Genomic DNA, 72,089 nt, shown 5'->3' with positions numbered 1-72,089 from the left:
ATATGTTTAAATCAAAGGAAATATTGCATGTAACTACTTCATGAGTTTGGTATGCTATCATGTAAACCAGTTAAAACTCCACTTGAACCTAATTTAGTTATCAAAAGAGAATATGATTTGGAAAAATCTGATTATCTATTTAATATTACTGAATATCAAAAACTTATTGGTAAGTTGATTTATTTGACTGTGACTATACCTGATATATCTTATGGTGTGCAAATATTAAGTCAATACATGCATAAACCTTATAAGTCCCATGTTAATATTGCTTTCAGACTTTTGAGATATTTGAAAAATAGTCTTGGTATGGGAATACATATAACTAATTCTAATAGTTTAGATTTGATTGGGTTTGTGGATGCAGATTGGGAGAAATGCTTGTTTAGTCGTCGATCTGTAACAGGTTATCTAGTATATCTAGGAGGATCTCTTGTTTCTTGGAAGAGTAAGAAACAGAGTAATGTTTCTCGTTCATCCACAGAATCAGAATATAGGGCATTAGGAAGTATAACTTGTGAATTAATATGGATTTTAAAATTACTTCATGATTTATGTATAAAAACTAATTTACCTGTAGATATTTTTTGTGATAATGAATCTGCAATTAAGTTAGCTTTAAATCTTGTATTTCATGAAAAGACAAAACATTTTGAAATTGATCTTCATTTTGTCAGGGAAAAAATTGAGAATGGAATTTTAAAAGTAAATAAAATAGTATCTTCTAATCAAAATGCAGATATTTTAACAAAGTCACTTGGTAGTGTTCAACATGAATACATTGTTAATCGACTTAATATGATTGATGTTTTTAGAAAGTAATAAAATATTTTCAAAAATTAATGTTTAGTTAGAGGGGGCATGTTGAAAAGAGTTAATAAAATATTCAAACTTAAACATTAATTTGTTAGTTATTTGGTAAAAGTGTTATACAATATATTTGTGTGGATATTGTGGTAAGTTGTAATGCAGGTAAAGGATACACGCGGATCAATGGGTCTATGGGTTATACCCGAAGTCTAGTGGGTCGATGTATATAATGTGTTAAATGATCTCACTCGTAGCTACCAATATATTTTCTCATCTGTATTTCTCAGTTTCTCTTTCATCTTGAGTTTGGGTTTTCGTTTAGGGTTTGTTCATAAATCGTTGTCACACTAGATTTGTAATATGAGTGTGTGAGTGATTTTGTAGTGAGGTTTGATTTGTAACCTGTTGATGTAAACCATCTGTTTCATAGTGAATGAAATGATGATGTTGGGAAGATCTTGTTTCGATTACGTTTCTTTACATGGTATCAGAGCTATGGCTCCTTCGGTGTTCTTGTGACGTTCGTTGATTTGCGTTTGTTCGTCTCACGATCGTACTGGTAATTTCTGAACTCCTTTCTTTATTTGCTCTTTGATTGACGCAGTTATTTGTTTAATCATGAGTTCGTGTGAACTCTGATCTTCTATTTCATCAACTGTGTTCTTCTTGATGTTCGTTTTGATTTAGGGTTTTCTCTGGAAAATCAAATCAAACATCTGTTTTCTTTTGGATCTGGTACTGCGAGATTGTTTGTGATCTTGTAGGTTACTTCTGTGAAGATCAAATCAAGGTTGTCTACAAGACTGTTTGTGAAAAAAGATTAAGCCAAATCGATTAGTCTATGAGTCTGAAATAACTCACTAGGGGTCAGAGTTCATCACTGATAAACCCTAGTTGAGAACGGACAAAGAGAGTCGATCCCTGCACTTGACTCATCCTAAAAGGCTTTGTGAGCAATTTCTTATTCCTTTGTTTTTAACTTACATATTTGTTCGTAAAGATCCTGGTGGTCTGTGTGTGTTGATTGGTTTTCTTTTGTATATCTGTTTTATTTCTTCCTCTGTACTGGTTGTCTTGGGCCCCGACATACGTGGTGACCATCTGGACATAAAATCAGTTCAGGGGCAAGTTTTCTTGATTTCTTTCTTGCTGTTTTTGGTTCATTTGCTTCTATGACGGGTGGCTCAAATGATCCACCTAGTGGAAGTGGGAAGGATGATCAGATTAATTTTGATGATCCTCTCTACATTCACCCTTCTGATAATGCTGTTACTTCTATAATTACAATCAAGTTGACTGGTAATGAAAACTTTAGGTTATGGAGAAGTTTTATTTCTAGGTCTCTTAAGGCAAAGAATAAGTTAGGCTTTGTTGATGGTACTTGTAAAAAAAGCAGTGTTGATGACTCAAAGAAAACTAAATGGGATAGGGCTAATGTGGTTGTTTGTTCTTGGTTGTTGTCTTCCATCTCTGACTCAATTTATCAGAGTCAAGCTTATTCTGAAGTAGCTGAGGATATTTGGGAAAATCTTTTTGAACTTTACAATAAGTCTGATGGATCTGTTGTTTTTAATATACATCAACAAATTAATTCCCTTAAACAAAATGGTACTTCTCTGTCAGATTACTTCAATAAGCTTGATTCTTTATGGAAAGAATTTGATGGTCTTACTAGTTTAACAGAGTGTACATGTGATGCTTCTATTAAACTAAAGGATCATTCTAATCTCATGAAGCTTATGCAGTTTTTATCTGGACTTGATGATTCATACAGTCAAGTCAAAAGTTACATTTTATTAATGGATCCCTTACCTAATGTGAAAACTGCTTTTTCTATTGTGTCTAGAGAAGAATCACTTCAAAGAAATGGTTCTTTGACTTCTCTTCAGGCTTCTCAGTCTGTAAATAAATCTCAGTCATCTACTTTTAATAGCAAGTTTAATAACAAGAATAATGTTAATAAGAATAAGGGTTAAATTGTTCAAGTTTAATAACATATGATTGCCTCTGAGTCACTACTCCATGACACTGTGGATGTGTCAAAATTAGATTTGTTGGTTTGTCATCCCAATGGTACATCAGCTAAGATTGAAAAAATTGGTAATATGAATTTATCTAATTCTTCAACACTGTTTGATGTGTTTGCTGTTCCTGATTTCAATGTTAATTTGCTTTCTGTTCATAAGGTCTATAAAGATAGTAATTGTGAGGTTGTTTTTAATGAGCATAATTGCAAAATTCAGGATTTACAGTCAAAGGTGATGGTGGGGAATGGTAGAGAGTCTGGAGGTCTCTATTACATTAATAGTGCACCTTTAGGTAGTCTGTCTAATTCTTCTATTTCTTCTTTTGTTTGTTGTGTGTCTAAACTAACTTGGCACAATAGACTTGGTCATCCTTCTGATCAAGTTTTGAGTTCTTTGAGACATAGGCTTAAGATTGGAAGTGAAGTTCTTCCACCTTGTGACATTTGTCATAAGGCTAAACAAACTAGAGAATCTTTTCCTGTTAGTCAACATACTACTTCTAAACTTGGTGAGTTAATTCATTTAGATGTTTGGGGTCCTTATAAAGTGACAACTACAGAAGGATTTAGGTATTTTTTGACTATTGTGGATGATTTTACTAGGGCAACTTGGGTTTATCTTTAAAAGTCTAAAGATGAAGTTTATGATTCTGTTCTTGTTTTCTTTAATATTTTAATTAATTAGTTTAGTTTTAAAATAAAGGCAGTTAGATCTGACAATGGTACAGAGTTTTTAAATAACAGAATGAGACAATTAACTGAATCAAAAGGAATTTTGCATCAAACATCTTGTGTTCATACTCCACAACAAAATGGTGTTGTGGAGAGGAAACACAGACACATTTTAAATGTTGCTAGGTCTTTCATTTTTCAGTCTGGTTTGCCAATTAAACACTGGGGGGATGCCATTTTAACTTCAGTTTTTTTTTATTAATAGAACACCTACTTCAATCTTAAATGGTTCTTCTCCCTATGAACTTGTTTATAATTCTGCACCTGTTTTTGATAAACTTAGGGTATTTGGATGTTTGTGTTTTGTCTCTAAGTTGAATAATAATGATAAATTTTCTAAAAGAGTTGATAAGTGTGTTTTTCTTGGTTATTCTTTTGATAAAAAGGGTTACAAAGTTCTTAGTCTTGATTCTAATCTTATTTTTGTTTCCAGGGATATAAAGTTTTATGAGTCTGTGTTTCTTTTCAAGCTTAAAACTTCATCTTTAACTGATAGTTCAGTTGTCACTGTAAATTCAAATGACCTATTTTCCTATGATGAGTCTTTAGATTCTAGTTTTATTCTAGATAATACTAGAGCAGATAACCTGAGGAGTAGCCAACAGATGGATGGTGATAATGCAGACCAGGACCAGGATGAGACTTGTCCCTCTAATGTCAGCAACCGGACTGGTGAGGCATATGTGCCTCCCTCTGATGTGTTGTTTCCAAGATCTTCTGCATTGACTGAGGAAAATGATTCAATTAATTCTAATCCTTCTGAAAGTTTGTCAACTAGGATCACTAGATCTGGAAGGAATGTTCACATGCCAGTTAGATTTAGTGATTATGTTGTAGAGGGTACACATAAATATGGTATTGAAAGAACTGTAAATTATTCAGGTCTTAATACTGAGTCTTTCTGTTTTATTTCTAATCTTAATAAAACAGTTGAACCTAAGACTTATAGTGAAGCAGCTTTAGATCCAAATTAGATCAAAGCCACGAATGAGGAAATGGAAGCCCTCTATAGGAACAATACTTGGGAAATTACTAATCTTCCTAAAGGAAGAAAAGCAATTGGGTGTCGTTGGATATATAAAATTAAATATAAGTCTAATGGTGATATAGAAAGATATAAAGCCAGACTTGTGGCTAAAGGATATAATCAAAGGGAAGGAATAGACTATGAGGAGACTTTTTCTCCTGTGGCCATAGTTGTAACTGTTCGTGTGGTAATAACATTAGCTGTGAATAATTCTTGGCCACTTTATCAGTTAGATATTAACAATGCTTTTTTATATGGAAATTTATCTGAAAGTGTATATATGTGTCAACCTGAGGGATATCATTCTAAAGATGATATCAAAGTTTGCAGATTGTTAAAATCTCTTTATGGACTTAAACAAGCCCCAAGGAAGTAGAATGAAAGGTTGTGTTCTTCTCTCTTAAGTTTTGGTTTTAAGCAAAGCATTAATGATTATTCATTATGTGTTAGACAGTTTCAAAATACTTTTGTAGTCCTACTTGTTTATGTGGATGATATTATTCTAACAGGTAATGATGAGTCTGAGTTGAATAATGTTAAATTTTTTCTTAAATCTCAGTTTTTAATTAAAGATTTAGGAGAGTTGAAATATTTCTTGGGTATTGGATTATTGAGAACTGAAAAAGGAATATGTTTAAATCAAAGGAAATATTGCATGTAACTACTTCATGAGTTAGGTATGCTAGCATGTAAACCAGTTAAAACTCCACTTGAACCTAATTTAGTTATCAAAAGAGAATATGATTTGGAAAAATCTGATTATCTAGTTAATATTACTGAATATCAAAAACTTATTGGTAAGTTGATTTATTTGACTGTGACTATACCTAATATATCTTATGCTATGCAAATATTATGTCAATACATGCATAAACCTTATAAGTCCCATGTTAATATTGCTTTCAGACTTTTGAGATATTTGAAAAATAGTCCTGGTATGGGAATACATATAACTAGTTACAATAGTTTAGATTTGATTGGGTTTGTGGATGCAGATTGGGCGAAATGCTTGTTTAGTCGTCGATCTGTAACAGGTTATCTAGTATATCTAGGAGGATCTCTTGTTTCTTGGAAGAGCAAGAAACAGAGTACTATTTCTTGTTCATCCACAAAATCAGAATATAGGGCTTTACGAAGTATAACTTGTGAATTAATATGGATTTTAAAATTACTTCATGATTTAGGTATAAAAACTAATTTACCTGTAGATATTTTTTGTGATAATGAATCTGCAATTAAGTTAGCTTTAAATCCTATATTTCATGAAAAGACAAAACATTTTGAAATTGATCTGCATTTTGTCAGGGAAAAATTGAGAATGGAATTTTAAAAGTAAATAAAATAGTATCTTCTAATCAAAATGCATATATTTTAACAAAGTCACTTGGTAGTGTTCAACATGAATACATTGTAAATCGACTTAATATGATTGATGTTTTTAAAAAGTAATAAAATATTTTCAAAAATTAATGTTTAGTTTGAGGGGGCATGTTGAAAAGAGTTAATAAAATATTCAAACTTAAACATTAATTTGTTAGTTATTTGGTAAAAGTGTTATACAATATATTTGTGTGGATATTGTGGTAAGTTGTAATGCAGGTAAAGGATACACGCGGATCAATGGGTCTATGGGTTATACCCGAAGTCTAGTGGGTCGATGTATATAATGTGTTAAATGATCTCACTCGTAGCTACCAATATATTTTCTCATCTGTATTTCTCAGTTTCTCTTTCATCTTGAGTTTGGGTTTTCGTTTAGGGTTTGTTCATAAATCGTTGTCACACTAGATTTGTAATATGAGTGTGTGAGTGATTTTGTAGTGAGGTTTGATTTGTAACCTGTTGATGTAAACCATCTGTTTCATAGTGAATGAAATGATGATGTTGGGAAGATCTTGTTTCGATTACGTTTCTTTACATGGTATCAGAGCTATGGCTCCTTCGGTGTTCTTGTGACGTTCGTTGATTTGCGTTTGTTCGTCTCACGATCGTACTGGTAATTTCTGAACTCCTTTCTTTATTTGCTCTTTGATTGACGCAGTTATTTGTTTAATCATGAGTTCGTGTGAACTCTGATCTTCTATTTCATCAACTGTGTTCTTCTTGATGTTCGTTTTGATTTAGGGTTTTCTCTGGAAAATCAAATCAAACATCTGTTTTCTTTTGGATCTGGTACTGCGAGATTGTTTGTGATCTTGTAGGTTACTTCTGTGAAGATCAAATCAAGGTTGTCTACAAGACTGTTTGTGAAAAAAGATTAAGCCAAATCGATTAGTCTATGAGTCTGAAATAACTCACTAGGGGTCAGAGTTCATCACTGATAAACCCTAGTTGAGAACGGACAAAGAGAGTCGATCCCTGCACTTGACTCATCCTAAAAGGCTTTGTGAGCAATTTCTTATTCCTTTGTTTTTAACTTACATATTTGTTCGTAAAGATCCTGGTGGTCTGTGTGTGTTGATTGGTTTTCTTTTGTATATCTGTTTTATTTCTTCCTCTGTACTGGTTGTCTTGGGCCCCGACATACGTGGTGACCATCTGGACATAAAATCAGTTCAGGGGCAAGTTTTCTTGATTTCTTTCTTGCTGTTTTTGGTTCATTTGCTTCTATGACGGGTGGCTCAAATGATCCACCTAGTGGAAGTGGGAAGGATGATCAGATTAATTTTGATGATCCTCTCTACATTCACCCTTCTGATAATGCTGTTACTTCTATAATTACAATCAAGTTGACTGGTAATGAAAACTTTAGGTTATGGAGAAGTTTTATTTCTAGGTCTCTTAAGGCAAAGAATAAGTTAGGCTTTGTTGATGGTACTTGTAAAAAAAGCAGTGTTGATGACTCAAAGAAAACTAAATGGGATAGGGCTAATGTGGTTGTTTGTTCTTGGTTGTTGTCTTCCATCTCTGACTCAATTTATCAGAGTCAAGCTTATTCTGAAGTAGCTGAGGGTATTTGGGAAAATCTTTTTGAACTTTACAATAAGTCTGATGGATCTGTTGTTTTTAATATACATCAACAAATTAATTCCCTTAAACAAAATGGTACTTCTCTGTCAGATTACTTCAATAAGCTTGATTCTTTATGGAAAGAATTTGATGGTCTTACTAGTTTAACAGAGTGTACATGTGATGCTTCTATTAAACTAAAGGATCATTCTAATCTCATGAAGCTTATGCAGTTTTTATCTGGACTTGATGATTCATACAGTCAAGTCAAAAGTTACATTTTATTAATGGATCCCTTACCTAATGTGAAAACTGCTTTTTCTATTGTGTCTAGAGAAGAATCACTTCAAAGAAATGGTTCTTTGACTTCTCTTCAGGCTTCTCAGTCTGTAAATAAATCTCAGTCATCTACTTTTAATAGCAAGTTTAATAACAAGAATAATGTTAATAAGAATAAGGGTTAAATTGTTCAAGTTTAATAACATATGATTGCCTCTGAGTCACTACTCCATGACACTGTGGATGTGTCAAAATTAGATTTGTTGGTTTGTCATCCCAATGGTACATCAGCTAAGATTGAAAAAATTGGTAATATGAATTTATCTAATTCTTCAACACTGTTTGATGTGTTTGCTGTTCCTGATTTCAATGTTAATTTGCTTTCTGTTCATAAGGTCTATAAAGATAGTAATTGTGAGGTTGTTTTTAATGAGCATAATTGCAAAATTCAGGATTTACAGTCAAAGGTGATGGTGGGGAATGGTAGAGAGTCTGGAGGTCTCTATTACATTAATAGTGCACCTTTAGGTAGTCTGTCTAATTCTTCTATTTCTTCTTTTGTTTGTTGTGTGTCTAAACTAACTTGGCACAATAGACTTGGTCATCCTTCTGATCAAGTTTTGAGTTCTTTGAGACATAGGCTTAAGATTGGAAGTGAAGTTCTTCCACCTTGTGACATTTGTCATAAGGCTAAACAAACTAGAGAATCTTTTCCTGTTAGTCAACATACTACTTCTAAACTTGGTGAGTTAATTCATTTAGATGTTTGGGGTCCTTATAAAGTGACAACTACAGAAGGATTTAGGTATTTTTTGACTATTGTGGATGATTTTACTAGGGCAACTTGGGTTTATCTTTAAAAGTCTAAAGATGAAGTTTATGATTCTGTTCTTGTTTTCTTTAATATTTTAATTAATTAGTTTAGTTTTAAAATAAAGGCAGTTAGATCTGACAATGGTACAGAGTTTTTAAATAACAGAATGAGACAATTAACTGAATCAAAAGGAATTTTGCATCAAACATCTTGTGTTCATACTCCACAACAAAATGGTGTTGTGGAGAGGAAACACAGACACATTTTAAATGTTGCTAGGTCTTTCATTTTTCAGTCTGGTTTGCCAATTAAACACTGGGGGGATGCCATTTTAACTTCAGTTTTTTTTGATTAATAGAACACCTACTTCAATCTTAAATGGTTCTTCTCCCTATGAACTTGTTTATAATTCTGCACCTGTTTTTGATAAACTTAGGGTATTTGGATGTTTGTGTTTTGTCTCTAAGTTGAATAATAATGATAAATTTTCTAAAAGAGTTGATAAGTGTGTTTTTCTTGGTTATTCTTTTGATAAAAAGGGTTACAAAGTTCTTAGTCTTGATTCTAATCTTATTTTTGTTTCCAGGGATATAAAGTTTTATGAGTCTGTGTTTCTTTTCAAGCTTAAAACTTCATCTTTAACTGATAGTTCAGTTGTCACTGTAAATTCAAATGACCTATTTTCCTATGATGAGTCTTTAGATTCTAGTTTTATTCTAGATAATACTAGAGCAGATAACCTGAGGAGTAGCCAACAGATGGATGGTGATAATGCAGACCAGGACCAGGATGAGACTTGTCCCTCTAATGTCAGCAACCGGACTGGTGAGGCATATGTGCCTCCCTCTGATGTGTTGTTTCCAAGATCTTCTGCATTGACTGAGGAAAATGATTCAATTAATTCTAATCCTTCTGAAAGTTTGTCAACTAGGATCACTAGATCTGGAAGGAATGTTCACATGCCAGTTAGATTTAGTGATTATGTTGTAGAGGGTACACATAAATATGGTATTGAAAGAACTGTAAATTATTCAGGTCTTAATACTGAGTCTTTCTGTTTTATTTCTAATCTTAATAAAACAGTTGAACCTAAGACTTATAGTGAAGCAGCTTTAGATCCAAATTAGATCAAAGCCACGAATGAGGAAATGGAAGCCCTCTATAGGAACAATACTTGGGAAATTACTAATCTTCCTAAAGGAAGAAAAGCAATTGGGTGTCGTTGGATATATAAAATTAAATATAAGTCTAATGGTGATATAGAAAGATATAAAGCCAGACTTGTGGCTAAAGGATATAATCAAAGGGAAGGAATAGACTATGAGGAGACTTTTTCTCCTGTGGCCATAGTTGTAACTGTTCGTGTGGTAATAACATTAGCTGTGAATAATTCTTGGCCACTTTATCAGTTAGATATTAACAATGCTTTTTTATATGGAAATTTATCTGAAAGTGTATATATGTGTCAACCTGAGGGATATCATTCTAAAGATGATATCAAAGTTTGCAGATTGTTAAAATCTCTTTATGGACTTAAACAAGCCCCAAGGAAGTAGAATGAAAGGTTGTGTTCTTCTCTCTTAAGTTTTGGTTTTAAGCAAAGCATTAATGATTATTCATTATGTGTTAGACAGTTTCAAAATACTTTTGTAGTCCTACTTGTTTATGTGGATGATATTATTCTAACAGGTAATGATGAGTCTGAGTTGAATAATGTTAAATTTTTTCTTAAATCTCAGTTTTTAATTAAAGATTTAGGAGAGTTGAAATATTTCTTGGGTATTGGATTATTGAGAACTGAAAAAGGAATATGTTTAAATCAAAGGAAATATTGCATGTAACTACTTCATGAGTTAGGTATGCTAGCATGTAAACCAGTTAAAACTCCACTTGAACCTAATTTAGTTATCAAAAGAGAATATGATTTGGAAAAATCTGATTATCTAGTTAATATTACTGAATATCAAAAACTTATTGGTAAGTTGATTTATTTGACTGTGACTATACCTAATATATCTTATGCTATGCAAATATTATGTCAATACATGCATAAACCTTATAAGTCCCATGTTAATATTGCTTTCAGACTTTTGAGATATTTGAAAAATAGTCCTGGTATGGGAATACATATAACTAGTTACAATAGTTTAGATTTGATTGGGTTTGTGGATGCAGATTGGGCGAAATGCTTGTTTAGTCGTCGATCTGTAACAGGTTATCTAGTATATCTAGGAGGATCTCTTGTTTCTTGGAAGAGCAAGAAACAGAGTACTATTTCTTGTTCATCCACAAAATCAGAATATAGGGCTTTACGAAGTATAACTTGTGAATTAATATGGATTTTAAAATTACTTCATGATTTAGGTATAAAAACTAATTTACCTGTAGATATTTTTTGTGATAATGAATCTGCAATTAAGTTAGCTTTAAATCCTATATTTCATGAAAAGACAAAACATTTTGAAATTGATCTGCATTTTGTCAGGGAAAAATTGAGAATGGAATTTTAAAAGTAAATAAAATAGTATCTTCTAATCAAAATGCATATATTTTAACAAAGTCACTTGGTAGTGTTCAACATGAATACATTGTAAATCGACTTAATATGATTGATGTTTTTAAAAAGTAATAAAATATTTTCAAAAATTAATGTTTAGTTTGAGGGGGCATGTTGAAAAGAGTTAATAAAATATTCAAACTTAAACATTAATTTGTTAGTTATTTGGTAAAAGTGTTATACAATATATTTGTGTGGATATTGTGGTAAGTTGTAATGCAGGTAAAGGATACACGCGGATCAATGGGTCTATGGGTTATACCCGAAGTCTAGTGGGTCGATGTATATAATGTGTTAAATGATCTCACTCGTAGCTACCAATATATTTTCTCATCTGTATTTCTCAGTTTCTCTTTCATCTTGAGTTTGGGTTTTCGTTTAGGGTTTGTTCATAAATCGTTGACACACTAGATTTGTAATATGAGTGTGTGAGTGATTTTGTAGTGAGGTTTGATTTGTAACCTGTTGATGTAAACCATCTGTTTCATAGTGAATGAAATGATGATGTTGGGAAGATCTTGTTTCGATTACGTTTCTTTACATGGTATCAAAGCTATGGCTCCTTCGGTGTTCTTGTGACGTTCGTTGATTTGCGTTTGTTCGTCTCACGATCGTACTGGTAATTTCTGAACTCCTTTCTTTATTTGCTCTTTGATTGACGCAGTTATTTGTTTAATCATGAGTTCGTGTGAACTCTGATCTTCTATTTCATCAACTGTGTTCTTCTTGATGTTCGTTTTGATTTAGGGTTTTCTCTGGAAAATCAAATCAAACATCTGTTTTCTTTTGGATCTGGTACTGCGAGATTGTTTGTGATCTTGTAGGTTACTTCTGTGAAGATCAAATCAAGGTTGTCTACAAGACTGTTTGTGAAAAAAGATTAAGCCAAATCGATTAGTCTATGAGTCTGAAATAACTCACTAGGGGTCAGAGTTCATCACTGATAAACCCTAGTTGAGAACGGACAAAGAGAGTCGATCCCTGCACTTGACTCATCCTAAAAGGCTTTGTGAGCAATTTCTTATTCCTTTGTTTTTAACTTACATATTTGTTCGTAAAGATCCTGGTGGTCTGTGTGTGTTGATTGGTTTTCTTTTGTATATCTGTTTTATTTCTTCCTCTGTACTGGTTGTCTTGGGCCCCGACATACGTGGTGACCATCTGGACATAAAATCAGTTCAGGGGCAAGTTTTCTTGATTTCTTTCTTGCTGTTTTTGGTTCATTTGCTTCTATGACGGGTGGCTCAAATGATCCACCTAGTGGAAGTGGGAAGGATGATCAGATTAATTTTGATGATCCTCTCTACATTCACCCTTCTGATAATGCTGTTACTTCTATAATTACAATCAAGTTGACTGGTAATGAAAACTTTAGGTTATGGAGAAGTTTTATTTCTAGGTCTCTTAAGGCAAAGAATAAGTTAGGCTTTGTTGATGGTACTTGTAAAAAAAGCAGTGTTGATGACTCAAAGAAAACTAAATGGGATAGGGCTAATGTGGTTGTTTGTTCTTGGTTGTTGTCTTCCATCTCTGACTCAATTTATCAGAGTCAAGCTTATTCTGAAGTAGCTGAGGGTATTTGGGAAAATCTTTTTGAACTTTACAATAAGTCTGATGGATCTGTTGTTTTTAATATACATCAACAAATTAATTCCCTTAAACAAAATGGTACTTCTCTGTCAGATTACTTCAATAAGCTTGATTCTTTATGGAAAGAATTTGATGGTCTTACTAGTTTAACAGAGTGTACATGTGATGCTTCTATTAAACTAAAGGATCATTCTAATCTCATGAAGCTTATGCAGTTTTTATCTGGACTTGATGATTCATACAGTCAAGTCAAAAGTTACATTTTATTAATGGATCCCTTACCTAATGTGAAAACTGCTTTTTCTATTGTGTCTAGAGAAGAATCACTTCAAAGAAATGGTTCTTTGACTTCTCTTCAGGCTTCTCAGTCTGTAAATAAATCTCAGTCATCTACTTTTAATAGCAAGTTTAATAACAAGAATAATGTTAATAAGAATAAGGGTTAAATTGTTCAAGTTTAATAACATATGATTGCCTCTGAGTCACTACTCCATGACACTGTGGATGTGTCAAAATTAGATTTGTTGGTTTGTCATCCCAATGGTACATCAGCTAAGATTGAAAAAATTGGTAATATGAATTTATCTAATTCTTCAACACTGTTTGATGTGTTTGCTGTTCCTGATTTCAATGTTAATTTGCTTTCTGTTCATAAGGTCTATAAAGATAGTAATTGTGAGGTTGTTTTTAATGAGCATAATTGCAAAATTCAGGATTTACAGTCAAAGGTGATGGTGGGGAATGGTAGAGAGTCTGGAGGTCTCTATTACATTAATAGTGCACCTTTAGGTAGTCTGTCTAATTCTTCTATTTCTTCTTTTGTTTGTTGTGTGTCTAAACTAACTTGGCACAATAGACTTGGTCATCCTTCTGATCAAGTTTTGAGTTCTTTGAGACATAGGCTTAAGATTGGAAGTGAAGTTCTTCCACCTTGTGACATTTGTCATAAGGCTAAACAAACTAGAGAATCTTTTCCTGTTAGTCAACATACTACTTCTAAACTTGGTGAGTTAATTCATTTAGATGTTTGGGGTCCTTATAAAGTGACAACTACAGAAGGATTTAGGTATTTTTTGACTATTGTGGATGATTTTACTAGGGCAACTTGGGTTTATCTTTAAAAGTCTAAAGATGAAGTTTATGATTCTGTTCTTGTTTTCTTTAATATTTTAATTAATTAGTTTAGTTTTAAAATAAAGGCAGTTAGATCTGACAATGGTACAGAGTTTTTAAATAACAGAATGAGACAATTAACTGAATCAAAAGGAATTTTGCATCAAACATCTTGTGTTCATACTCCACAACAAAATGGTGTTGTGGAGAGGAAACACAGACACATTTTAAATGTTGCTAGGTCTTTCATTTTTCAGTCTGGTTTGCCAATTAAACACTGGGGGGATGCCATTTTAACTTCAGTTTTTTTTGATTAATAGAACACCTACTTCAATCTTAAATGGTTCTTCTCCCTATGAACTTGTTTATAATTCTGCACCTGTTTTTGATAAACTTAGGGTATTTGGATGTTTGTGTTTTGTCTCTAAGTTGAATAATAATGATAAATTTTCTAAAAGAGTTGATAAGTGTGTTTTTCTTGGTTATTCTTTTGATAAAAAGGGTTACAAAGTTCTTAGTCTTGATTCTAATCTTATTTTTGTTTCCAGGGATATAAAGTTTTATGAGTCTGTGTTTCTTTTCAAGCTTAAAACTTCATCTTTAACTGATAGTTCAGTTGTCACTGTAAATTCAAATGACCTATTTTCCTATGATGAGTCTTTAGATTCTAGTTTTATTCTAGATAATACTAGAGCAGATAACCTGAGGAGTAGCCAACAGATGGATGGTGATAATGCAGACCAGGACCAGGATGAGACTTGTCCCTCTAATGTCAGCAACCGGACTGGTGAGGCATATGTGCCTCCCTCTGATGTGTTGTTTCCAAGATCTTCTGCATTGACTGAGGAAAATGATTCAATTAATTCTAATCCTTCTGAAAGTTTGTCAACTAGGATCACTAGATCTGGAAGGAATGTTCACATGCCAGTTAGATTTAGTGATTATGTTGTAGAGGGTACACATAAATATGGTATTGAAAGAACTGTAAATTATTCAGGTCTTAATACTGAGTCTTTCTGTTTTATTTCTAATCTTAATAAAACAGTTGAACCTAAGACTTATAGTGAAGCAGCTTTAGATCCAAATTAGATCAAAGCCACGAATGAGGAAATGGAAGCCCTCTATAGGAACAATACTTGGGAAATTACTAATCTTCCTAAAGGAAGAAAAGCAATTGGGTGTCGTTGGATATATAAAATTAAATATAAGTCTAATGGTGATATAGAAAGATATAAAGCCAGACTTGTGGCTAAAGGATATAATCAAAGGGAAGGAATAGACTATGAGGAGACTTTTTCTCCTGTGGCCATAGTTGTAACTGTTCGTGTGGTAATAACATTAGCTGTGAATAATTCTTGGCCACTTTATCAGTTAGATATTAACAATGCTTTTTTATATGGAAATTTATCTGAAAGTGTATATATGTGTCAACCTGAGGGATATCATTCTAAAGATGATATCAAAGTTTGCAGATTGTTAAAATCTCTTTATGGACTTAAACAAGCCCCAAGGAAGTAGAATGAAAGGTTGTGTTCTTCTCTCTTAAGTTTTGGTTTTAAGCAAAGCATTAATGATTATTCATTATGTGTTAGACAGTTTCAAAATACTTTTGTAGTCCTACTTGTTTATGTGGATGATATTATTCTAACAGGTAATGATGAGTCTGAGTTGAATAATGTTAAATTTTTTCTTAAATCTCAGTTTTTAATTAAAGATTTAGGAGAGTTGAAATATTTCTTGGGTATTGGATTATTGAGAACTGAAAAAGGAATATGTTTAAATCAAAGGAAATATTGCATGTAACTACTTCATGAGTTAGGTATGCTAGCATGTAAACCAGTTAAAACTCCACTTGAACCTAATTTAGTTATCAAAAGAGAATATGATTTGGAAAAATCTGATTATCTAGTTAATATTACTGAATATCAAAAACTTATTGGTAAGTTGATTTATTTGACTGTGACTATACCTAATATATCTTATGCTATGCAAATATTATGTCAATACATGCATAAACCTTATAAGTCCCATGTTAATATTGCTTTCAGACTTTTGAGATATTTGAAAAATAGTCCTGGTATGGGAATACATATAACTAGTTACAATAGTTTAGATTTGATTGGGTTTGTGGATGCAGATTGGGCGAAATGCTTGTTTAGTCGTCGATCTGTAACAGGTTATCTAGTATATCTAGGAGGATCTCTTGTTTCTTGGAAGAGCAAGAAACAGAGTACTATTTCTTGTTCATCCACAAAATCAGAATATAGGGCTTTACGAAGTATAACTTGTGAATTAATATGGATTTTAAAATTACTTCATGATTTAGGTATAAAAACTAATTTACCTGTAGATATTTTTTGTGATAATGAATCTGCAATTAAGTTAGCTTTAAATCCTATATTTCATGAAAAGACAAAACATTTTGAAATTGATCTGCATTTTGTCAGGGAAAAATTGAGAATGGAATTTTAAAAGTAAATAAAATAGTATCTTCTAATCAAAATGCATATATTTTAACAAAGTCACTTGGTAGTGTTCAACATGAATACATTGTAAATCGACTTAATATGATTGATGTTTTTAAAAAGTAATAAAATATTTTCAAAAATTAATGTTTAGTTTGAGGGGGCATGTTGAAAAGAGTTAATAAAATATTCAAACTTAAACATTAATTTGTTAGTTATTTGGTAAAAGTGTTATACAATATATTTGTGTGGATATTGTGGTAAGTTGTAATGCAGGTAAAGGATACACGCGGATCAATGGGTCTATGGGTTATACCCGAAGTCTAGTGGGTCGATGTATATAATGTGTTAAATGATCTCACTCGTAGCTACCAATATATTTTCTCATCTGTATTTCTCAGTTTCTCTTTCATCTTGAGTTTGGGTTTTCGTTTAGGGTTTGTTCATAAATCGTTGTCACACTAGATTTGTAATATGAGTGTGTGAGTGATTTTGTAGTGAGGTTTGATTTGTAACCTGTTGATGTAAACCATCTGTTTCATAGTGAATGAAATGATGATGTTGGGAAGATCTTGTTTCGATTACGTTTCTTTACATGGTATCAAAGCTATGGCTCCTTCGGTGTTCTTGTGACGTTCGTTGATTTGCGTTTGTTCGTCTCACGATCGTACTGGTAATTTCTGAACTCCTTTCTTTATTTGCTCTTTGATTGACGCAGTTATTTGTTTAATCATGAGTTCGTGTGAACTCTGATCTTCTATTTCATCAACTGTGTTCTTCTTGATGTTCGTTTTGATTTAGGGTTTTCTCTGGAAAATCAAATCAAACATCTGTTTTCTTTTGGATCTGGTACTGCGAGATTGTTTGTGATCTTGTAGGTTACTTCTGTGAAGATCAAATCAAGGTTGTCTACAAGACTGTTTGTGAAAAAAGATTAAGCCAAATCGATTAGTCTATGAGTCTGAAATAACTCACTAGGGGTCAGAGTTCATCACTGATAAACCCTAGTTGAGAACGGACAAAGAGAGTCGATCCCTGCACTTGACTCATCCTAAAAGGCTTTGTGAGCAATTTCTTATTCCTTTGTTTTTAACTTACATATTTGTTCGTAAAGATCCTGGTGGTCTGTGTGTGTTGATTGGTTTTCTTTTGTATATCTGTTTTATTTCTTCCTCTGTACTGGTTGTCTTGGGCCCCGACATACGTGGTGACCATCTGGACATAAAATCAGTTCAGGGGCAAGTTTTCTTGATTTCTTTCTTGCTGTTTTTGGTTCATTTGCTTCTATGACGGGTGGCTCAAATGATCCACCTAGTGGAAGTGGGAAGGATGATCAGATTAATTTTGATGATCCTCTCTACATTCACCCTTCTGATAATGCTGTTACTTCTATAATTACAATCAAGTTGACTGGTAATGAAAACTTTAGGTTATGGAGAAGTTTTATTTCTAGGTCTCTTAAGGCAAAGAATAAGTTAGGCTTTGTTGATGGTACTTGTAAAAAAAGCAGTGTTGATGACTCAAAGAAAACTAAATGGGATAGGGCTAATGTGGTTGTTTGTTCTTGGTTGTTGTCTTCCATCTCTGACTCAATTTATCAGAGTCAAGCTTATTCTGAAGTAGCTGAGGATATTTGGGAAAATCTTTTTGAACTTTACAATAAGTCTGATGGATCTGTTGTTTTTAATATACATCAACAAATTAATTCCCTTAAACAAAATGGTACTTCTCTGTCAGATTACTTCAATAAGCTTGATTCTTTATGGAAAGAATTTGATGGTCTTACTAGTTTAACAGAGTGTACATGTGATGCTTCTATTAAACTAAAGGATCATTCTAATCTCATGAAGCTTATGCAGTTTTTATCTGGACTTGATGATTCATACAGTCAAGTCAAAAGTTACATTTTATTAATGGATCCCTTACCTAATGTGAAAACTGCTTTTTCTATTGTGTCTAGAGAAGAATCACTTCAAAGAAATGGTTCTTTGACTTCTCTTCAGGCTTCTCAGTCTGTAAATAAATCTCAGTCATCTACTTTTAATAGCAAGTTTAATAACAAGAATAATGTTAATAAGAATAAGGGTTAAATTGTTCAAGTTTAATAACATATGATTGCCTCTGAGTCACTACTCCATGACACTGTGGATGTGTCAAAATTAGATTTGTTGGTTTGTCATCCCAATGGTACATCAGCTAAGATTGAAAAAATTGGTAATATGAATTTATCTAATTCTTCAACACTGTTTGATGTGTTTGCTGTTCCTGATTTCAATGTTAATTTGCTTTCTGTTCATAAGGTCTATAAAGATAGTAATTGTGAGGTTGTTTTTAATGAGCATAATTGCAAAATTCAGGATTTACAGTCAAAGGTGATGGTGGGGAATGGTAGAGAGTCTGGAGGTCTCTATTACATTAATAGTGCACCTTTAGGTAGTCTGTCTAATTCTTCTATTTCTTCTTTTGTTTGTTGTGTGTCTAAACTAACTTGGCACAATAGACTTGGTCATCCTTCTGATCAAGTTTTGAGTTCTTTGAGACATAGGCTTAAGATTGGAAGTGAAGTTCTTCCACCTTGTGACATTTGTCATAAGGCTAAACAAACTAGAGAATCTTTTCCTGTTAGTCAACATACTACTTCTAAACTTGGTGAGTTAATTCATTTAGATGTTTGGGGTCCTTATAAAGTGACAACTACAGAAGGATTTAGGTATTTTTTGACTATTGTGGATGATTTTACTAGGGCAACTTGGGTTTATCTTTAAAAGTCTAAAGATGAAGTTTATGATTCTGTTCTTGTTTTCTTTAATATTTTAATTAATTAGTTTAGTTTTAAAATAAAGGCAGTTAGATCTGACAATGGTACAGAGTTTTTAAATAACAGAATGAGACAATTAACTGAATCAAAAGGAATTTTGCATCAAACATCTTGTGTTCATACTCCACAACAAAATGGTGTTGTGGAGAGGAAACACAGACACATTTTAAATGTTGCTAGGTCTTTCATTTTTCAGTCTGGTTTGCCAATTAAACACTGGGGGGATGCCATTTTAACTTCAGTTTTTTTTGATTAATAGAACACCTACTTCAATCTTAAATGGTTCTTCTCCCTATGAACTTGTTTATAATTCTGCACCTGTTTTTGATAAACTTAGGGTATTTGGATGTTTGTGTTTTGTCTCTAAGTTGAATAATAATGATAAATTTTCTAAAAGAGTTGATAAGTGTGTTTTTCTTGGTTATTCTTTTGATAAAAAGGGTTACAAAGTTCTTAGTCTTGATTCTAATCTTATTTTTGTTTCCAGGGATATAAAGTTTTATGAGTCTGTGTTTCTTTTCAAGCTTAAAACTTCATCTTTAACTGATAGTTCAGTTGTCACTGTAAATTCAAATGACCTATTTTCCTATGATGAGTCTTTAGATTCTAGTTTTATTCTAGATAATACTAGAGCAGATAACCTGAGGAGTAGCCAACAGATGGATGGTGATAATGCAGACCAGGACCAGGATGAGACTTGTCCCTCTAATGTCAGCAACCGGACTGGTGAGGCATATGTGCCTCCCTCTGATGTGTTGTTTCCAAGATCTTCTGCATTGACTGAGGAAAATGATTCAATTAATTCTAATCCTTCTGAAAGTTTGTCAACTAGGATCACTAGATCTGGAAGGAATGTTCACATGCCAGTTAGATTTAGTGATTATGTTGTAGAGGGTACACATAAATATGGTATTGAAAGAACTGTAAATTATTCAGGTCTTAATACTGAGTCTTTCTGTTTTATTTCTAATCTTAATAAAACAGTTGAACCTAAGACTTATAGTGAAGCAGCTTTAGATCCAAATTAGATCAAAGCCACGAATGAGGAAATGGAAGCCCTCTATAGGAACAATACTTGGGAAATTACTAATCTTCCTAAAGGAAGAAAAGCAATTGGGTGTCGTTGGATATATAAAATTAAATATAAGTCTAATGGTGATATAGAAAGATATAAAGCCAGACTTGTGGCTAAAGGATATAATCAAAGGGAAGGAATAGACTATGAGGAGACTTTTTCTCCTGTGGCCATAGTTGTAACTGTTCGTGTGGTAATAACATTAGCTGTGAATAATTCTTGGCCACTTTATCAGTTAGATATTAACAATGCTTTTTTATATGGAAATTTATCTGAAAGTGTATATATGTGTCAACCTGAGGGATATCATTCTAAAGATGATATCAAAGTTTGCAGATTGTTAAAATCTCTTTATGGACTTAAACAAGCCCCAAGGAAGTAGAATGAAAGGTTGTGTTCTTCTCTCTTAAGTTTTGGTTTTAAGCAAAGCATTAATGATTATTCATTATGTGTTAGACAGTTTCAAAATACTTTTGTAGTCCTACTTGTTTATGTGGATGATATTATTCTAACAGGTAATGATGAGTCTGAGTTGAATAATGTTAAATTTTTTCTTAAATCTCAGTTTTTAATTAAAGATTTAGGAGAGTTGAAATATTTCTTGGGTATTGGATTATTGAGAACTGAAAAAGGAATATGTTTAAATCAAAGGAAATATTGCATGTAACTACTTCATGAGTTAGGTATGCTAGCATGTAAACCAGTTAAAACTCCACTTGAACCTAATTTAGTTATCAAAAGAGAATATGATTTGGAAAAATCTGATTATCTAGTTAATATTACTGAATATCAAAAACTTATTGGTAAGTTGATTTATTTGACTGTGACTATACCTAATATATCTTATGCTATGCAAATATTATGTCAATACATGCATAAACCTTATAAGTCCCATGTTAATATTGCTTTCAGACTTTTGAGATATTTGAAAAATAGTCCTGGTATGGGAATACATATAACTAGTTACAATAGTTTAGATTTGATTGGGTTTGTGGATGCAGATTGGGCGAAATGCTTGTTTAGTCGTCGATCTGTAACAGGTTATCTAGTATATCTAGGAGGATCTCTTGTTTCTTGGAAGAGCAAGAAACAGAGTACTATTTCTTGTTCATCCACAAAATCAGAATATAGGGCTTTACGAAGTATAACTTGTGAATTAATATGGATTTTAAAATTACTTCATGATTTAGGTATAAAAACTAATTTACCTGTAGATATTTTTTGTGATAATGAATCTGCAATTAAGTTAGCTTTAAATCCTATATTTCATGAAAAGACAAAACATTTTGAAATTGATCTGCATTTTGTCAGGGAAAAATTGAGAATGGAATTTTAAAAGTAAATAAAATAGTATCTTCTAATCAAAATGCATATATTTTAACAAAGTCACTTGGTAGTGTTCAACATGAATACATTGTAAATCGACTTAATATGATTGATGTTTTTAAAAAGTAATAAAATATTTTCAAAAATTAATGTTTAGTTTGAGGGGGCATGTTGAAAAGAGTTAATAAAATATTCAAACTTAAACATTAATTTGTTAGTTATTTGGTAAAAGTGTTATACAATATATTTGTGTGGATATTGTGGTAAGTTGTAATGCAGGTAAAGGATACACGCGGATCAATGGGTCTATGGGTTATACCCGAAGTCTAGTGGGTCGATGTATATAATGTGTTAAATGATCTCACTCGTAGCTACCAATATATTTTCTCATCTGTATTTCTCAGTTTCTCTTTCATCTTGAGTTTGGGTTTTCGTTTAGGGTTTGTTCATAAATCGTTGTCACACTAGATTTGTAATATGAGTGTGTGAGTGATTTTGTAGTGAGGTTTGATTTGTAACATGTTGATGTAAACCATCTGTTTCATAGTGAATGAAATGATGATGTTGGGAAGATCTTGTTTCGATTACATTTCTTTACAAATTTTTACAATGCAGTTCAAAGAACTTAAAATGCAACATAATCCAATCTGAAACATATATGGATTTACCTGAGTTATTGACGGATTTGCAGAGGTAGAATAAAACCGACCAAACCTGGATCACCCGTTGATGGAATGAAAGGGGTGTTTGGATGTGCATGCTCAGACCACACAAAAACACTGAGTGAGGGAACTCCTTTCATGTGGCAATGAATTCAATAAACAAATAAGTGCCTCCAACTGCTCCCTAGGCGTTAATAACCATATTTGAATCAGATAAGGATAGCTCAAACACCAATGGCGTCTGAGCTATGCTCACACATTAAACAGAGAAGAAAAAAGTACAGCTGAATATGAAGAGACGATTAGGAAGAACTTTAGGCAGGATTACGAAGAAACACTAGGAATTTTATTCTAAGATCAGAGTAAAGTAAGAATATTACTAGAAACTAAGAAATCATCACACTTTACAAACATCAAACATACGTTTCTGAATTCCATCAAACACAAGTTTTTGAAATCCATCAAACACAATTTATTAACATAAGATACTAAAAACTATCAGAAGCTATCTTTATGGCAGAGAGAACAAGCAATGCCATGTCATCCACACTGCTTCAACAGCCTCAAACTTAGCCACTTGCTCCTGGAAGCATAGGGTCTCGCTTAATCAACTGAGAAATCAAAAGGGGAAGTCAGTGAACAGTCAACATTATATATACCAGACTCAAAGAGTAAATAATAGTTGCAATTGAAGTGCATTGCAAGAATACAAATAAATGAAATTGAAGTGCATTGCAAGAATACAAATAAATGAAGGCCAAATGTATACTGGGTGAAGGTAATGAGTCTGTTACACTTCTTATTAGGCATACGTTTCGTCCTGTCAGTTGTGGCTTAAGTAGAGCCGTGAGGGCAATAAGGTTTTTTTACTGTTAGATCAGTTAGGTAGGCTTAGTTGAGTGGTTAGTGTTAGTAGTTGGTATCTTTGGTCATAACAGAATATAAGTGAATTCAGGAAGAGTTCCTAGCTTCTTGAATGCTAGTAAACTTAAGAGTGCTCCATGATCAAAACTTTAAACTATAGACAATGTCCTTTTGCAGACCTCATATATTACAAAAGAAAATGAGAGCATCCCATGAGTAAACATGAAGATTGAGCTATGAGGCCTAGATCAACACAGTTTTTTAGGGATGTACAGGAATCATCATAAGCATTAATAAGAATTCAGTATCCAGATATAATTCCACAGTTTGTATTATATGATAAACAAAATGAACGCACCTTACAACTCTTCTTGCTATTACTCTCTTGTATCTTTCTCTTTGGCCTCCCATTAACGTAGGGAGATACAAGACTCTCCATATAGATAGGGGCACAAATATATTCCTTAGTCTTGTAGAACAGCATATCACGACACAAAGTTCTCTTGTTAGGAACGTAATGTTCCTGCTCTTTCAAGCATTGTAAAGCTAAGTTCATATCACAGTCCTTTTCAAACATTTCCCAAGACAGCTTTCCATTGTAGTTCTTCAGCATCCATAAGTTATCGTTAAACCCATCACAAGGAAATACGCATAAACAATCTTCGATAATACCTAAATTCATATTTGGGCAGCTAGCAACACCAGATTCATATCGCTCATCATCAGGTTCGGAAATTTTGATAAATTTTTCTTCAGATAGCTGAAACGAAGCAATGACTCTCTTCTTATTTGGAGATGAAGAATCTTTCATAATCCAATGAAGTGCCCCATTGCATAAGATACCAATCCTACTATGAAATGAATACTTTACATCTCCAATTAGTTTCCAAACATTTGATTTCAAACTTAACACTTGAAAACACGTCCAACCAACACGTTTACGGAACCCTAATACAACCTTGTAATCATCCGTAGATGAATCATAGCCAAAACCCCAACATAAATGCTTGGTATCAAGAATTTGAGGCTCTTGTAGTGTTTGAACCTCTCTAGTTGAGGGATTAGCTACTACAAGTTGAGAAGCAAAAGAAGAGATGCATACAAGTCCATTGGAAGAACCAAGAAGATGACAATCACGATCATCAAATAATCTATCATCAACATCACAAACACGCGACCCGTTGCGATAAGAGACCCTTGACATAACAATCCTCCTATCTATATCATTGTTTTTGTAATCAATTTGGTAACTATAGTTCATATGGAATTTAATGAAACCAGAGTCAGAGATCAAATTTTCCCAAGACTTACATACACTTTTGCATCGGATTAGATCGCTCACATTCAATCTTTTCAGTATATTCGGAAGGACATCATCGTGAAGCTCTGCCATCGAAACCCTAGAGTCGGCAATCCGATAGGAAAGAAAAGGGGGGGGGGGGGGGGTACCCACACGATAGTGAGAAATTTATTTCTATGGGGTATTTATTAGGGATTTTAGTTATCAACACTCATAAATGCGAAACATGATACGAAGATATTATTACCATGATATTTTAGCATAGAGTGAAATTCATTTACTGAAATGACTTTTACAAACCTACCATATATGATTAGTATATCAATATCGATAAGATCACTAATGACATCAAGACATCATGATCCTCGATAATTGCTTTGCTACACCAACTGAAATCAGTGTTAATAACATACATTCTTTCTCAAGTATTTCTTTTAAAATGATATTGTAACCCTCTGACCTTGGCAACCCAATCTTAAAATTTATTGTCATGTCCACCCACACATTTTTTTTTGGTAATTCTAAGGGTTGCAACAATCCTCTCGATGCCATTGTGAAATATTTATGGTGTTGACACACGTCACACTCCGCCATCATTCTTGCTATGCCTTTACACATACCCTCCTAGTATACATCCTTTACCATCTTTTGGTAAGTTTTTTTGTACTCCTGAATGTCCCGCAATTGCACTCGCACGTCATTCATGAGATACACAAGGAACTCAAGATGATGATCGAGGCAGCACTAAACAACTTTGATAAAGGATTCAGTCACCTTCATCACTAAGCCTCGGTGGTGCGGAAGTCCCTTCTCGAACTTGCTGCCTTATTATCCACAATTCTCGAGCCCAGGACAGCTCTCACAAAACCTCATTCCATTAGACTACCCATGGTACTGAAAGGGTACCGAAGGATGATGATGTCCCCTTTCATGAATGTACATCAGTCGTGTTTTTTTTGGTCCTATATTAAATTTCAAAATTATATCCTAATAGTTTGGACATCCAATTTTGATGTTCCTCAATAATGATTTGTTCTTGTAAGTAAACATTTAAATCTTCGTTGGTTTGGCTGAACTATGAAACACTTTCACACGAAGTATGGATGCCACTTTTGAATGGAGAATACTATCGCTATTAGTTCTCTTTCATCAACTAGCTGGTACCGAGAACCGGTACCAAGGACCTAACTGTATTAGGCCTTAGGCCACTGGTATTCCTCCTTGCATGAGGACTGCCCCCAACCCAAGGCATGATGCATCGGTTTCCATAATGAATTCCTTGGGTAAGATACAGTATTACCAAGACCGGTATTTATATCATTGTTGTTTGGTCACTACTAGAAAAAAAGGCTTTTCTTGACAGACGAGTAGATAAAAAGCATATATAAAAGAACACCTTTAGAAGAGTAGATAAAAAGCGACGGATCTGTTTTAGAGCCTTGAAAGCCGAGAGCATGAAGAGCAGTAGACAACCGTTGGAACCAAGCTCGGGGAGCTTGCTTAAGTCCATACAAAGACTTAAGAAGAACACAAACATGATTGGGTTTCGTTGGATCAACGAAACCCGGTGGTTGTTGTAAATAGACCGTCTCGGTGAGATTTCCATGTAAAAATGCATTCTGAACATCAAGTTGTCGTAAAGGCCAATTATTGTCACCGCCAAAGATAGAACAACCCGAATAGTAGTCGATTTTACAACTGGACTAAAAGTCTCATGATAGTCAAGACCCTGTTGTTGATAAAACCTTTAGCAACCAAACGTGCTTTGTAGCGCACAATAGCCCCGGTATGATCGCGCTTGAGTTTGTAAACCCATTTACATTCAACGACATTCATATTTGAGACACGAGGAACTAAGGACCAATTATTGTTCCGTAGAAGAGTAGAATACTCTTCTGCCATGGCCTGACGCCATTGAGGCAATTTGTTGGCAATAGTAAAGGTTGTGGGTTCAGTATCAGGAGAGGAAGTATGAGTGTGATACGAGGTGGGATCATATGGTTTGGTAGGCTTAGGATTAGGACGAAGGTTGGAGGGTCGAACGCATGGTTGAGATTGGGTAGCTTCTGGTTGGGGAATGGCAGTTTGAGGGAGAGAGGTGTCAAGTTGAGATGTGGTGGTTCGCGGGCGTCGGTGATAAGTATGGACGAGAGGGGGACATTGTTGAGATTTACAGGAAGGAGGAGATGTAGAAGATATAGGAGATGTAGGTGGAGTAGTAGGTAATATGGGTGGTGGTGTAGTGGGTATATTTGAAGGATCAGAAGTAGGATAGGACGATGTATATGGGTTAGAAGAAGAAGGTTCGGGTGGAGTTGGGGGGTTGATGTTGTATGGAAAGGATCGTTGATGAAACCAAAAATGACGAACTATATAAAGTCTTTCATAGAAAGGATCAAAGCATCGGTAACCATGATGGGATGTGCTATATCTAAGAAACACACATGGGAGAGAGCGAAAATCCATTTTATGGTTGTTGTATGGACGAAGGTGCGGAAAGCATTGACAACCAAACACACTAAGAAATGAAAAATTAGGTTTGTGTTTGAAAACATGTTCAAAAGGTGAGATGTTTTTGTTTGTACGGGAAGGCATGCGATTTATAAGATAAACAATTGTGTCAAAAGCAAAATGCCAAAAACATTGCGGAACAGAGGATTGGGCAAGAAGAGTAAGACCGGTTTCCACAACATACAAGAGCGTTTTGTTCACTTGTATGAGGACAAGATAGGTGATGGGTGATACCGAGAGATGAGAAAAATTGTGAAAGGTTCCGAAATTCACTGCCCCAATCAGTTTGAACTGATTTTAACTTAGTTTGGAACTGCCATTCAACAGTAAGAATAAATTGTTTGAAAGTATTATAGACATCAGATTTGGCTTTTAAAGGAAAAAACCACATAAAGCGGGAAAAATGATCAACACACAATAAAAAATATCGATGCCCATCAAATGAGGTAACGGGAGCAGGTCCCCAAACATCACAAAAAAGTAAGTCTAAAATATGAGAGCTTTTATAAGTAGAGGATGACAAATGAAGTTTAGAGGATTCGCCAATAGAACATGAAGTACAAGTTGAAGTAACATGTTTATCTAGTAAATGTAAACTATATTTAGAAATCATTGACTGCAACAACTGCTGATGAGGATGTCCAAGGCGTTGATGCCAAGTGATCGAAGAAGCACGAGTGGCAGAAAAAGCAACTTTGGAGGAAGTTGTTGGGTTAATCGTTTATTTACCGGGTCATGGATACGGGTCAATAGGTCAATGATTTGGTAGCTTATTGGTCATGGGTAGTTGATGGAGTTTACAAGCATATCTATAAATAATAATGATGGAAAATAAAAGGTGTTTACTTGTTCAAAAGTGGACCGATTCGTGTGGGGTCTTCCCATATTTTACTTTTCTTTAGGAGTAAGTTTAGAACGTGGGTATGATATATTACTTAAAGAGATGACACAGCTAGAGTAGTAGTAGATGTAGTAACTTTGTTTTTTTTAATATAATAGGAAGCTTCTCCATTTTCTGTTGCAAGTTTATATTCACATACATACGTGCATTGTGTGTGTTTTGTGTGTTTCTTTCAAGGACCTGTGCCAACAATTGGTATCATAATGTTAGCTTAAGGAGAAAAGTGGCAGCTTCCTTTTGTTAATCACATAACTGTGGACAGAAAGTAAACAAATAAACTTCTCTACCCAAATAATTATAACACGGAATTGATAGAGGGAAGTAAGGGAAAAAGGGCTATATATTATTAATATCAGTAGAGGCTATATATAGCCTTCTTAGATACCCATGTGAACTACTCAACCTAAAGATCCGGTCTAAGCTAAGGACCCATACACTTGCACATGATCCGGTCAAAACTAAATACACATTCTAAATAATCTACTATTTTCTAAACCATAAAACATAAAACAATAGAAAACTTATTAAATTCAAAGTTTCAGCCATGCACAAACCAATTAACCCAACAAAAGTAGGCTGGAATCACGGAAGATGGAAGGAGTAAAGGCCGCAACTACTTGGACCCGTGAGGAGGGTAGTGTGAGTAATCTCGTCCTTCACAACAAAAAAAGAAGTGTGAAATTCAAAGTAAACATTATTATCATGGAAAATTTTTTGAACAGAGAGAAGATTTTGTTTGATTTCTGGGACATGAAGCATTTGTGAGAGATGAAAAGTTTTATATGGAGAGTAAAGTTGTGAGGAACCGATATGAAGAATGGGTAAACCTTTACCGTTCCCAACATGTAGAGTATCATGACCGTTGTATGTCTCAGAATGATCAAAGATGGAGAGGTCGGCTGTAACATGATTAGTTGAACTAGTATCGGTGACCCAAGAAGAGGAAACCTGGGAACGGTAATCAGCAAAATTAGCAGAGGGTTGTTGTCTCGTACAAATCGTTGCGGGATCACGTTTAGGGCACTGGGATGGAACATGGCCAATATTGCACTTGTTACATGTGCCATAAACAATATTTTGATTAGATGCCCAAGTAAACCGAGTTCGATTACCTCCTTGTTGTCAGTTATTATAGTTTCCACGACCTTGGTTGTTTGTTGAGCGATTGTTGCGATTGTTGCCTGATCGGTTTGTGTAGAAGGCTTGGGCTGGTGGTGAACTTGTTGGTTGAAGTTGTAACCCAAGCTGTTGTGCGAGTTGTTGAATAGCCTGGACAGCATCATCTTGTGACAGGGAGTGTCCGACAAGAGAGGGATTAGGTTGTCAGGTGGCAGCAGTGAATACTTGAGCTGGTGGCACCTCTGTAGAGGTCTTTCTGATCATGTAGTCGTGGTCGGAGAGAAGACCATTAAGTTCAGCAAAGGCAGTGGGAGAGTGTTGGGCTAACAAGGTGGATTTCAACCTATTATATTCGTCTCTTAAACCTGATATAACAAGCATCATGAGGTCCTTTTCTTTTATTGGTTCACCAATGTTGGCTAGAGCATTAGAGTACTCTTGTGCTCGAGTTAAATAGGCAGATGAAGATTCATCTTTCTTCAATGAAATGTTCAAGAGTTGGGTTTTAAAAGTATATTCATGAGAGGAGGTATGAGGAGCATAACTACATTCTAAAGACAGCCAAAGGTCACGAGACGTATTACCTTGAACATGTTGAAAAGAGGTTTCTAAGGTGGTGGACAGAATGAGCATCCGAAAATGCGCATCATTGGATACCCAAGCTTTGTAACAATGGTTGGATGTCGATCTGGAGGTCACTGCGTCTCCTTCTTTGCCAGAAGATGTGGTGGATACGATGGTGGCTGGAGGGCACAATATTGTGCCATCGACCTAACCAAACAAATCGTTGGTGATCAAGAATGGTTGTAACATGGTTTTCCAGTACCCATAATTGCTTGGAGTCGAAGTAAAAGCAAATTTATGAGAACTGTGGCTTTTTTTTCTCGGTTGTAGAAAAAATCGTGATGTCTGCCATTGTACTAGTTGGTCGACGATGGGTGTAGAGGAGTTGTTATGGCCGCTTTAGGGTTAGTGATAAAAGCGCTCTGATACCAAAATAAACTTGGTGAATAAGGAATTGTATTCTTAAAAATCATACGTAAGCAAGGATTACAAGAATATATATAGTAAATACATTTACATTAACACCCCCTGTAGAATATAAACTATATATATATATATATATATATATATATATATATATATATATATATATATATATATATATATCGTCTAATACGGTGTAGCACTCTTTACACTCTATTCCCTTTCCACAGTATCATGGTAAGATATTTCCGATTGACAATCATATCCCTCGTTTTCGCAGCAATTTAATACCCAGTATGACATTGGTGATGCTTAGCTCTAGTGGCAGGAAATCATCTACGACCCGTAGTTCGTGTAATGCGAGAATCATCTTCTTATAAATGCCTTTGCTTCCTTACACCATTCCATTACCAACCATATCCTTACATTGTTACCTGACACTAATAGCCTTTAACATATCACCAAGCGTTGTGACATGAAGTTATGAGTCGCCCCGTTGTCAATTAGTATCACCACTTCGAGACCGCCCATGTTTTCACGTATTTTCATAGTGTATAGGGGCGTTTACAATATATCCAAGTTTAATTTGACTTCCTTTGCATCCAAGTGAGCATGATCCTAGCTTGTATCTAAGGATGTTATAAATGAGTCGACCTACTGGCGAGCTACTTGGGATTGGATTGTTAGAAACTCAAAATGAGTCGAGCCATAACAAGCCCGAACCTGAGCTCGAGCCTAGAATAAATCTCATTTAACAAACAAGCCTCATCTTGAGCCTACACTTAAGAGCTCGTTTTATTTTGTGAGCTTAAACAAGTTTTTTTATAATTTGTTTTTATTTTTATATATTTTATTTATTACTTATATATTAATAGAATATGAAAAAATAACGAGTCGATCCCGACCTTTAGCGAGCTTTACGGAGAAACGAGCCTTAATGAGCCTTAACGAGCCGATTCCAAGGTTCATATATGTTCTACAAGCTCGAGCTCGAGCTTTAGTAGCTTTAAACGAGCATGGATCATTGTGAATCTCGATTCGGCTCAACTCTTTTACATCTCTATGTATCGGACTGTTCTTCCTTCCTTCCTTCCTGGTCCTCTTCTTCATCTTATTTTCCCATTAGGCTATTTATAGGACCCGTTAGGGTAACAATTGCCCCCTACAAACTTGGCATCGCAGTTTAAGCATAACCTTTTTTCCCTTTTAGCAGCAAGTTCAACATTCGTAAGTCTTTCGAATGTCCATGGCTATGCTCCATGCCTCCTCCAACATTCCTATCGTAGGTTTCCATAGCTCCTTGGGTTTGCATAGGCATCATATTGCTTCCAAAATCCAATTGTGTTGCTGATGATCGGAATAGCCCACGCCCTAATCGTTCCCTCTCTCATTGACACGGTTCTCATTACCGCCAATCCCATTGTGTGGGTCAAGCCCTTGGGTTATATGACCCTCACCAAGTATCTAGGTTCTTATTTTAGCTGCTTGATGGAAGTTCTTTCCCGAAATTTATAATATAATCCTATAATACCGGAACGTCCTCTCCTTTCGGAAACTATCAAGGAGACACCGTGTCAGTCCTCTTCTTATGGAAACGTATCGAAACAGTAACGTTTAGACAATAAAAAGACAAATCTCCCTGTTAATTAATAACCCTGTTTCTGGTGACACTTATAGACTTGTCCAAATTTGCAAGATGAATCAGGTTAATGAAGCTAACACTCGAAACGACGAACCAGACAGCCTCCTGATGAGTGATTATGACTCGGGTAATGAAATGGAAGATGTCAGAGTAAAGATGACTATGACATAAAATTCTGATCCAAATTCATACAATGAGGTTTTTAAAAGGAAGAATTGAAGAAATGTTGTAATGGATGCATGAGATCAAGTCGACTAAGAAGACCACTAATGGAGCTTAGTTGGGCTGCCAAAATGAGCTAAAACTAGTGAATCCATAAGACCAAGCTGATGCATAAGGCCTTATTAGTAGCAAAAAACGAGACTCATAGAGGTATGGAGTCGATTAATTAGAAGTTTATGTACCTCGTATGGAAACAGTAGGAACTACTATGGCATTGGATTCTAAAAAAAGGTGGATATTGTGGTAAGTTGTAATGCAGGTAAACGATGCACGCGGGTCAATGGGTCTATGGGTTATACCCGAAGTCTAGTGGGTCGATGTATATAATGTGTTAAATGATCTCATTTGTAGCTACCAAGATATTTTCTCATCTGTATTTCTCAGTTTCTCTTTCATCTTGAGTTAGGGTTTTCGTTTAGGGTTTGTTCATAAATCGTTGTCACACTACATTTGTAATATGAGTGTGTGACTGATTTTGTAGTGAGGTTTGATTTGTAACTTATTGATGTAAACCATCTGTTTCATAGTGAATGAAATGATGATGTTGGGAAGATCTTGTTTCGATTACGTTTCTTTACATGGTATCAGAGCTATGGCTCCTTCGGTGTTCTTGTGACGTTCGTTGATTTGCGTTTGTTCGTCTCACGATCGTACTGGTAATTTCTGAACTCCTTTCTTTATTTGCTCTTTGATTGACGCAGTTATTTGTTTAATCATGAGTCCGTGTGAACTCTGATCTTCTATTTCATCAACTGTGTTCTTCTTGATGTTCGTTTTGATTTAGGGTTTTCTCTGGAAAATCAAATCAAACATCTGTTTTCTTTTGGATCTGGTACTGCGAGATTGTTTGTGATCTTGTAGGTTACTTCTGTGAAGATCAAATCAAGGTTGTCTACAAGACTGGTTGTGAACAAAGATTAAGCCAAATCGATTAATCTATGAGTCTGAAATAAATCACTAGGGGTCAGAGTTCATCATTGATAAACCCTAGTTGAGAACGGACAAAGAGAGTCGATCCCAACACTTGACTCATCCTAAAAGGCTTTGTGAGCAATTTCTTATTCCTTTCTTTTTGTCTTGCATATTTGTTTGTAAAGATCCTGGTGGTCTGTGTGTGTTGATTGGTTTTCTTTTGTATATCTGTTTTATTTCTTCCTCTGTACTGGTTGTCTTGGGCCCCGACATACGTGGTGACCATCTGGACATAAAATCAGTTCAGGGGCAAGTTTTCTTGATTTCTTTCTTGCTGTTTTTGGTTCATTTGCTTCTATGACGGGTGGCTCAAATGATCCACCTAGTGGAAGTGGGAAGGATGATCAGATTAATTTTGATGATCCTCTCTACATTCACCCTTCTGATAATGCTGTTACTTCTATAATTACAATCAAGTTGACTGGTAATGAAAACTTTAGGTTATGGAGAAGTTTTATTTCTAGGGCTCTTAAGGCAAAGAATAAGTTAGGCTTTGTTGATGGTACTTGTAAAAAAAGCAGTGTTGATGACTCAAAGAAAACTAAATGGGATAGGGCTAATGTGGTTGTTTGTTCTTGGTTGTTGTCTTCCATCTCTGACTCAATTTATCCGAGTCAAGCTTATTCTGAAGTAGCTGAGGATATTTGGGAAAATCTTTTTGAAACTTACAATAAGTCTGATGGATCTGTTGTTTTTAATATACATCAACGAATTAATTCCCTTAAACAAAATGGTACTTCTCTGTCAGATTACTTCAATAAGCTTGATTCTCTATGGAAAGAATTTGATGGTCTTACTAGTTTAACTGAGTGTACATGTGATGCTTCTATTAAACTAAAGGATCATTCTAATCTCATGAAGCTTATGCAGTTTTTATCTGGACTTGATGATTCATACAGTCAAGTCAAAAGTCACATTTTATTAATGGATCCCTTACCTAATGTGAAAACTGCTTTTTCTATTGTGTCTAGAGAAGAATCACTTCAAAGAAATGGTTCTTTGACTTCTCTTCAGGCTTCTCAGTCTGTAAATAAATCTCAGTCATCTACTTTTAATAGCAAGTTTAATAACAAGACTAATGTTAATAAGAATAAGGGTTAAATTGTTCAAGTTTAATAACATATGATTGCCTCTGAGTCACTACTCCATGACACTGTGGATGTGTCAAAATTAGATTTGTTGGTTTGTCATCCCAATGGTACATCAGCTAAGATTGGAAAAATTGGTAACATGAATTTATCTAATTCTTTAACACTGTTTGATGTGTTTGCTGTTCCTGATTTCAATGTTAATTTTCTTTCTGTTCATAAGGTCTATAAAGATAGTAATTGTGAGGTTGTTTTTAATGAGCATAATTGCAAATTCATGATTTACAGTCAAAGGTGATGGTGGGGAATGGTAGAGAGTCTGGAGGTCTCTATTACATTAATAGTGCACCTTTAGGTAGTCTGTCTAATTCTTCTATTTCTTCTTCTGTTTGTTGTGTGTCTAAACTAACTTGGCACAATAGACTTGGTCATCCTTCTGATCAAGTTTTGAGTTCTTTGAGACATAGACTTAAGATTGGAGGTGAAGTTCTTCCACCTTGTGACATTTGTCATAAGGCTAAACAAACTAGAGAATCTTTTCCTGTTAGTCAACATACTACTTCTAAACTTGGTGAGTTAATTCATTTAGATGTTTGGGGTCTTTATAAAGTGACAACTACAGAAGGATTTAGGTATTTTTTGACTATTGTGGATGATTTTACTAGGGCAACTTGGGTTTATCTTTTAAAGTCTAAAGATGAAGTTTATGATTCTGTTCTTGTTTTCTTTAATATTTTGATTAATCAGTTTAGTTTTAAAATAAAGGCAGTTAGATCTGACAATGGTACAGAGTTTTTAAATAACAGAATGAGACAATTAACTGAATCAAAAGGAATTTTGCATCAAACATCTTGTGTTCATACTCCACAACAAAATGGTGTTGTGGAGAGGAAACACAGACACATTTTAAATGTTGCTAGGTCTTTCATTTTTCAGTCTGGTTGGCCAATTAAACACTGGGGAGATGCCATTTTAACTTCAGTTTTTTTGATTAATAGAACACCTACTTCAATCTTAAATGGTTCTTCTCCCTATGAACTTTTTTATAATTGTGCACCTGTTTTTGATAAACTTAGGGTATTTGGATGTTTGTGTTTTGTCTCTAAGTTGAATAATAATGATAAATTTTTTGAAAGAGCTGATAAGTGTGTTTTTCTTGGTTATTCTTCTGATAAAAAGGGTTACAAAGTTCTTAGTCTTGATTCTAATCTTATTTCTATTTCCAGGGATGTAAAGTTTTATGAGTCAGTGTTTCTTTTCAAGCTTAAAACTTCATCTTTAACTGATAGTTCAGTTGTCACTGTAAATTCAAATGACCTATTTTCCTATGATGAGTCTTTAGATTCTAATTTTATTCTAGATAATACTAGAGCAGATAACCTGAGGAGTAGCCATCAGATGGATGGTGCTAATGTAGACCTGGACCAGGATGAGACTTGTCCCTTTAATGTCAGCAACCGGACTGGTGAGGCAGATGTGCCTCCCTCTGATGTGTTGTTTCCAAGCTCTTCTGTATTGACTGAGGAAAATGATTCAATTAATTCCAATCCTTCTGAAAGTTTGTCAACTAGGATCACTAGATCTGGAAGGAATGTTCACATGCCAGTTAGATTTAGTGATTATGTTGTAGAGGGTACACATAAATATGGTATTGAAAGAACTGTAAATTATTCAGCTCTTAATACTGAGTCTTTCTGTTTTATTTCTAATCTTAATAAAACAGTTGAACCTAAGACTTATAGTGAAGGATCTTTAGATTCAAATTGGATCAAAGGCATGAATGAGGAAATGGAAGCCCTCTATAGGAACAATACTTGGGAAATTACTAATCTTCCTAAAGGAAGAAAAGCAGTTGGGTGTCGTTGGATATATAAAATTAAATATAAGTCTAATGGTGATATAGAAAGATATAAAGCCAGACTTGTGGCTAAAGGATATAATCAAAGGGAAGGAATAGACTATGAGGAGACTTTTTCTCCTGTGGCCATAGTTGTAACTGTTCGTGTGGTAATAACATTAGCTGTGAATAATTCTTGGCCACTTTATCAGTTAGATATTAACAATGCTTTTTTATATGGAAATTTATCTGAAAGTGTATATATGTGTCAACCTGAGGGATATCATTCTAAAGATGATATCAGAGTTTGCAGATTGTTAAAATCTCTTTATGGACTTAAACAAGCCCCAAGGAAGTAGAATGAAAGGTTGTGTTCTTCTCTCTTAAGTTTTGGTTTTAAGCAAAGTATTAATGATTATTCATTATTTGTTAGACAGTTTCAAAATACTTTTGTAGTCCTACTTGTTTATGTGGATGATATTATTCTAACAGGTAATGATGAGTCTGAGTTGAATAATGTTAAAAATTTTCTTAAATCTCAGTTTTTTATTAAAGATTTAGGAGAGTTGAAATATTTCTTGGGTATTGAAGTATTGAGAACTGAAAAAGGAATATGTTTAAATCAAAGGAAATATTGCATGTAACTACTTCATGAGTTTGGTATGCTAGCATGTAAACCAGTTAAAACTCTACTTGAACCTAATTTAGTTATCAAAAGAGAATATGATTTGGAAAAATCTGATTATCTAGTTAATATTACTGAATATCAAAAACTTATTGGTAAGTTGATTTATTTGACTGTGACTATACCTGATATATCTTATGCTGTGAAATATTAAGTCAATACATGCATAAACCTTATAAGTCCCATGTTAATATTGCTTTCAGACTTTTGAGATATTTGAAAAATAGTCCTGGTATGTGAATACATATAACTAATTCTAATAGTTTAGATTTGATTGGGTTTGTGGATGCAGATTGGGCGAAATGCTTGTTTAGTCGTCGATCTGTAACAGGTTATCTAGTATATCTAGGAGGATCTCTGGTTTTTTAGAAGAGCAAGAAACAGAGTACTGTTTCTCGTTCATCCACAGAGGGCATTAGGAAGTATAACTTGTGAACTAATATGGATTTTAAAATTACTTCATGATTTAGGTATAAAAACTAATTTACTTGTAGATATTTTTTGTGATAATGAATCTGCAATTAAGTTAGCTTTAAATCCTGTATTTCATGAAAAGACAAAACATTTTGAAATTGATCTTCATTTTGTCAGGGAAAAAATTGAGAATGGAATTTTAAAAGTAAATAAAATAGTATCTTCTAATCAAAATGCAGATATTTTAACAAAGTCACTTGGTAGTGTTCAACATGAATACATTGTAAATCGACTTAATATGATTGATGTTTTTAAAAAGTAATAAAATATTTTCAAAAATTAATGTTTAGTTTGAGGGGGCATGTTGAAAAGAGTTAATAAAATATTCAAACTTAAACATTAATTTGTTAGTTATTTGGTAAAAGTGTTATACAATATATTTGTGTGGATATTGTGGTAAGTTGTAATGCAGGTAAACGATACACGCGGGTCAATGGGTCTATGGGTTATGCCCGAAGTCTAGTGGGTCGATGTATATAATGTGTTAAATGATCTCATTTGTAGCTACCAATATATTTTCTCATCTGTATTTCTCAGTTTCTCTTTCATCTTGAGTTAGGGTTTTCGTTTATGGTTTGTTCATAAATCGTTGTCACACTAGATTTGTAATATGAGTGTGTGAGTGATTTTGTAGTGAGGTTTGATTTGTAACATGTTGATGTAAACCATCTGTTTCATAGTGAATGAAATGATGATGTTGGGAAGATCTTGTTTCGATTACATTTCTTTACAAATTTTTACAATGCAGTTCAAAGAACTTAAAATGCAACATAATCCAATCTGAAACATATATGGATTTACCTGAGTTATTGACGGATTTGCAGAGGTAGAATAAAACCGACCAAACCTGGATCACCCGTTGATGGAATGAAAGGGGTGTTTGGATGTGCATGCTCAGACCACACAAACACACTGAGTGAGGGAAGTCCTTTCATGTGGCAATGAATTCAATAAACAAATAAGTGCCTCCAACTGCTCCCTAGGCGTTAATAACCATCTTTGAATCAGATAAGGATAGCTCAAACACTAATGGCGTCTGAGCTATGCTCACACATTAAACAGAGAAGAAAAAAGTACAGCCGAATATGAAGAGACGATTAGGAAGGACTTTAGGCAGGATTACGAAGAAACACTAGGAATTTTATTATTAAAAAGGTATCATCTTATATAAAGCTATACACAGCTCAACAGTTGTAAGCTAGAGCTCAGTTAATGCGTATCCGAAGTAAGTCGGTGCAGATTTTCATCAAACACTTGTACTGCAGTTCAATGGCACCCATAAATAACATCAAGCTTAGTTTGTGTAGCTTCTAATGATAAACGCCGGATTCCATAAATAGGGTTTTTTTGAGTCCTTTACTTTATTTTGTTTCCGTTTTTATTTTTGCATCAGAAGCTAAACTCTTGGGCTTCAGTTTCTTTTCTGTTATGAGTCCTTTGGTTGGTCTCTCTCACCTGGTATATATAGGTGTTATCCTGCTGTACGACTTATGAATAATTTTATGAACTTCAACTATTTCATCAGGGTTGCCCTGTGAAAGTCTTATATAAGCCCTAATTCCATTGTTGAGCTTAACATTAAACTGTTGCAATACAACCCCTCCTTTTTCTAAATTTCTTCGTGACCCACATATTTTATTATTTTGTTTTGCATAAATTACACGAATGGTCCCTGTGGTTTTTGATAATCTACACGCTTGGTCCCTAATGTTTTTTTTTTAACTTGGTCCATCCCTATAACATGTTTTTATTGCGCGTTTTGCCCCTGACATACTTAAAAATACTATACTGCCCTTTGATGTGAATTAAGAGCATTTGATTTGGCATGTGGAATTAAATGAACAAAAAAAACACTGTAGTTGAAATGAATTCGAGTATGAATTCTAAGATCAGAGTAAAGTAAGAATATTACTAGAAACTAAGAAATCATCACACTTTAAAAACATCAAACATACGTTTCTGAAATCCATCAAACACAAGTTTTTGAAATCCATCAAACACAATTTATTAACATAAGATACTAAAAACTATCAGAAGCTATCTTTATGGCAGAGAGAACAAGCAATGCCATGTCATCCAAACTGCTTCAACAGCCTCAAACTTAGCCACTTGCTCCTGGAAGCATAGGGTCTCGCTTAATCAACTGAGAAATCAAAAGGGGAAGTCAGTGAACAGTCAACATTATATATACCAGACTCAAAGAGTAAATAATAGTTGCAATTGAAGTGCATTGCAAGAATACAAATAAATAAAATTGAAGTGCATTGCAAGAATACAAATAAATGAAGGCCAAATGTATACTGGGTGAAGGTAATGAGTCTGTTACACTTCTTATTAGGCATACGTTTCGTCCTGTCAGTTGTGGCTTAAGTAGAGCCGTGAGGGCAATAAGGTTTTTTTTACTGTTAGATCAGTTAGGCAGGCTTAGTTGAGTGGTTAGTGTTAGTAGTTGGTATCTTTGGTCATAACAGAATATAAGTGAATTCAGGAAGAGTTCCTAGCTTCTTGAATGCTAGTAAACTTAAGTATGCTCCATGATCAAAACTTTAAACTATAGACAATGTCCTTTTGCAGACCTCATATATTACAAAAGAAAATGAGAGCATCCCATGAGTAAACATGAAGATTGAGCTATGAGGCCTAGATCAACACAGTTTTTTAGGGATGTACAGGAATCATCATAAGCATTAATAAGAATTCAGTATCCAGATATAATTCCACAGTTTGTATTATATGATAAACAAAATGAACGCACCTTACAACTCTTCTTGCTATTACTCTCTTGTATCTTTCTCTTTGGCCTCCCATTAACATAAGGAGATACAAGACTCTCCATATAGATAGGGGCACAAATATATTCCTTAGTCTTGTAGAACAGCATATCACGACACAAAGTTCTCTTGTTAGGAACGTAATGTTCCTGCTCTTTCAAGCATTGTAAAGCTAAGTTCATATCACAGTCCTTTTCAAACATTTCCCAAGACAGCTTTCCATTGTAGTTCTTCAGCATCCATAAGTTATCGTTAAACCCATCACAAGGAAATACGCATAAACAATCTTCGATAATACCTAAATTCATATTTGGGCAGCTAGCAACACCAGATTCATATCGCTCATCATCAGGTTCGGAAATTTTGATAAATTTTTCTTCAGATAGCTGAAACGAAGCAATGACTCTCTTCTTATTTGGAGATGAAGAATCTTTCATAATCCAATGAAGTGCCCCATTGCATAAGATACCAATCCTACTATGAAATGAATACTTTACATCTCCAATTAGTTTCCAAACATTTGATTTCAAACTTAACACTTGAAAACACGTCCAACCAACACGTTTACGGAACCCTAATACAACCTTGTAATCATCCGTAGATGAATCATAGCCAAAACCCCAACATAAATGCTTGGTATCAAGAATTTGAGGCTCTTGTAGTGTTTGAACCTCTCTAGTTGAGGGATTAGCTACTACAAGTTGAGAAGCAAAAGAAGAGATGCATACAAGTCCATTGGAAGAACCAAGAAGATGACAATCACGATCATCAAATAATCTATCATCAACATCACAAACACGCGACCCGTTGCGATAAGAGACCCTTGACATAACAATCCACCTATCTATATCACTGTTTTTGTAATCAATTTGGTAACTATAGTTCATATGGAATTTAATGAAACTAGAGTCAGAGATCAAATTTTCCCAAGACTTACATACACTTTTGCATCGGATTAGATCGCTCACATTCAATCTTTTCAGTATATTCGGAAGGACATCATCGTGAAGCTCTGCCATCGAAACCCTAGAGTCGGCAATCCGATAGGAAAGAAAAGGGGGGGGGGGGGTACCCACACGATAGTGAGAAATTTATTTCTATGGGGTATTTATTAGGGATTTTAGTTATCAACACTCATAAATGCGAAACATGATACGAAGATATTATTATCATGATATTTTAGCATAGAGTGAAATTCATTTACTGAAATGACTTTTACAAACCTACCATATATGATTAGTATATCAATATCGATAAGATCACTAATGACATCAAGACATCATGATCCTCGATAATTGCTTTGCTACACCAACTGAAATCAGTGTTAATAACATACCTTCTTTCTCAAGTATTTCTTTTAAAATGATATTGTAACCCTCTGACCTTGGCAACCCAATCTTAAAATTTATTGTCATGTCCACCCACACATTTTTTTTTGGTAATTCTAAGGGTTGCAACAATCCTCTCGATGCCATTGTGAAATATTTATGGTGTTGACACACGTCACACTCCGCCATCATTCTTGCTATGCCTTTACACATACCCTCCTAGTATACATCCTTTACCATCTTTTGGTAAGTTTTTTTGTACTCCTGAATGTCCCGCAATTGCACTCGCACGTCACTCATGAGATACACAAGGAACTCAAGATGATGATCGAGGCAGCACTAAACAACTTTGATAAAGGATTCAGTCACCTTCATCACTAAGCCTCGGTGGTGCGGAAGTCCCTTCTTGAACTTGCTGCCTTATTATCCACAATTCTCGAGCCCAGGACAGTTCTCACAAAACCTCATTCCATTAGACTACCCATGGTACTGAAAGGGTACCGAAGGATGATGATGTCCCCTTTCATGAATGTACATCAGTCGTGTTTTTTTTGGTCCTATATTAAATTTCAAAATTATATCTTAATAGTTTGGACATCCAATTTTGATGTTCCTCAAAAATGATTTGTTCTTGTAAGTAAACATTTAAATCTTCGTTGGTTTGGCTGAACTATGAAACACTTTCACACGAAGTATGGATGCCACTTTTGAATGGAGAATACTATCGCTATTAGTTCTCTTTCATCAACTAGCTTGTACCGAGAACCGGTACCAAGGACCTAACTGTATTAGGCCTTAGGCCACTGGTATTCCTCCTTGCATGAGGACTGCCCCCAACCCAAGGCATGATGCATCGGTTTCCATAATGAATTCCTTGGGTAAGATACAGTATTACCAAGACCGGTATTTATATCATTGTTGTTTGGTCACTACTAGAAAAAAAGGCTTTTCTTGACAGACGAGTAGATAAAAAGCATATATAAAAGAACACCTTTAGAAGAGTAGATAAAAAGCGACGGATCTGTTTTAGAGCCTTGAAAGCCGAGAGCATGAAGAGCAGTAGACAACCGTTGGAACCAAGCTCGGGGAGCTTGCTTAAGTCCATACAAAGACTTAAGAAGAACACAAACATGATTGGGTTTCGTTGGATCAACGAAACCCGGTGGTTGTTGTAAATAGACCGTCTCGGTGAGATTTCCATGTAAAAATGCATTCTGAACATCAAGTTGTCGTAAAGGCCAATTATTGTCACCGCCAAAGATAGAACAACCCGAATAGTAGTCGATTTTACAACTGGACTGAAAGTCTCATGATAGTCAAGACCCTGTTGTTGATAAAACCTTTAGCAACCAAACGTGCTTTGTAGAGCACAATAGCCCCGGTATGATCGCGCTTGAGTTTGTAAACCCATTTACATTCAACGACATTCATATTTGAGACACGAGGAACTAAGGACCAATTATTGTTCCGTAGAAGAGTAGAATACTCTTCTGCCATGGCCTGACGCCATTGAGGCAATTTGTTGGCAATAGTAAAGGTTGTGGGTTCAGTATCAGGAGAGGAAGTATGAGTGTGATACGAGGTGGGATCATATGGTTTGGTAGGCTTAGGATTAGGACGAAGGTTGGAGGGTCGAACGCATGGTTGAGATTGGGTAGCTTCTGGTTGGGGAATGGCAGTTTGAGGGAGAGAGGTGTCAAGTTGAGATGTGGTGGTTCGCGGGCGTCGGTGATAAGTATGGACGAGAGGGGGACATTGTTGAGATTTACAGGAAGGAGGAGATGTAGAAGATATAGGAGATGTAGGTGGAGTAGTAGGTAATATGGGTGGTGGTGTAGTGGGTATATTTGAAGGATCAGAAGTAGGATAGGACGATGTATATGGGTTAGAAGAAGAAGGTTCGGGTGGAGTTGGGGGGTTGATGTTGTATGGAAAGGATCGTTGATGAAACCAAAAATGACGAACTATATAAAGTCTTTCATAGAAAGGATCAAAGCATCGGTAACCATGATGGGATGTGCTATATCTAAGAAACACACATGGGAGAGAGCGAAAATCCATTTTATGGTTGTTGTATGGACGAAGGTGCGGAAAGCATTGACAACCAAACACACTAAGAAATGAAAAATTAGGTTTGTGTTTGAAAACATGTTCAAAAGGTGAGATGTTTTTGTTTGTACGGGAAGGCATGCGATTTATAAGATAAACAATTGTGTCAAAAGCAAAATGCCAAAAACATTGCGGAACAGAGGATTGGGCAAGAAGAGTAAGACCGGTTTCCACAACATACAAGAGCGTTTTGTTCACTTGTATGAGGACAAGATAGGTGATGGGTGATACCGAGAGATGAGAAAAATTGTGAAAGGTTCCGAAATTCACTGCCCCAATCAGTTTGAACTGATTTTAACTTAGTTTGGAACTGCCATTCAACAGTAAGAATAAATTGTTTGAAAGTATTATAGACATCAGATTTGGCTTTTATAGGAAAAAACCACATAAAGCGGGAAAAATGATCAACACACAATAAAAAATATCGATGCCCATCAAATGAGGTAACGGGAGCAGGTCCCCAAACATCACAAAAAAGTAAGTCTAAAATATGAGAGCTTTTATAAGTAGAGGATGACAAATGAAGTTTAGAGGATTCGCCAATAGAACATGAAGTACAAGTTGAAGTAACATGTTTATCTAGTAAATGTAAACTATATTTAGAAATCATTGACTGCAACAACTGCTGATGAGGATGTCCAAGGCGTTGATGCCAAGTGATCGAAGAAGCACGAGTGGCAGAAAAAGCAACTTTGGAGGAAGTTGTTGGGTTAATCGTTTATTTACCGGGTCATGGATACGGGTCAATAGGTCAATGATTTGGTAGCTTATTGGTCATGGGTAGTTGATGGAGTTTACAAGCATATCTATAAATAATAATGATGGAAAATAAAAGGTGTTTACTTGTTCAAAAGTGGACCGATTCGTGTGGGGTCTTCCCATATTTTACTTTTCTTTAGGAGTAAGTTTAGAACGTGGGTATGATATATTACTTAAAGAGATGACACAGCTAGAGTAGTAGTAGATGTAGTAACTTTGTTTTTTTTAATATAATAGGAAGCTTCTCCATTTTCTGTTGCAAGTTTATATTCACATACATACGTGCATTGTGTGTGTTTTGTGTGTTTTTTTCAAGGACCTGTGCCAACAATTGGTATCATAATGTTAGCTTAAGGAGAAAAGTGGCAGCTTCCTTTTGTTAATCACATAACTGTGGACAGAAAGTAAACAAATAAACTTCTCTACCCAAATAATTATAACACGGAATTGATAGAGGGAAGTAAGGGAAAAAGGGCTATATATTATTAATATCAGTAGAGGCTATATATAGCCTTCTTAGATACCCATGTGAACTACTCAACCTAAAGATCCGGTCTAAGCTAAGGACCCATACACTTGCACATGATCCGGTCAAAACTAAATACACATTCTAAATAATCTACTATTTTCTAAACCATAAAACATAAAACAATAGAAAACTTATTAAATTCAAAGTTTCAGCCATGCACAAACCAATTAACCCAACAAAAGTAGGCTGGAATCACGGAAGATGGAAGGAGTAAAGGCCGCAACTACTTGGACCCGTGAGGAGGGTAGTGTGAGTAATCTCGTCCTTCACAACAAAAAAAGAAGTGTGAAATTCAAAGTAAACATTATTATCATGGAAAATTTTTTGAACAGAGAGAAGATTTTGTTTGATTTCTGGGACATGAAGCATTTGTGAGAGATGAAAAGTTTTATATGGAGAGTAAAGTTGTGAGGAACCGATATGAAGAATGGGTAAACCTTTACCGTTCCCAACATGTAGAGTATCATGACCGTTGTATGTCTCAGAATGATCAAAGATGGAGAGGTCGGCTGTAACATGATTAGTTGAACTAGTATCGGTGACCCAAGAAGAGGAAACCTGGGAACGGTAATCAGCAAAATTAGCAGAGGGTTGTTGTCTCGTACAAATCGTTGCGGGATCACGTTTAGGGCACTGGGATGGAACATGGCCAATATTGCACTTGTTACATGTGCCATAAACAATATTTTGATTAGATGCCCAAGTAAACCGAGTTCGATTACCTCCTTGTTGTCAGTTATTATAGTTTCCACGACCTTGGTTGTTTGTTGAGCGATTGTTGCGATTGTTGCCTGATCGGTTTGTGTAGAAGGCTTGGGCTGGTGGTGAACTTGTTGGTTGAAGTTGTAACCCAAGCTGTTGTGCGAGTTGTTGAATAGCCTGGACAGCATCATCTTGTGACAGGGAGTGTCCGACAAGAGAGGGATTAGGTTGTCAGGTGGCAGCAGTGAATACTTGAGCTGGTGGCACCTCTGTAGAGGTCTTTCTGATCATGTAGTCGTGGTCGGAGAGAAGACCATTAAGTTCAGCAAAGGCAGTGGGAGAGTGTTGGGCTAACAAGGTGGATTTCATCCTATTATATTCGTCTCTTAAACCTGATATAACAAGCATCATGTGGTCCTTTTCTTTTATTGGTTCACCAATGTTGGCTAGAGCATTAGAGTACTCTTGTGCTCGAGTTAAATAGGCAGATGAAGATTCATCTTCCTTCATTGAAATGTTCAAGAGTTGGGTTTTAAAAGTATATTCATAAGAGGAGGTATGAGGAGCATAACTACATTCTAAAGACAGCCAAAGGTCACGAGACGTATTACCTTGAACATGTTGAAAAGAGGTTTCTAAGGTGGTGGACAGAATGAGCATCCGAAAATGCGCATCATTGGATACCCAAGCTTTGTAATAATGGTTGGATGTCGATCTGGAGGTCACTGCGTCTCCTTCTTTGCCAGAAGATGTGGTGGATACGATGGTGGCTGGAGGGCACAATATTGTGCCATCGACCTAACCAAACAAATCGTTGGTGATCAAGAATGGTTGTAACATGGTTTTCCAGTACCCATAATTGCTTGGAGTCGAAGTAAAAGCAAATTTATGAGAACTGTGCCTTTTTTTTCTCGGTTGTAGAAAAAATCGTGATGTCTGCCATTGTACTAGTTGGTCGACGATGGGTGTAGAGGAGTTGTTATGGCCGCTTTAGGGTTAGTGATAAAAGCGCTCTGATACCAAAATAAACTTGGTGAATAAGGAATTGTATTCTTAAAAATCATACGTAAGCAAGGATTACAAGAATATATATAGTAAATACATTTACATTAACACCCCCTGTAGAATATAAACTACATATATATATATATATATATATATATATATATATATATATATATATATATATATATATATATATATATCGTCTAATACGGTGTAGCACTCTTTACACTCTATTCCCTTTCCACAGTATCATGGTAAGATATTTCCGATTGACAATCATATCCCTCGTTTTCGCAGCAATTTAATACCCAGTATGACATTGGTGATGCTTAGCTCTAGTGGCAGGAAATCATCTACGACCCGTAGTTCGTGTAATGCGAGAATCATCTTCTTATAAATGCCTTTGCTTCCTTACACCATTCCATTACCAACCATATCCTTACATTGTTACCTGACACTAATAGCCTTTAACATATCACCAAGCGTTGTGACATGAAGTTATGAGTCGCCCCGTTGTCAATTAGTATCACCACTTCGAGACCGCCCATGTTTTCACGTATTTTCATAGTGTATAGGGGCGTTTACAATATATCCAAGTTTAATTTGACTTCCTTTGCATCCAAGTGAGCATGATCCTAGCTTGTATCTAAGGATGTTATAAATGAGTCGACCTACTGGCGAGCTACTTGGGATTGGATTGTTAGAAACTCGAAATGAGTCGAGCCATAACAAGCCCGAACCTGAGCTCGAGCCTAGAATAAATCTCATTTAACAAACAAGACTCATCTTGAGCCTACACTTAAGAGCTCGTTTTATTTTGTGAGCTTAAACAAGTTTTTTTATAATTTGTTTTTATTTTTATATATTTTATTTATTACTTATATATTAATAGAATATGAAAAAATAACGAGTCGATCCCGACCTTTAGCGAGCTTTACGGAGAAACGAGCCTTAATGAGCCTTAACGAGCCGATTCCAAGGTTCATATATGTTCTACAAGCTCGAGCTCGAGCTTTAGTAGCTTTAAACGAGCATGGATCGTTGTGAATCTCGATTCGGCTCAACTCTTTTACATCTCTATGTATCGGACTGTTCTTCCTTCCTTCCTTCCTTCCTTCCTTCCTGGTCCTCTTCTTCATCTTATTTTCCCATTAGGCTATTTATAGGACCCGTTAGGGTAACAATTGCCCCCTACAAACTTGGCATCGCAGTTTAAGCATAACCTTTTTTCCCTTTTAGCAGCAAGTTCAACATTCGTAAGTCTTTCGAATGTCCATGGCTATGCTCCATGCCTCCTCCAACATTCCTATCGTAGGTTTCCATAGCTCCTTGGGTTTGCATAGGCATCATATTGCTTCCAAAATCCAATTGTGTTGCTGATGATCGGAATAGCCCACGCCCTAATCGTTCCCTCTCTCATTGACACGGTTCTCATTACCGCCAATCCCATTGTGTGGGTCAAGCCCTTGGGTTATATGACCCTCACCAAGTATCTAGGTTCTTATTTTAGCTGCTTGATGGAAGTTCTTTCCCGAAATTTATAATATAATCCTATAATACCGGAACGTCCTCTCCTTTCGGAAACTATCAAGGAGACACCGTGTCAGTCCTCTTCTTATGGAAACGTATCGAAACAGTAACGTTTAGACAATAAAAAGACAAATCTCCCTGTTAATTAATAACCCTGTTTCTGGTGACACTTATAGACTTGTCCAAATTTGCAAGATGAATCAGGTTAATGAAGCTAACACTCGAAACGACGAACCAGACAGCCTCCTGATGAGTGATTATGACTCAGGTAATGAAATGGAAGATGTCAGAGTAAAGATGACTATGACATAAAATTCTGATCCAAATTCATACAATGAGGTTTTTAAAAGGAAGAATTGAAGAAATGTTGTAATGGATGCATGAGATTAAGTCGACTAAGAAGACCACTAATGGAGCTTAGTTGGGCTGCCAAAATGAGCTAAAACTAGTGAATCCATAAGACCAAGCTGATGCATAAGGCCTTATTAGTAGCAAAAAACGAGACTCATAGAGGTATGGAGTCGATTAATTAGAAGTTTATGTACCTCGTATGGAAACAGTAGGAACTACTATGGCATTGGATTCTAAAAAAAGGTGGATATTGTGGTAAGTTGTAATGCAGGTAAACGATGCACGCGGGTCAATGGGTCTATGGGTTATACCCGAAGTCTAGTGGGTCGATGTATATAATGTGTTAAATGATCTCATTTGTAGCTACCAAGATATTTTCTCATCTGTATTTCTCAGTTTCTCTTTCATCTTGAGTTAGGGTTTTCGTTTAGGGTTTGTTCATAAATCGTTGTCACACTACATTTGTAATATGAGTGTGTGACTGATTTTGTAGTGAGGTTTGATTTGTAACTTATTGATGTAAACCATCTGTTTCATAGTGAATGAAATGATGATGTTGGGAAGATCTTGTTTCGATTACGTTTCTTTACATGGTATCAGAGCTATGGCTCCTTCGATGTTCTTGTGACGTTCGTTGATTTGCGTTTGTTCGTCTCACGATCGTACTGGTAATTTCTGAACTCCTTTCTTTATTTGCTCTTTGATTGACGCAGTTATTTGTTTAATCATGAGTTCGTGTGAACTCTGATCTTCTATTTCATCAACTGTGTTCTTCTTGATGTTCGTTTTGATTTAGGGTTTTCTCTGGAAAATCAAATCAAACATCTGTTTTCTTTTGGATCTGGTACTGCGAGATTGTTTGTGATCTTGTAGGTTACTTCTGTGAAGATCAAATCAAGGTTGTCTACAAGACTGGTTGTGAACAAAGATTAAGCCAAATCGATTAATCTATGAGTCTAAAATAAATCACTAGGGGTCAGAGTTCATCATTGATAAACCCTAGTTGAGAACGGACAAAGAGAGTCGATCCCAACACTTGACTCATCCTAAAAGGCTTTGTGAGCAATTTCTTATTCCTTTCTTTTTGTCTTGCATATTTGTTTGTAAAGATCCTGGTGGTCTGTGTGTGTTGATTGGTTTTCTTTTGTATATCTGTTTTATTTCTTCCTCTGTACTGGTTGTCTTGGGCCCCGACATACGTGGTGACCATCTGGACATAAAATCAGTTCAGGGGCAAGTTTTCTTGATTTCTTTCTTGCTGTTTTTGGTTCATTTGCTTCTATGACGGGTGGCTCAAATGATCCACCTAGTGGAAGTGGGAAGGATGATCAGATTAATTTTGATGATCCTCTCTACATTCACCCTTCTGATAATGTTGTTACTTCTATAATTACAATCAAGTTGACTGGTAATGAAAACTTTAGGTTATGGAGAAGTTTTATTTCTAGGGCTCTTAAGGCAAAGAATAAGTTAGGCTTTGTTGATGGTACTTGTAAAAAAAGCAGTGTTGATGACTCAAAGAAAACTAAATGGGATAGGGCTAATGTGGTTGTTTGTTCTTGGTTGTTGTCTTCCATCTCTGACTCAATTTATCCGAGTCAAGCTTATTCTGAAGTAGCTGAGGATATTTGGGAAAATCTTTTTGAAACTTACAATAAGTCTGATGGATCTGTTGTTTTTAATATACATCAACGAATTAATTCCCTTAAACAAAATGGTACTTCTCTGTCAGATTACTTCAATAAGCTTGATTCTCTATGGAAAGAATTTGATGGTCTTACTAGTTTAACTGAGTGTACATGTGATGCTTCTATTAAACTAAAGGATCATTCTAATCTCATGAAGCTTATGCAGTTTTTATCTGGACTTGATGATTCATACAGTCAAGTCAAAAGTCACATTTTATTAATGGATCCCTTACCTAATGTGAAAACTGCTTTTTCTATTGTGTCTAGAGAAGAATCACTTCAAAGAAATGGTTCTTTGACTTCTCTTCAGGCTTCTCAGTCTGTAAATAAATCTCAGTCATCTACTTTTAATAGCAAGTTTAATAACAAGACTAATGTTAATAAGAATAAGGGTTAAATTGTTCAAGTTTAATAACATATGATTGCCTCTGAGTCACTACTCCATGACACTGTGGATGTGTCAAAATTAGATTTGTTGGTTTGTCATCCCAATGGTACATCAGCTAAGATTGGAAAAATTGGTAACATGAATTTATCTAATTCTTTAACACTGTTTGATGTGTTTGCTGTTCCTGATTTCAATGTTAATTTTCTTTTTGTTCATAAGGTCTATAAAGATAGTAATTGTGAGGTTGTTTTTAATGAGCATAATTGCAAATTCATGATTTACAGTCAAAGGTGATGGTGGGGAATGGTAGAGAGTCTGGAGGTCTCTATTACATTAATAGTGCACCTTTAGGTAGTCTGTCTAATTCTTCTATTTCTTCTTCTGTTTGTTGTGTGTCTAAACTAACTTGGCACAATAGACTTGGTCATCCTTCTGATCAAGTTTTGAGTTCTTTGAGACATAGACTTAAGATTGGAGGTGAAGTTCTTCCACCTTGTGACATTTGTCATAAGGCTAAACAAACTAGAGAATCTTTTCCTGTTAGTCAACATACTACTTCTAAACTTGGTGAGTTAATTCATTTAGATGTTTGGGGTCTTTATAAAGTGACAACTACAGAAGGATTTAGGTATTTTTTGACTATTGTGGATGATTTTACTAGGGCAACTTGGGTTTATCTTTTAAAGTCTAAAGATGAAGTTTATGTTCTTGTTTTCTTTAATATTTTGATTAATCAGTTTAGTTTTAAAATAAAGGCAGTTAGATCTGACAATGGTACAGAGTTTTTAAATAACAGAATGAGACAATTAACTGAATCAAAAGGAATTTTGCATCAAACATCTTGTGTTCATACTCCACAACAAAATGGTGTTGTGGAGAGGAAACACAGACACATTTTAAATGTTGCTAGGTCTTTCATTTTTCAGTCTGGTTGGCCAATGAAACACTGGGGAGATGCCATTTTAACTTCAGTTTTTTTGATTAATAGAACACCTACTTCAATCTTAAATGGTTCTTCTCCCTATGAACTTTTTTATAATTGTGCACCTGTTTTTGATAAACTTAGGGTATTTGGATGTTTGTGTTTTGTCTCTAAGTTGAATAATAATGATAAATTTTTTGAAAGAGCTGATAAGTGTGTTTTTCTTGGTTATTCTTCTGATAAAAAGGGTTACAAAGTTCTTAGTCTTGATTCTAATCTTATTTCTATTTCCAGGGATGTAAAGTTTTATGAGTCAGTGTTTCTTTTCAAGCTTAAAACTTCATCTTTAACTGATAGTTCAGTTGTCACTGTAAATTCAAATGACCTATTTTCCTATGATGAGTAATAGCAAGAAGATTGAGCTATGAGGCCAAGATCAACAAAGTTTTTTAGGGATGTACAGGAATCATCATAAGCATTAATAAGAATTCTGTATCCAGATATAATTCCACAGTTTGTATTATATGATAAACAAAATGAACGCACCTTACAACTCTTCTTGCTATTACTCTCTTGTATCTTTCTCTTTGGCCTCCCATTAACATAGGGAGATACAAGACTCTCCATATAGATAGGGGCACAAATATATTCCTTAGTCTTGTAGAACAGCATATCACGACACAAAGTTCTCTTGTTAGGAACGTAATGTTCCTGCTCTTTCAAGCATTGTAAAGCTAAGTTCATATCACAGTCCTTTTCAAACATTTCCCAAGACAGCTCTCCATTGTAGTTCTTCAGCATCCATAAGTTATCGTTAAACCCATCACAAGGAAATACGCATAAACAATCTTCGATAATACCTAAATTCATATTTGGGCAGCTAGCAACACCAGATTCATATCGCTCATCATCAGGTTCGGAAATTTTGATAAATTTTTCTTCAGATAACTGAAACGAAGCAATGACTCTCTTCTTATTTGGAGATGAAGAATCTTTCATAATCCAATGAAGTGCCCCATTGCATAAGATACCAATCCTACTATGAAATGAATACTTTACATCCCCAATTAGTTTCCAAACATTTGATTTCAAACTTAACACTTGAAAACACGTCCAACCAACACGTTTACGGAACCCTAATACAACCTTGTAATCATCCGTAGATGAATCATAGCCAAAACCCCAACATAAATGCTTGGTATCAAGAATTTGAGGCTCTTGTAGTGTTTGAACCTCTCTAGTTGAGGGATTAGCTACAACAAGTAGAGAAGCAAAAGAAGAGATGCATACAAGTCCATCGGAAGAACCAAGAAGATGACAATCACGATCATCAAATAATCTGTCATCAACATCACAAACACGCGACCCGTTGCGATAAGAGACCCTTGACATAACAATCCTCCTATCTATATCATTGTTTTTGTAATCAATTTGGTAACTATAGTTCATATGGAATTTAATGAAACCAGAGTCAGAGATCAAATTTTCCCAAGACTTACATACACTTTTGCATCGGATTAGATCGCTCACATTCAATCTTTTCAGTATATTCAGAAGGACATCATCGTGAAGCTCTGCCATCGAAACCCTCGAGTCGGCAATCTGATAGGAAACAAAAGGGGGGGGGGGTACCCACACGATAGGGATAAATTTATTTCTATGGGGTATTTATTAGGGATTTTAGTTATCAACACTCATAAATGCGAAACATGATACGAAGATATTATTACCATGAAATTTTACCATAGAGTGAAATTCATTTACTGAAATGACTTTTACAAACCTACCATATATGATTAGTATATCAATATCGATAAGATCACTAATGCCATCAAGACATCATGATCTTCGATAATTGCTTTGCTACACCAACTGAAATCGGTGTTAATAACATACCTTCTTTCTCAAGTATTTCTTTTAAAATGACATTGTGACCCTCTGACCTTGGCAACCCAATCTTAAAATCTATTGTCATGTCCACCCACACATTTTTTTTTTGGTAATTCTAAAGGTTGCAACAATCCTCTCGATGCCATTGTGAAATATTTATGGTGCTGACACACGTCACACTCCGCCATCATTCTTGCTATGCCTTTACACATACCCTCCCAGTATACTTCCTTTACCATCTTTTGGAAAGTTTTTTATACTCCTGAATGTCCCGCAATTGCACTCGCACGTCACTCATGAGATACACAAGGAACTCAAGATGATGATCGAGGCAGCACTAAACAACTTTGATAAAGGATTCAGTCACCTTCATCACTAAGCCTCGGTGGTGCGGAAGTCCCTTCTCGAACTTGCTGCCTTATTATCCACAATTCTCGAGCCCAGGACAGCTCTCACAAAACCTCATTCCATTAGACTACCCATGGTACTGAAAGGGTACCGAAGGATGATGATGTCCCCTTTCATGAATGTACATCAGTCGTGTTTTTTTTTTGGTCCTATATTAAATTTCAAAATTATATCCTAATAGTTTGGACATCCAATTTTGATGTTCCTCAATAATGATTTGTTGTTGTAAGTAAACATTTAAATCTTCGTTGGTTTGGCTGAACTATGAAACACTTTCACACGAAGTATGGATGCCACTTTTGAATGGCGGATACTATCGCTATTAGTTCTCTTTCATCAACTAGCTTGTACCGAGAATCGGTACCAAGGACCTAACTGTATTAGGCCTTAGGCCACTGGTATTCCTCCTTGCATGAGGACTGTCCCCAACCCAAGGCATGATGCATCGGTTTCCATAATGAATTCCTTGGGTAAAATACAGTATTACCAAGACCGGTATTTATATCATTGTTGTTTGGTCACTACTAGAAAAAAGGCTTTTCTTGACAGAAGAGTAGATAAAAAGCATATATAAAAGAACACCTTTAGAAGAGTAGATAAAAAGTGACGGATCTGTTTTAGAGCCTTGAAAGCCGAGAGCATGAAGAGCAGTAGACAACTGTTGGAACCAAGCTCGGGGAGCTTGCTTAAGTCCATACAAAGACTTAAGAAGAACACAAACATGATTGGGTTTCGTTAGATCAACGAAACCCAGTGGTTGTTGTAAATAGACCGTCTAGGTGAGATTTCCATGTAAAAATGCATTCTGAACATCAAGTTGTCGTAAAGGCCAATTATGTGTCACCGCCAAAGATAGAACAATCCGAATAGTAGTCGATTTTACAACTGGACTGAAAGTCTCATGATAGTCAAGACCCTGTTGTTGATAAAACCTTTAGCAACCAAACGTGCTTTGTAGCGCACAATAGCCCCGGTATGATCGCGCTTGAGTTTGTAAACCCATTTACATTCAACGACATTCATATTTGAGACACGAGGAACTAAGGACCAAGTATTGTTCCGTAGAAGAGCAGAATACTCTTCTGCCATGGCCTGACGCCATTGAGTCAATTTGTTAGCAACAGTAAAGGTTGTGGGTTCAGTGTCAGGAGAGGAAGTATGAGTGTGATACGAGGTGGGATCATATGGTTTGGTAGGCTTAGGATTTGGATGAAGGTTGGAGGGTCGAACGCATGGTTGAGATTGGGTAGCTTCTGGTTGGGGAATGACTGTTTGAGGGAGAGAGGTGTCAAGTTGAGATGTGGTGTTTCGCGGGCACTGGTGATAAGTATGGAGAAGAGGGGGACATGGTGGATATTTACAGGAAGGAGGAGATGTAGAAGATGTAGGAGATGTAGGTGGAGTAGTAGGTAATATAGGTGGTGGTGTAGTGGGTATATTTGAAGGATCAGGAGTAGGATAGGACGATGTATATGGGTTAGAAGAAGAAGGTTCGGGTGGAGTTGGGGGGTTGATGTTGTATGGAAAGGATCGTTCATGAAACCAAAAATGACGAACTATATAAAGTCGTTCAGAGAAAGGATCAAAGCATCGGTAACCATGATGGGATGTGCTATATCCAAGAAACACACATGGGAGAGAGCGAAAATCCATTTTATGGTTGTTGTATGTGTTGGATTAGTGTCTAAGTCCATAACTATTTTGGTATGTACTTGACCCGATTATGAGCATGGTCCTTTTGGGTTGCCTTCACCATAGCAATATGTAGGATGATTTAAGGAGAGAAAGGTTTAAATATGATTTATTAATATATTATGAGAATAATATATTAAAGGAGAAATCATATTGTTTAATTAATATTAGTCAAGAATTAATTGTTAATTAATTTTGTGGCTAAAAAAAAGATTAATTAAACTTAGGGGACTGGACTGCAATTATTGGATAATTGAGTTATTGGGCTAAGGAATGCTAAAGAATCAAGGGGTGAACGAAATTATGATGGAAGCCCATCATATTTTCGTCCATGGCCTTATCCAAAAGATTTCATGGGCTGCTTAGAGTTTAAGCTGTCCATTAGGGTTTTGACTGAAACCCTAGCAGCTCACACAGGTATATAAAGGACCCCTTAGGCTCCAAAAACGTGGACAACACTTCTATTAGGGTTTCCAGCCGTTTTTGGTGCCTCCCCTCTCTTCTCCTCTTCATCCAAGTTGCATAAGGTGTTTGTGACTCCATTAGAGGTGCAGCACTTGAGGCACTAAGCTTTCTAAGGCCAATCCAAGCAAGGAATTGATTGTTATTGCTATATAACAATCAAAGGTAATTCTCTAAACCCTAATTCAATTTATAATATGTTAGATCTAAGTTTGTTAGTCTTGGATCCAAAGCATGTACAATAGAGAAACCTAGATCCAAGCATTAGGGTTTGTATGAGCACATAGGATTGTTCTTATGCCTAAAATCCATCAGTGGTATCAGAGCCTTGATTGGTTTCAGTTGTATGTGATGCTTAACTGTTTTATTTACTGAAAAATCGTTTTTTTGGCCTCTGCCCGACCTGACTTGGCAAGTCAGTGGATGAACTCGGCGAGTCCAGGGGTCAGACAGAGGGAATTACGGGTTTTTGCTGCTGTTTTGACTTGGATTTGATTCTTAATTCATTTTTTGAAGTTAAAATCCGAATTTTATTTTAAATTAATGATTATCCTTGCCAAAACAATAGATAATTTCAAATCTTTTAAATATTGGTTGTTTATGTGTTTAATATGGATTATTTAAAGTTATTTGGTAATTATCTAATGACTAAAATAAGATTAGGTCAAATACAGATAATGAATAAATTAATTGTTTAACTTATATTATTTGTTATTTGATGCTTTGTGATGTGAAAAAGTTTCAATTGCACCCTTTTAAGTTTTATAGTTTAAATTTGAACTTAAAAGTTTTGTTTATGAAATTTAAATAAGTTAAACCCTAATGTTTTGAAATATTTCAAAAACTTGCCCTCAAGTTTTGGAATTTAAAATTTGATTAAAAGTTTAATTTTTGAAATGTTAAATTCTAAAACCCTAGTATTTTGAAAAGTTCAAATCACACCCTTATGGTTTTATTAATTACTTAAAGTGTATAATTAAAAGTGATTTAATAAACCCATAAAGTTTTGGTTTACATTTAATTAAATTAAAAGTATAATTTTACTAAATTAAACCACCTAGTATTTTAGAAGTGTAAAATACACCCTATACTATATATAACATTAAAAGTCTAATATTATATATATATATATATATATATATATATATATATATATATATATATATATATATATATATATATATATATATATATGTATGAGTAAACAGACAGTCTTACCGTTAGTAGGCCTCATTTACGAAGCTGGTCTATAAGGGGTGTTTAAGGAAATTGCCTATAAAATGGCGATTGAATGGGTATCCATTCTTACCCACCGCACTCTTGACTAGTGGAGGGTCGTTAGCCGAACGGGTAGGATAGGACAGAAACCTTCCATTATAAGTATAATGAAGTACAAAGTAACTAAATGCTTTTACAAATTCCCAAATCATAGTTACTTTAGGAAAAATGTGAAATTGTATGCTAACCCATGGAATTACACTTCGTACCCTTGTCAAACGTTAGTGGAGCGTGTGTGGTTAACCGACACACTAATTTGGGGATGACATTGGTGGCGAAGGGTTGCTCGATGCTTATCATAGATCAATGGAGCGTGTGTGGCTAACCGGCACATTGATTAGGGGATAGTAGCATTGGGCGCACCACGTGAATCGCATGGTTATTCACACCTTGTTTGTGATCCTCGGCATCCCAGTCACAAATAGTAGGGCATAATCGAGATTAAACATGCCATTGAAAAATTCAATGAATCTCAAAAGATCTAGGAGTTTCAGTTCATTTAAGACTTAAACTTTTTTTCGTTTTTCATGGTGGAAATTGGTAAATCGTCATTTACCTACCTTCAAATATTTTGCAACTAGATTACGGCATCCCTTTTCTAGGTTGTAGAATATTGTGTTGGATCCTAGCCTTAATCACTCATTTGGGTGTTTTATTAAGGACTCAATCAACTTAACTTGAATTTCTCCCGTTTTGTAGATGTCTAACCATGGTATTCCCGAATCCCAAGGAAAAAGTGTTCCTAATGAAAGTGAAAGCTTGATTCAAAGTGAGAGATCAATGTGGACTAGCTTAATTTCACTTCCTCCTCTTCCTCCCGTTATTTACCCTAGCCCTAATGATCGAAGACTTGAAAGGTTCAAGATCACCGAATCCCTATTGGAAATGGAACATCAAGATGGCAAACCCGTGTGTGCTCACATCCTAGGGATGAAATCACACATTGATAGGTTGATCATGTTGGGTGCGTCTATCTCAAATAAGTTGGCTGTGGACTGGGTTCTTCCGTCACTCCCTGAATTATATGATAAGTTCATTAGAGAGTATCATATGATGAAACTTGACGCAACCCTCATTAACTTGACTTACATGCTTATTGCTGCTGAATCAGAAATGATTTGGCGAAGTAATGGAGCATATTTGTCTAATAAGTCAACCAACCATGCTTCCGTGGACAATCTAGGAGAATCCACCTGTTCTTGCTGCCAAGGAAAGGGGAAATGGATACGAAGCTGCCCAAAGGACCTGAAGAATCTAAGAGATGGGAGAGTCGATAAGTATGGCTCTACTTCAGGTATAAAATCCACTATCTAACTCCATTTAAATTCCTATTCTTTATTCATAATGTGATAAGATTACATTTGCATGTTTTGCAGGTTTAGAGAAAAGAGAGGAAGTTTGATGGAAGAGCAAGATGAGTCTGATCACGAAAAAAAATGGATTTCGATCGCATGAATTCGAAGATCAGATTTTGAGCTTAGGAAGTTATGATAGATTTGTTAGGAGTATATGATTACATAGTTTTTCATTTGAATTTTGCAAGGACATGTTTTCCGCTGTTTTTTCTTTATGAATAAAATGAATTTTAGTTTTTATCTTATTTATCCTTGCAATGAATATATGAAAAAATTGTTGTTTGTGTACTTCTATTATTAGCTAAATGGATTTGATTCTTAATTATGTGATTTGTGGAAATGTCAAAAGTTTACCAAATAGGGAGAGTTTCTCATCGCCCAAGTTTCAATTGGACAGAAACTTGGAATCATGCAATATGTATTGTATGATGAATGAAAAACTTTCACATTTGGGAAACTTAAACTAATTCTTTGACAGACTGTCTATTGAAGGACAAGGAGATCAAGTACACAAGGTTGTGCGTTGATCAAGTCCACCACAAGAGTGACAAAGATATTCGTCATGATTTACTAAAAGTTTAGTAAATATGATTATATTTATAAGATTAAGTGTAATTCTGAGTTGATTGAAAAAGTTTCAATGAATAGCAGAACGAATAAAGAAGAATCAAGTAGGCAGAAAGATAAAAGTTTCTCTTTTCTAAGAAGAAGGGAGAGTACCTTTTATTGAGTTTTATGATAAGTCTTAATGATTAAGAACCATGTCTCAATTGATCCTCTAAGTGAGTCTTAGTGCAATTGCATGTCTAAGAAGAGGAATCGAGAATTGTAGAAATGGTTAAAATCAATAAGTCAATCATGCTTCGTTCCAATATCAAGTCTTAGAGTCAAGATTGTGAAAAGTCTTAAGTAGGTTTATAACACGCATCAAATGTGGAATTTGGAAAAAGTTCTCTTATTCTTGCACATTTGAAATTGGTAAGTTGTGCTGTCTTGGATAAGACAAAGACCAACTAAGATTAATTGTGTGAAGTGTTTTGTCTTGATAAGAACTACACTAACTCTTGAATATTTGGTTTGTCAAGAAATGTTTTTGACAAGAGAATCTTATATGTCAAGGAGTCAGTGGGAGTCTTAATAGTCTTGATAGGTTTCAAGAACAAACCAAGAATAAACCTTATCGATCATCACTAGCACACGACTTGAGGTTTTGCAACCTATCGTACTGAATTATTTTGTTTCCGTGCCATTCCAGTTGAATTAGTTGTGTATGTGAGTTCTATGAGTTCTCATTTGAATGCATACTAGAGCCTTAGTCGATGGAAAGTACATTGATATGTAAGGACAAGTTACTAAACTACTTGGAAGACATGATGGGCACTCATGTTACCATAAGGCAAGAAATCAAGATTAAGAAAGTTCAGTCCATATGAGTTTGGATTTGTCGCAAACCTTGGTTTTGGCAAATTCACATGGATAGGAACTCGTACACCATAAAATCTAAGTGTCATAAGATTCCCTCTTTCATGAAAATGACTGTGAGGAAATGCTTTCACTAAGAGAGATCTTAAGAAGATAGCAATTGTGAAAATTGTATTCTCAAATTCGATTATGGTTACGGCATCCCTTTCCATAGTTCGAATTGTGAGATTTGGCAATTAGTTTGAATATTTGGAACTTAGTAACATAAGTTCTAAATTGTTTAAGCACACATATGAGCTATCTAAGGCAAAGGTGTATAAGTTTAAGAAGCTTAGATAAAGGCTTATCGAAGCATCTGGTATTAGAAATATGAATTTCAGAAATTCAATAGGCATTGTTTTTTGGAAGTTCATTTGTTTTCTGAATACATGTCAAAGCTAGTGGGAGCATAAATGTTATGTTTATATGATAATCATCAGGATAGTGGGAGCATAAATGTTATGCTTGTATGATTATTATGGCGAGTATTGCAAGTTAGCAATATTAATTATAGAAAAACAAAGGTTCCATTTGCAGAGTTGCATGGGTTGAAAAGTTGTTTTGCTATAATTAAGGGAGAGAATATTATACTCTGTTTCAAAATCTAAAGCTTAGATTAAGAAATTTTAATATTTTTCAGTCAAAGAATACATTGTGTGTTCTTAAAATTCGATTATGATTACGGCATCCCTCTTCATAGTTCGAATTGTGAGAACATGACACATAAAATATTATGGCAAAAGATTGGTAAAGTATCATATCTTTATGTAAGACATTATGCATCGTGTCCCATACGCTTCGGGTATAGGATCGATTGCAAAGGTTATAATATTTTACCATTCTAAAATTTTTCAAATGTCTAGCACATTAAGAGGGAAAAAGGACTAGAATGGATTTTGACTAAAGTTATTAAACAACTATCAAAGGACGATCCAAAGTTCGCTGAGGATTGGTCGCTTGTGAGTAGGTGGAAGTATGGTATTGGATGGACCATATCGACATTATTATGAATAGATAAGATTCTATTAAGAATGAGCTGTCATATGGCAAATGTGGAAATGTTTCAATATTGGGAATTGGATATTGAGAGTCTATGCCTAGATAGAAACTTTTATGCAAGAAGGATGTTCAAATGAATGTACTTTGAATGTGAGACTTCACGTCTATGGAATTGTCTTGTAACAATTTCCGATAGAGTACCTTGTAATTTCATTAGCCAAGTCTTGGTGACTTTTGTGCTATGACTTTACGAAAGGATCGTTGTGTAAAATGTTAGAATCTAGCATATTCTAGTAGTGGCAAGAACCTTGTGTTCTTACACTAATGATAAGGATTGGGAATTGTGAAATGAGCATCATTGAAAAGGTTTTTCAATTAATCTATTTCACAAAGTAAGGACCATAGGAAACATAGTGTGCATGCTTTATGCATGGGACATCTATTGTTGTAATTTAAGTAATAAGTTGATTTTATGAAACATTAAACGATAATAATGAGTAATCAATATGGTGGTTAAATAGAAGTGTTTTATTTACTCTCACAAGTTTGAGGCCATATAGGATTAAGTATTATTGTTATGTTTCAATATGCATGTTTTGACTTCCATAATAACTAGGTTATTCAAACATCCACAGTCGGTCATACGTTGGGAGTAGGTATGAATAAAGATTGTCATGAATCTGTCTGTAGATTGTCTGAAGTGTTTAGACATAGCACAAGTTTGCTGCAGAGTTCATGAGTGCTTTGATAAGATTAGAGTATTGGATTAAACCCACGCTCACTTGGATCACTTCATGGATTTATCACGAGTGATTAGTGAGACAATAATATTGTATTTTCTTGAAACCGAGACATGTGAGTTGTTATTTGTTGGTCGGTTGCACATTGATAATAAGTAAACGCACCAGTAACTTGGTGTTATAAAACTTATTGTTGTGTGTGATTTGATCAATAAATGCAAGCGAGCATTTGAGTCGAAGTTTATCCATTCCTTTTACCCAAAGTGGGATAGAAGCGATATATGTGGGCCTCTCGATGATTTAGTGATGACACCTAAGCGCTTGGCCAAGCCGGGACTAAGTTGATGTGTTCAATTGTAGTCTGTTATCAGTCGTCATAAATCGGAAGTCGGGAAACAGTATAGAGAGAATGATTGAAATTCATGTCTTATGTCTATACGATATCTTGAGAATGGAGGAATATATAATCCCTTATCTAAAGGACACGCTATTTGATAAGATCAGAGTTGACAGCGGCTTTTGAAAGCTACGATTGCAGATCAGGTTCTCAAGTCATACGGAAAATAGTTATTAGACTTATCCAAGTGGGAGACTGTTGGATTAGTGTCTAAGTCCATAACTATTTTGGTATGTACTTAACCCGATTATGAGCATGGTCCTTTTGGGTTGCCTTCACCATAGCAATATGTAGGATGATTTAAGGAGAGAAAGGTTTAAATATGATTTATTAATATATTATGAGAATAATATATTAAAGGAGAAATCATATTGTTTAATTAATATTAGTCAAGAATTAATTGTTAATTAATTTTGTGGCTAAAAAAAGAGATTAATTAAACTTAGGGGACTGGACTGCAATTATTGGATAACTGAGTTATTGGGCTAAGGAATGCTAAAGGATCAAGGGGTGAACGAAATTATGATGGAAGCCCATCATATTTTCGTCCATGGTCTTATCCAGAAGATTCCATGGGCTGTTTAGAGTTTAAGCTGTCCATTAGGGTTTTGACTGAAACCCTAGCAGCTCACACAAGTATATAAAGGACCCCTTAGGCTCCAAAAACGTGGACAACACTTCTATTAGGGTTTCCAGCCATTTTTGGTGCCTCCCCTCTCTTCTCCTCTTCATCCAAGTTGCATAAGGTGTTTGTGACTCCATTAGAGGTGCAGCACTTGAGGCACTAAGCTTTCTAAGGCCAATCCAAGCAAGGAATTGATTGTTATTGCTATATAACAATCAAAGGTAATTCTCTAAACCCTAATTCAGTTTATAATATGTTAGATCTAAGTTTGTTAGTCTTGGATCCAAAGCATGTACAATAGAGAAACCTAGATCCAAGCATTAGGGTTTGTATGAGCACATAGGATTGTTCTTATGCCTAAAACCCATCAGTATGGACGAAGGTGCGGAAAGCATTGACAACCGAACACACTAAGAAATGAAAAATCAGGTTTGTGTTTGAAAACATGTTCAAAAGGTGAGATGTTTTTGTTTGTACGGGAAGGCATGTGATTTATAAGATAAACAATTGTGACAAAAGCAAAATACCAAAAACGTTGCAGAACAGAGGATTGGTCAAGAAGAGTAAGACCGGTTTCCACAACATACAAGAGCGTTTTGTTCACTTGTATGAGGACAAGATAGGTGATGGGTGATACCGAGAGATGAGAAAAATTGTGAAAGATTCCGAAATTCACTGCCCCAATCAATTTGAATTGATTTTAACTTAGTTTGGAACTGCCATTCAACAGTAAGAATAAATTGTTTGAAAGTATTATAGACATCAGATTTGGCTTTTAAAGGAAAAAACCACATAAAGCGGGAAAAATGATCAACACACAATAAAAAATATCAATGCCCATCAAATGAGGTAACGGGAGCAGGTCCCCAAAAATCACAAAAAAGTAAGTCTAAAATATGAGAGCTTTTATAAGTAGATGATGACAAATGAAGTTTAGAGGATTTGCCAATAGAACATGAAGTACAAGTTGAAGTAAGATGTTTATCTAGTAAATGTAAACTATATTTAGAAATCATTGACTGCAACAACTGTTGATGAGGATGTCCAAGGTGTTGATGCCAAGTGATCGAAGAAGCACGAGTGGCAGAAAAAGCAACTTTGGAGGAAGTTGTTGGGTTAATCGTTTATTTATCGGGTCATGGATACGCGTCAATAGGTCAATGATTTGGTAGCTTATTGGTCATGGGTAGCTGATGGAGTTTACAAGCATATCTAGAAATAATAAAGATGGAAAATAAAAGGTGTTTACTTGTTCATAAGTGGACCGATTCTTGAGGGGTCTTCCCATATTTTACTTTTCTTTAGGAGTAAGTTTAGAACGTGGGTATGATATATTACTTAAAGAGATGACATAGCTAGAGTAGTAGTAGATGTAGTAACTTTGTTTTTTTAATATAATAGGAAGCTTCTCCATTTTCTGTTGCAAGTTTATATTCACATACATACGTGCATTGTGTGTGTTTTGTGTGTTTTTTTCAAGGACCTGTTCCAACAATTGGTATCATAATGTTAGCTTAAGGAGAAAAGTGGCAGCTTCCTTTTGTTAGTCACATAACTGTAGACAGAAAGTAAACAAAGAAACTTCTCTACCCAAATAATTATAACACGGAATTGATAGAGGGAAGTAAGGGAAAAAGGGCTATATATTATTAATATCAGTAGAGGCTATATATAGCCTTCTTAGATACCCATGTGAACTACTCAACCTAAAGATCCGGTCTAAGCTAAGGACCCGTACACTTGCACATGATCCGGTCAAAACTAAATACACATTCTAAATAATCTACTATTTTCTAAACCATAAAAGATAAAACAATAGAAAACTTATTAAATTCAAAGTTTCAGCCATGCACAAACCAATTAACCCAACAAAAGTAGGCTGGAATCACGGAAGATGGAAGGAGTAAAGGCCGCAACTACTTGGACCCGTGAGGAGGGTAGTGTGAGTAATCTCGTCCTTCACAACAAAAAAAGAAGTGTGAAATTCAAAGTAAACATTATTATCATGGAAAAAATTTTGAACAGATAGAAGATTTTGTTTGATTTCTGGGACATGAAGCATTTGTGAGAGATGAAAAGTTTTATATGGAGAGTAAAGCTGTGAGGAACCGATATGAAGAATGGGTAAACCTTTACCGTTCCCAACATGTAGAGTGTCATGACCGTTGTATGTCTCAGAATGATCAAAGATGGAGAGGTCGGCTGTAACATGATTAGTTGAACTAGTATCGGTGACCCAAGAAGAGGAAACCTGGGAACGGTAATCAGCAAAATTAGCAGAGGGTTGTTGTCTCGTACAAATCGTTGCGGGATCACGTTTAGGGCACTGGGATGGAACATGGCCAATACCGCACTTGTTACATGTGCCATAAACAATATTTTGATTAGATGCCCAAGTAAACCGAGTTCGATTACCTCCTTGTTGTCAGTTATTATAGTTTCCACGACCTTGGTTGTTTGTTGAGCGATTGTTGCGATTGTTGCCTGATCGGTTTGTGTAGAAGGCTTGGGCTGGTGGTGAACTTGTTGGTTGAAGTTGTAACCCAAGCTGTTGTGCGAGTTGTTGAATAGCCTGGACAGCATCATCTTGTGACAGGGAGTGTCCAACAAGAGAGGGATTAGGTTGTCAGGTGGCAGCAGTGAATACTTGAGCTGGTGGCACCTCTGTAGAGGTCTTTCTGATCATGTAGTCGTGGTCGGAGAGAAGACCATTAAGTTCAGCAAAGGCAGTGGGAGAGTGTTGGGCTAACAAGGTGGATTTCAACCTATTATATTCGTCTCTTAAACCTGATATAACAAGCATCATGAGGTCCTTTTCTTTTATTGGTTCACCAATGTTGGCTAGAGCATTAGAGTACTCTTGTGCTCAAGTTAAATAGGCAGATGAAGATTCATCTTCCTTCATTGAAATGTTCAAGAGTTGGGTTTTAAAAGTATATTCATGAGAGGAGGTATGAGGAGCATAACTACATTCTAAAGACAGCCAAAGGTCACGAGACGTATTACCTTGAACATGTTGAAAAGAGGTTTCTAAGGTGGTGGACAGAATGAGCATCCGAAAATGCGCATCATTGGATACCCAAGCTTTGTAACAATGGTTGGATGTCGATGTGGAGGTCACTGCGTCTCCTTCTTTGCCAGAAGATGTGGTGGATACGATGGTGGCTGGAGGACACAATATGGTGCCATCGACATAACCAAACAAATCGTTGGTGATCAAGAATGGTTGTAACATGGTTTTCCAGTACCCATAATTGCTTGGAGTCAAAGTAAAAGAAATTTTATGAGAACTGTGGCTTTTTTTCTCGGTTGTAGAAAAAATCGTGATGTCTGCCATTGTACTAGCTGGTCGACGATGGGTGTAGAGGGGTTGTTATGGCCGCTTTAAGGTTGGTGATAAAAGCACTCTGATACCAAAATAAACTTGGTGAATAAGGAATTATATTCTTAAAAATCATATGTAAGCAAGGATTACAAGAATATATATAGTAAATACATTTACATTAATACCCTCTGTAGAATATATATATATATATATATATATATATATATATATATACACACACACTAGCCGTCTACCCGCGCCAAGCGGCGGGCGGCGAATAATTTGATCTCTTTAGAGTTAAAACCATTTTGCGTTCACTTCGAAAAATAAATATTAAATGACATCTATTTTTCAAGAGCATTACCATACCATATTAAGGGGGTGTTTGGCTAAGCTTTTTTTAAAACAACTTATTAGGTTCCACATCACTATAAGTTAAAAAAGTGTTTGAATTAAAATAACTTATTCCGGTGGGGACCTCTAATACGTTATTTTTTCATAAGTTACCCTACACTTAGTTATTAACTTATAAGCTAATAAACTAATAAGCAATAAGCTTTTTTGCCAAACACCCCCTAAATGGTTATTACTTCCATTTATATATACCCAAACCACTTGTACTGTTTATCGTCCTCTTTTTTTTTTTTTTCCTTAATTCCTTTATTAATTTAATGTCCTACTAAGTAAAATGCTAAAATATATAAATAATAGTTTATAAAAATAAACCTTTAGAATATCAAGTGTTGTGATTCAAAAGTCGATAAATAGGCCTTTGAGAAGGCCAAAATACTCAGGTGTCAACTTGTCATTGATTTTAAACCAAGTTTGGTCACAACTTAAAACATTTTCAACGATGGTATGTAATTCAAGGATTCATATTGATTTAGGTTCTCGAAACCTTAAAATATTGAACAAAATCTATATAGAACCTTATAATAAGGACAATAATCACCGTAATCAGGAAGTCCATGTGATGAAACTTGATATTATAAGGACCAATGATGAAAAAGGTTTCATTTTTAGACTAAACAAGATGAAAAATATACAAACTACCTTAATCATGTCAAATCTTGTGTTTAACCGTTCTTTATTGCAAAAGTAAGATGCCAAAATATACAAACTAATGATAATACAATGCTCTAACTGGCCCTCTTGGTTGAGTTCTTTGAAACCTGCAAAGCCAACACATTAAAGAAACATAGTAAAAACCTTTTTAGGAACAAACTTGATATAATAAAGCCTTCACCCAATATATTTATAGGGTCAAAATACAAAAAGTTAAAAATGATGAAATCAATTACAAGTAAGGATTAAAATAAAAATCTGTTAAGAAAGAGTCATCTGTAGGACGGATATTTGAATCAACATGTATTTTCTAATAGTTTCAAATTTTGAATTATCCGAAATTCAGGGAAAGAGATAGAATTTGTTGAGAAACATAAGGATTCAAAACACAGGTTAAAATTTAATATTATTTTATGGATGACTACTTGTACTATTACCTTAATGATTTGAACATCTTAAAAAAATAATATTATTATATTCAATCTATTTTTAGAAATAGTTTGATTTCTTTTATAAGATAGTAAATATATATATATATATATATATATATATATATATATATATATATATATATATATATATATATATATATATATATATATATATATCGTCTAATACGGTGTAACACTCTTTACACTCTATTCCCTTTCCACAGTGTCATGGTAAGATCTTTCCAATTGACAATCATATCCCTCGTTTTCGCAGCCATTTAATAGCCAGTATGACATTGGTGATGTATAACTCTAGTGGCAGGAAATCATCTACGACCCGAAGTTCGTGTAATGCGAGAATCATCTTCTTATAAATGCCTTTGCTTCCTTACACCATTCCATTACCAAACATTACTCCTTACATTGTTACCCGACACTAATAGCCTTTAACATATCACCAAGCGTTGTGACACGAAGTTATGAGTCGCCCCGCTGTCAATTAGTATCACCACTTCGAGACTGCCCATGTTTTCATGTATTTTCATAGTGTATAGGGGCGTTAACAATATATCCGAGTTTAATTTGACTTCCACCGCATCCAAGTGAGCATGATCCTAGCTTGTATCTAAGGATGTAATAAATGAGTCGAGCTACTTGGGATTGGATTGTTAGAAACTCGAAACGAGTCGAGCCATAACAAGCCCGAACCTGAGCTCGAGCCTAGAATAAATCTCATTTAACAAACAAGCCTCATCTTGAGCCTACACTTAAGAGTTCGTTTTATTTCGTGAGCTTAAACATGTTTTTTTATAATTTGTTTTTATTTTTATATATTTTATTTATTACTTATATATTAATAAAATATGAAAAAATAACGAGTCGATCCCGACCTTTAGCGAGCTTTACGGAGAAACGAGCCTTAATGAGCCTTAGCGAGCCGATCCCAAGGTTCATATATGTTCTACAAGCTCGAGCTCGAGCTTTAGTAGCATTAAATGAGCATGGATCGTTGTGAATCTCGGTTCGGCTCGACTTTTTTACATCTCTATGTATCAGACTGATCTTCCTTCCTTCCTGGTCCTCTTCTTCATCTTATTTTCCCATTAGGCTATTTATAGGACCCGTTAGGGTAACAATTGACCCCTGCAAACTTGGCATCGCAGTTTAAGCATAACCTTTTTTCCCTTTTAGCAGCAAGTTCAACATTCGTAAGTCTTTCGAATGTCCATGACTATGCCCCATGCCTCCTCCAACATTCCTATCGTAGGTTTCCATAGCTCCTTGGTTTTGCATAGGCATCATATTGCTTCGAAAATCCATTGGTGTTGCTGATGATCGGAATAGCCCACACCCCGATCGTTTCCTCTCTCATTGACACGGTTCTCATTACCGCCAATCCCATTGTGTGGGTCAAGCCCTAGGGTTGTATGACCCTCACCAACTATCTAGGTTCCGATTTTAGCTGCTTGATGGAAGTTCTTTCCCAAAATTTATAATATAATCCTATAATACTGGAACGTCCCCTCCTTTCGGAAACGATCAAGGAGACACCGTGTCAGTCCTCTTCATATGGAAACATATCGAAACAGTGACGTTTAGACAATAAAAAGACAAATCTCCCTATTAATTAATAACCCTGTTTCTGGTGACGCTTATAGACTTGTCCAAATTTGCAAGATGAATCAGATTAATGAAGCTAACACTCGAAACGACGAACCAGACAGCCTCCTGATGAGTGATTATGACTCGGGTAATGAAATGGAAGATGTCAGAGTAAAGATGACTATGGCATAAAATTCATACGATGAGGTTTTTAAAAGGAAGAATTGAAGAAGTGTTGTGATGGATGCATGAGATCAAGTCGACTAAGAAGACCACTAATGGAGCTTAGTTGGGCTGTCAAAATGAGCTAAAACTAGTGAATCCATAAGACCAAGCTGATGCATAAGGCCTTATTAGTAGCAAAAAACGAGACTCATAGAGGTATGGAGTCGATTATTTAGAAGTTTATGTACCTCGTATGGAAACAGTAGGAACTACTATGGCATTGGATTCTCAAAAAAGGTGGAGCACTACCAGCTACAAGTCAAATCTCTGTTTCTAGATGGAAAGCTGAATGAAGATGTGTACCAAAGCAAACACAAGGGTTCGAAGTAAAGGCTTCAGAGACGAAAGTGTACAAAGAACATAAAGTTCTCTATCGGTTCAAACAAGCACACATGCATGGTTCAATCAACAGCCATTATACCAACAGGACTCAATGCTCAAACTCAAATTTTGAACATATATGATATCGTAAGGTCAGGATGATGACTGTAAATACTAAAAGGGAAGAATATCCATGATCCATCACATTCTCTAACAAAACTCGCCACTTCAAATTTAATCACTTAGCCGCTATATATATAACTACATATTCCAGGTAAAGATGGGTTTGATTATTATAATTTTTACGATGCAATTCAAAGAACTTAAAATGCAACATATTCCAATCCGAAACATATATGGATTTACCTGAGTTATTGACGGATTTGCAGAGGTAGAATAAAACCGACCAAACCTGGATCACACGTTGATGGAATGAAAGGGGTGTTTGGATGTGCATGCTCAGACCACACAAACATACTGAGTGAGGGAACTCCTTTCATGTGGCAATGAATTCAATAAACAAATAAGTGCCTCCAACTGCTCCCTAGGCGTTAATAACCATCTTTGAATCAGATAAGGATGGCTCAAACACCAATGGCGTATGAGCTATGCTCACACATTAAACAGAGAAGAAAAAAGTACAGCCGAATATGAAGAGACGATTAGGAAGAACTTTAGGCAGGATTCCGAAGAAACACTAGGAATTTTATTATTAAAAAGGTATCATCTTATATACAGCTATACACAGCTCAACAGCTGTAAGCTAGAGCTCCAGTAATGCGTATCCAAAGTAAGTTGGTGCAGATTTTCATCAAACACTTGTACTGCAGTTCAATGGCACCCATAGCATAGAGCATCTGGAAGGACATAACATCAAGCTTAGTTTGTGGAGCTTCTAATGATGAACGCGGGATTTCAACCATAAATAGGGTTTGAAATTACTCAGGAGTCGCACATAAACATCAACATCGCTGCCAGTACACGCGCATATCTATATATCTTCAAATTAAACTGTTGCAATACTACCCCTCCTTTTTCTAAATTTCTTCGTGACCCACATATTTTATTATTTTGTTTTGGATAAATTACACGAATGGTCCCTGTGGTTTTTGATAATCTACACGCTTGGTCCCTAATGTTTTTTTTTTTAACTTGGTCCATCCCTATAACATGTTTTTATTGCGCGTTTTGCCCCTGACATACTTAAAAATACTATACTGCCCTTTGATGTGAATTAAGAGCATTTGATTTGGCATGTGGAATTAAATGAACAAAAAAAACACTGTAGTTGAAATGAATTCGAGTATGAATTCTAAGATCAGAGTAAAGTAAGAATATTACTAGAAACTAAGAAATCGTCACACTTTAAAAACATCAAACATACGTTTCTGAAATCCATCAAACACAAGTTTTTGAAATCCATCAAACACAATTTATTAACATATGATACTAAAAACTATCAGAAGCTATCTTTATGGCAGAGTGAACAAGCAATGCCATGTCATCCAAACTGCTTCAACAGCCTAAAACTTATCCACTTGCTACTGGAAGCATAGGGTCTCGCTTAATCAACTGAGAAATCAAAAGGGGAAGTCAGTGAACAGTCAACATTATATATATCAGACTCAAAGAGTAAATAATAGTTGCAATTGAAGTGCATTGCAAGAATACAAATAAATGAAGGCCAAATGTATACTGGGTGAAGGTAATGAGTCTGTTACACTTCTTATTAGGCATACGTTTCGTCCTGTCAGTTGTGGCTTACACTAGTACAGAACATGTTTAATAAAGCGGTTTATTTTATTTTTTGATGCGGTTATTCAACCGCTTCAAAAAATATAGCATTATAAAATAGTGTTGTTTTTTGAGGCGGTTCTTAAACCGCCTTAGAAAATATCCAAAACCGCCTCATAAAAATAGCTTCATAAATGATACTTATTTTTTGATGTTGTCCAGAACCGCCTTATAAAATATAGCTTCATAAAATAGAGTTATTGAGTTAGTTTTTGATGTTGTTATTAAACAGCCTTAGAAACACAATTATTTTTTGATGCTGTTATTAAACAGCCTTAGAAAATAGAGTTATTTTTTGATGCTGTTATTGAACGACCTTAGAAAATAAACGGCCTTTTAAAATACAATACGAATTGCAACATAAAATATCATAAACTGCTTGATTTACAATACAGAAACAAAACAACAAAAAATCATAATAGATGTAAAGGCACAAACCATACAAAAGATTCAAATTATCTTAATAAAAAACACATTCTTTTCTAACCTTTTCATCCTTGTATCTATTTACAAATTGATATAATAACTTTAGGTATGTAAGTTGTTAAGGAAGTTAACTACAGAAGTATATTCAAGTTTTTTTTTTTTTGATATAGACGTGTTCAGTTTCGTTATCACCATCTTCATATGGTCCCTCTTCGGTATCTTGCAGACTTTTGGAGATGATGCCCACCTTTGACTCTGTAACCTCACTTGGGTAGGAATTCAGACGCTAATTAAATTACAAAGTAATTTTATCAAAAGGCATACAATCCATTTAATTAAAAGGTAAATTACATAGGTTAGAAATATTATCAATACAAAGGAAAAAACTTGCCTTGATTCAATTTTTGTAGATAAAAGACATGAGATTGTTACTTTTTTTAGGTTTTTTCTACCTTTATATCTTCCCCTGCATAGATATGTGCTCTCCTTTGAACGTCACAAGCTTCTTTGCCCAACCCATTCTTTCTTCCACAACCTAACTTAAGAAATCAGAGTATCAGACATATAGATTAAGTAATTTTATGAATCAAAATTATAAATCAGAAACATACATGTTAGTCTTGACGCTGGCGCGATGGACAAAGATGATTATAGTGGAGGTCGACT

The 72,089-nt window shown here is 35.1% G+C and overlaps 3 protein-coding genes across 3 annotated transcripts; all 3 read right to left on the bottom strand.

The window, feature by feature from the left end:
- Positions 1–23,408: 23,408 nt before the first annotated feature.
- LOC128126825 (F-box protein CPR1-like) lies at positions 23,409–24,500 on the bottom strand. The gene has a single exon (XM_052764960.1). The coding sequence runs from the start codon at positions 24,498–24,500 to the stop codon at positions 23,409–23,411; it is 1,092 nt and encodes a 363-aa protein (XP_052620920.1).
- A 15,043-nt stretch (positions 24,501–39,543) lies between these two features.
- LOC128126824 (F-box protein CPR1-like) lies at positions 39,544–40,635 on the bottom strand. The gene has a single exon (XM_052764959.1). The coding sequence runs from the start codon at positions 40,633–40,635 to the stop codon at positions 39,544–39,546; it is 1,092 nt and encodes a 363-aa protein (XP_052620919.1).
- A 10,770-nt stretch (positions 40,636–51,405) lies between these two features.
- LOC128126823 (F-box protein CPR1-like) lies at positions 51,406–52,508 on the bottom strand. Its single transcript, XM_052764958.1, has 2 exons — positions 51,474–52,508; positions 51,406–51,417 (listed from the first exon to the last, which is right to left on the bottom strand). Exons 1-2 carry the CDS (start codon positions 52,506–52,508, stop codon positions 51,406–51,408), a joined length of 1,047 nt encoding a protein of 348 aa, XP_052620918.1.
- Positions 52,509–72,089: the final 19,581 nt, after the last annotated feature.

The sequence above is a fragment of the Lactuca sativa genome, chromosome 6 (assembly GCF_002870075.4).
Source record: "Lactuca sativa cultivar Salinas chromosome 6, Lsat_Salinas_v11, whole genome shotgun sequence".
Lineage (NCBI taxonomy): Eukaryota > Viridiplantae > Streptophyta > Magnoliopsida > Asterales > Asteraceae > Lactuca > Lactuca sativa.
The sequence above is the reverse complement of the archived record's forward strand: the minus strand, read 5'-3'. Positions and strand labels throughout refer to the sequence as shown.

Bases quoted from the DNA above. Each gene is read 5' to 3' on its own strand.
- LOC128126825 (XM_052764960.1), bottom strand. From the start codon at position 24,500: ATGGCAGAGCTTCACGATGATGTCCTTCCGAATATACTGAAAAGATTG.
- LOC128126824 (XM_052764959.1), bottom strand. From the start codon at position 40,635: ATGGCAGAGCTTCACGATGATGTCCTTCCGAATATACTGAAAAGATTG.
- LOC128126823 (XM_052764958.1), bottom strand. From the start codon at position 52,508: ATGGCAGAGCTTCACGATGATGTCCTTCTGAATATACTGAAAAGATTG.